Genomic DNA, 72,089 nt, shown 5'->3' on the forward strand with positions numbered 1-72,089 from the left:
GACTAGAGCTGTGTGACATAGGTATGTTGACATTACAAATGTAAGAGCTTTGTGCCACAGTTATTGCTAATACAGTATTCCAAAATCACACAGACCCCAGATTATTTTGTGCTTTAAGGGTGTTTATTTTAGTGCTCAAAATTGGAGGGGGTAGCAAAATGGTGAGGGGTGATGGCGGAGGAATGTCCATGGCAGAGTCCAGTCTATTAGTCTCACAAGTGCATTGCCCATATGGGCATAGGAAGTGGAGCTGGTGCAGTTTAAGTATGGACAGGGTGACAAAGTGGGACAGTAGGATGACAATCAGGGTGGTCTCATTTCTTGGCGGGGGTCTTGGCATCGTTCTCTGTCTTGTTCCTGGATCTCAGGGACCGTGTGCAAGGTGGTTCTCCCTCTGCAGGGGGTGGGGTGCTGGTGTGGTGGTCCTGTGGCAGGGTGTCCTGTCCACTAGCGCCGGCGGAGGTGGTGGGCAGTTCATCGTCCATGTTGGTGTCAGGGGCCCCTTGTTGTGCCACAGTGTCCCTCCTGGTGTTGAGTACTTCCTTCAGCACCCCTTCAATGGTGCCCAGGGTGGAATTGATGGTTCTGAGTTCCTCCCTGAAGCCCATATACTGTTCCCCCTGCAGGCGCTGGGTCTCCTGAAACTTGGCCAGTACTGTTGCCATTGTCTCCTGGGAGTGGTGGTAGGCTCCCATGATGGAGGAGAGGGCCTTGTGGAGAGTGGGTTCCCTGGGCCTGTCTGCCCCCTTTCGCACAGCAGCCCTCCCAGTTCCCCTGTGTTCCTGGGCCTCCGTCCCCTGAACCGTGTGCCCACTACCACTGCCCCCAGGCCCCTGTTGTTGTTGGGGTGGTGGGTTAGCTTGTGTTCCCTGTAGTGGTGGACACACTGCTGATTGACGTGTCCTGGGGACGGAGATATGGGCCCCCTGGGTGGGTGCTGTGCTGGTGTTTCCAGAGGGGGGAAGCTGTGTAGTGGCCTGTGACTGGGTGTGGGTAACCGACTGTCCCGAGGTCCCCGATGGGCCGGGCTGGTCATCTAGATCCAGTTGGACAGAGATGCTGTCATCACTGTGGGCCTCTTCTGTTGGTGGTGTGGACATGTGTGGACCCTCCTGTGCGGTGACGTTGGGTAGGGGTCCTGCAGGGGTATAAAGGCATGATTATTGCATCTGTGTGTGTCAAGGTGTGCAATGGGTGGGTGACCGTGTACCCCAGTGCTTGCATTCCTGTGTGGGACCTTTTGTGATGATGGTTTAGGGGGTGTATGGGTATGTGCAGTGGGCATGCTTTAGTGATGGATGTCCATGCTTTGGTGTTGCATGCAGGGCTTGGTGTTGAGATGTGTGGTTTGTGATGTTGGGACATTTGTGAGGAGTAGGAGTGATGGGGTGAGGGTGGGGTATGTGATAGCATGCAGGTAGGGTGGGGGATGTAATAGTTAAGATTTGACTTACCATAGTCCATTCCTCCACCTACTCCTGCGAGGCCCTCAGGATGTAAAATCGCCAAGATCTGCTCCTCCCATGTTGTTAGTTGTGGGGGAGGAGGTGAGGGTCCGCCGCCAGTCCGCTGAACCGCCAGGTGGTGTCTGGAGACCAAGGAACGCACCTTCCCCCGTAGGTTGTTCCAACTCTTCCTGATTTCCTCCCGATTTCATGGGTGTTGTCCCACTGCGTTGACCCTGTCCACTATTCTTCACCATAGCTCCATCTTCCTAGCTATGGAGGTGTGCTGCACCTGTGGTCCGAATAGCTCTGGCTCTACCCGGACGATTTCCTCCATCATGACCCAGAGCTCCTCCTCCGAGAACCTGGGGTGTCTTTGCCGTGCCATGTGGTGGTGTAGGTGATGTGTGGGGTGGTGTGTGTGGTGATAAGTGTGCTGATATGCAGTGGGGTGTTGTGTGAGGTGCGTGGAAGTTATGTGGGTGATGGTGTTGTGTGCCTGTGGATGCTAGTGTTGTTGCTGGTGGTGTCTCTCTCTGGCTTTTGTTCGTGATTTGTGGTTGTAAGGGTTTGTGGGTGATGTGGGTGTGTGTTTTATATTGTATTGGATGTGTGGGAGTGGTGTGTGTATGTGTATCAGGTGTGTGTATTTCGAATTGTCCAATGTGGCTGTGTTTTGGAGATGTGTGTGTATTTTGAGCGCAGTGGTGTGTACCGCCCATGGAATACCGCAGTTGAAGGACCACCGCATGGATTCGTGGGTCATGATAGTGTGGGCGTATTTCTGTTGGCGTGAAGGTGGAGGTTTTGTTTTCGCTAGTTTATCACTGACCTTTGGTGTGGTGGACTTGTGTGGGTGTCTGAATTTTGGCGGATTTCGTGCGGTGGGTCATAATAGCTGTGGTGGATTTCCGCGGCCGCTGTGGTGTGTTGGTGGTGTTCTGCACGGCGGTAATCGGCTTTTACCGCCAATGTTGTAATGACCCCCTAAGTGTTTTTATAATAAACCTATGTTAACATTTTATTATTTTTGTTTTTAAAAATATTTGTTTATTTTGCAACGTCTAAGATTTAATTTTTGTTGGAAATATATATTTTGTTATTTTTTTCAATTTTTTGTTTATATTGTTTTTAAAGTGTTATATTTTGTACACTTTAGTGTAATCCTTAGTGTTAGTATTATATGTATTTTTTTCTTTATATAATTATGTAAAATGTCTTTATTTTGGAAATCGCGTTGATTTTTATATGCTTAACTTTCTATAAAATGGTTTACAATACAGAATTATATTGTTTTGATTTTTAGCACCTTCCCAAAATGGTTTCTGTGTGATTGGGTATATTAATTCTTACCCCTTCAGTGTCTAACATCTTCCCCAAAGAAATTTATATTGGAGTGGGAATAGTAAATCTGACTCCTTCAGGGCCCAACAACTTCCCCCAGCTCTTTTAGGTTGGAATGGGAATGGTAAATTAAGCATTATATGTGTGTGTGGTGGTAGATTTTTAAATAGTTTGCATCATTGCTTGCTCAAAATGTATTATGTTTTTTGGGGGTAGTAACTGTTAGTTCATTTTTACATTTTGCATAGTTATTCATAGTTGATAGTAATTTGCTTGTTGCGATGGAGAGCGTAACTTAGGAATGCGTTATTATTACAACTTCACAATGTACCATTTTCTATTTGTGTTAATGATGGATGGCAACATTTAAAATGTGGCTTACTGTGAAGAGGTTACTTTTGGTTGCATAGCTAATTATTCTCCTATTGTTATTTTCAGTGTCATGCAAACGGAAGGATTCTTCGGTATGGTTAGATTTTCAGGAATTTCTATGGGCCTGATTACAAGTTTGGTGGTCGGACCTCCTGAAAAGACCGCCATGCTGGCGGTCTTTCAGACTGCCCTATTATGAGTTACACAGGTAGGTCTGATGACTGGCAAGAAAGAAAAAAAAGACTGCCAGTGGCATTGCAGCCTGAAAATAGGTGGTCCGAGTACCAGCACCGTGACTAACCACCAAGCATATTACAAGTACACAGTTGCTGTGGTGGTCCCTTCATAGCGGTTAGCCAATGGCGGTCCGAATCATGGTGGTTTGCTGTCAGCAAAGTAACATCCAATTGCACATTGGATGACTTAGAAAGCACACAGCTGACTCACATTGCCATAGTGGACACACTCCTTCACAGACCACAATCCTTTGCATTACCACTACATAACGAAGAACACTGACCACCCTTTTCACATTTTTCCAAGTAATAGACACCCCTATTTTTTTCACCATCCCATAGTACACCCTGCACACACTTTGGTCTATTGACATCTTGTTGAACTTCCCGTTCAGTAAGTCACTGTCACCCGTTTTTTTTTTCTCCACCATGTCGCATTCTAAAACTCCACATTTTTCAGAAGATGAGTTAAGAGTCACGGTGGATGAAATCATAAGAGTAGAGCCACAATTGTTTGGAGCACAAGTCCAGCATACTTCTCACAGTATGAAAAACAAAATGTGGGATAGGATCGTTGACAGAGAGAATGCTGTAGGCACCACCCTGCACACAAAGGAGGACATCAGGAAGAGATGGAATGACGTCAGGGGAATGGTGCGTTCCCTGATCTCCAGGCACCTGTTGTAGACCAAGAAGACTGGCGGTGGCCCTCTCAGCACCCCATTACATCTCTTTCCCTGGGAGGAGAAGGTCTTACCATCCTGCATCCTGAGGGCTTGACAGGAATACCTGGGAGAGTAGGGTCTGGTAAGTCACAACACAAAAATTGTCACCAAACTGCCACGTCATGCAAGCTCATAGCTCACCTTTTGCCACTGTCTTGTTCATGTACCCCACCAACGTTCAATTCCCAGAGTATCCAGGTGTTATCCATGTCAATCCGTATTGTTAGACCCAACATCACAGCTATTCAGGCCCATCACATGCCATTGGTCCAAATGGGGTCTGTAAGTCTTTCACTATACAATAATAATCTCAGGACTCATGGTATGTCTCAACAGGTACATGTATGTCCAAACCTACATGCAGTCTGCATACAGCTATGTAATACTCAACATTTGTATAGTGTTTGTAGTAGAGAGAGTTACCTGATTGCAACTCCCAGGAGGCACTGCTTCTGTAACTCCAAACACCAGCCAAGTGTTCACTTGTCCAAATACCCCTGTAACTCAACTCTCAATTGAAGTGTACTCACCTGGGAGGATACTAAGGGGGTCATTCTGACCCTGGCGGCCGGTAACCGCCAGGGTCACCGACCACGGGAGCACCGCCAACAGGCTGGCGGTGCTCCCGAGGGCATTCTGACCGCGGCAGTTCAGCCGCGGCCAGAAAGGGTAAACCGGCGGTCTCCCGCCGGTTTACCACTGCCCTTGTGAATCCTCCATGGCTGCGGAGCGCGCTCCGCAGCCATGGGGATTCTGACACCCCCTACCGCCATCCTGTTCCTGGCGGGTCTCCCACCAGGAACAGGATGGCGGTAGGGGGTGCCGCGGGGCCCCTGGGGGCCCCTGCAGTGCCCATGCACATGGCATGGGTACTGCAGGGGCCCCCGTAAGAGGGCCCCGCAAAGTATTTCAGTGTCTGCTGAGCAGACACTGAAATACGCGACGGGTGCAACTGCACCCGTCGCACCCCTGCAACTGCGCTGGCTCAATTCTGAGCCGGCGTCCTCGTTGCAGGGGCATATCCTCTGGGCCGGCGGGCGCTCTTTTGGAGAGCGCCCGCCGGCCCAGAGGAAATGTCTGAATGGCCGCCGCGGTCTTTTGACCGCGGTGCGGTCATTCAGCGGCGGTACCTTGGCGGACGGCCTCCGCCGTCCGCCAAGGTCAAAATGACCCCCTAAGTGTATACTGTGTATAGCAGAGAGAGTGACATGATTGCAACTCCCAGGACGCTCTGTTTCTGTAACTCCAAACACCAGCACAGTGTTTATTTGTCTAATGACCCTTTTTGTCAACTTTCAATTGAACTGTTCTCATCTGGGAGGAGAACATTTGTATAGTGTTGAAGTAAAATAAGTGACATGACTGCTAAGGCCAACAGGCTCTGTTTCTGTGCTTCCAACGACCAGCCCAGTGTTCAATTGTGCAAATACCCCTTTTCCTCAATTCTCAAGTGAAGTGTACTCACCTGGGAGGATACCATGTGCAGAGTGTGTGTAGTAGAGAGAGTGACATGATTGCAACTTCCAGGAGGCAATGTTTCTGTAACACCAAACACTAGCCAAGTGTGCACTTGTCTAAAGATTATTTTTGTCATCTTTCAATTGAACTGTTTTCACCTGGCAGGATAACATTTGTATAGTCTGTGTAGTACATAGAAGGACATGACTTCTAAGGGTAAGGGGCTCTGTTTCTGTAACTCCAAACACCAGAGCAGGGTACACTTGTTCCAATAGCCTTGTTTGGCAACCCCCAATTGAAGTTTAAACAACTGGGAGAATACATTTTGGGGGTCATTCTGACCCTGGCGGTAATTACCGCCATGGCGGAGGTTGGCGGTAGCACCGCCAACAGGCTGGCGGTGCTCTGCCGGGCATTCTGACCGCGGCGGTACAGCCGCGGCCAGAAGCGGAAAGCCGGCGGTGTATCGCCGACTTTCCGCTGCCCATGGGAATCGGCCATGGCGGCGCAGCTTGCTGCGCCGCCATGGGGATTCTGACACCCCATACCGCCATCCTGTTCCTGGCGGTTCGCCCGCCAGGAACAGGATGGCGGTATGGGGTGTCGTGGGGTGTCGTGGGGCCAGTGGCATGGGCACTGCAGGGGCCCCCGTAAGAGGGCCCCACAAAGAATTTCAGTGCACCCGTCGCACCTTCCCACTCCGCCGGCTCCATTCTGAGCCGGCTTCCTCGTGGGAAGGGTGTTTCCCGCTGGGCTGGCGGGCGGACTTTCGGCGGTCGCCCGCCAGCCCAGTGGGAAAGCCAGAATGACCGCCGCGGTCTTTTGACCGCGGAGCGGTCTTTCGGCGGGAACCGCTTGGCGGGCGGCGACCGCCGACCGCCGCGGTCAGAATCACCCCCTTTGTCATATGTATGAAGTAGAGGGACTGACTTAACTGAAACTCTCAGTAGGCCCTGTGTCTGTTACTTCAAACACTAGACTTGTGTGCACTTGCCCAAAGACTCCTGCTCCTTAACTTTCAGTTTAAGTGTATTCACCTGGGAGGCTACCATTTGCTACATGTTGGGAAGTAGCGGGAGTGACCTGACTGCAACTCACAGGAGGCCCTGCTACTCTTACTCCAAAGACCAGCATAGTGACCACTTTTCCAAATACCCATGTTTATCAACCCTCAAATGAAGTATACCCACCTGGGAGTCATCAACCACAAATCATGTCCAAATCAGAGAAGAATCTGTCAACAAAGCTCTATCCTGACTTGCTAACCAAAAGATGAAATATTTGAGGACAGGAATGACACCTTGTCCAAGATGCTTCACCAGATTGGTATTGTCAGCAAACACATTCATACTGCACTATGCACATGATGACGCCAGTCACATATACAACAAAGTCCTCGGTTTGCCTGCATCACACTCAACTAGGCCTCCAAATGGACAGAGCCATATCTTGCTTAGCCTCTGTTTTGGCTGCACTGGTGGCAAGGTGTAGTTTTCAGGCATTCCTCCAAAGTGCAAGTGATCTGCACATTTCAGCAGCTGCTTCAGTCAAAATGGGTTGGCAAGCTTCACATATGTCACGTAAACACACCCAATACCATGGTTACTTGGTACAATAGGATTAACTGCAACTTAACTTTGTACAAGGTCTCTGCTTACTGTAACTCTAAACCATTGGAAGTAAATGTTACAATACAACCAGTAACATTGTTCCTTGTACATCAACAGGTAGAGCTGCCGCTGGGCTCGTGGAGACCACAGAACAGACTCCCACTACCCCCTGGATGAAGCCCTCATTAAAGAAGATACTCCTGGGAATCTGGATTTGGAGGAGGGTTCTGGCCCATCTGGGCAACCTGGTCAGCCAGCAACAGTGAGCCTCACTGTGCCCACAACTTCACTTCCCAGCCCGGTTGCCTCAACATCACAGGCTACTATCCCCCCCAGCCTATGTACATAGCACAGTGTCTACCATCTCATGCCCCCAAGTGCTGGATCCTGAGTTGCAGTGCAACACTTCCAACAATGAGGGTTCAGAAACAAGTTTGATAGGTCACCCTGTGGCAAGGGAACAGCCCAGTGGGGGTAGGTGCACGGAAGGGATGCTGTGGGCCAGCAGTGTGAGGCCACTGGGGCTGCTTGTGGCTAGGACACCACCAGCTACTTCTTAGGGGTCTATCAGGAGTCCCAAGGCATGATGGTCCATGTATTGAATGAACTCTGGGGAATCGAGCAGCTATAGAGGGACATGCACAGGTACATGCAGGAACAGATGGATGCCCACAATAACAACATGACCTCCCTAACAGGGGTGCTGAATAATATGCATACTATGCTGAACAGGGCTTTTCAACAACAGTCTACCCCTTCCTTTGGCTTTTCAACACCAGGCACATCAACATTGGTGCCAGCCACTAGAAGGAAGGCCCTGCCAGAGGAAGAATACCCCTGAGACACCCCTGCATCTGAAGCAGCAGATCCCCTTCCCCGCTGTCGGGGACATCCAGCAAATACTCCAACAGGTGTGGGTGGCAAGACACCCACCACTGCCGGCAAGTGACCTCTTCCTAAAGAACCTCCTTTGTGTGCCACACATTTACTCTGTTGACTGATACTGAACCACCTACAAGTTCCAATGGGAGGAGTACTCTGGACTTTGGTCTCCCAATGGTGTGGCATCAGTTCCAGTGATTTCCCCATGACTGACCCATTCACCTTACATTTTTGTTTCTTTCTGTCCAAAATGTATTTTCTGTATTAGCATTGTAATAAATTCACCAATCACAAACTCATTCTCTGCTTGCTTAAATTTCTCGTTTAGCTATGTAGAGACCATGTGAACCATACAATGAAGATACTGTTGTAGTTTGGACTCTTGCTCTGAGCAAGACTGCTGGTCTCAGGATGACAGTACTTTCGTTTGTAGGTGACTAAGGTGGTCATTCTGACCCTGGCGGTCTTGGACCGCCAGGGCAAGAATGACGGAAGCACCGCCAACAGGCTGGCGGTGCTTCATTCCCTATTCTGACCGCGGCGGTAAAGCTACAGTCGGACCGCCGGGGCCGGCGGTTTCCCGCCGATTTTCCCCCGGCGGTGATAATCCCAGCGCTGCCCTGGGGATTATGACCCCCTTACCGCCAGCCTGTTTCTGGCGGTTTACACCGCCAGGAAGAGGCTGGCGGTAAGGGGTGTCCTGGGGCCCCTGGGGGCCCATGCCACTGGCATGGGCAGTGCAGGGGCCCCCTAACAGGGCCCCGGCCTGCTTTTCACTGTCTGCATGGCAGACAGTGAAAAGCGCGACGGGTGCAACTGCACCCGTCGCACGGCCGCAACACCGCCGGCTCCATTAGGAGCCGGCTCCTGTGTTGCGGCCTCATTCGCGCTGGGCTGGTGGGCGCAAACATGGTTAGCGCCCGCCGGCCCAGCGGGAATGTTGGAATGGGGGCTGCGTTATTGCGGCCGTCTGGCGGGTGGCGGTAGCTGGCAGCCAAGGTTGGAATCACCCCCTAAGTCTCTTCCTACAACTAGTTGTAACTGTTGTCCAAACCTTACCGGCTTACTAGCAGTACCTCACCAGAAACACAATAATAAAAGGTGATTTGTAGCAGTCACTTACGCATGGACTCAAAGTAAGATCTCTCAGGGTTGTCGTGGTTAAACGGAAATTAACCTTTTCTCACAGATTTATTATGTCTCATACAAACAAAGGCAATAACACAGATGCAGTGAAATTATAATAGTTTTTATTCAACATAACTGCAATTTGTGATAAGTTGCATGAACTGCAATGATTAGGATAATGAATATACCAAGCAACAGTATTGTGAAGAAGAGAGTCATTGTTATAAAGACCCCCACCATTGTGCAATATATAAAAGAAATATATGTATATGTATAAGATGGAATATGCCCTAATACCCTAAGGAGAATAGGTCTAACATCCTACCTAAAAGGAGAGCTGGTTCGTTAAACCTAATCTGCCAAAGCCGTGTCCATGAGAGGAGCCCCCAACCCTTGTTACCTTGGAATGAGGTCTCTATCTCAGACTCCGCAGGGACACGAAGCGTGGGTCAGCGTCAAGATGACTGCAGCATCGGTATCAGCGATGGTGGCGATTCCCTCTGGTCGGAATCCCTCTGATTATCTGTCTAAAGTGTGTTGTATTTATACAGATCTACAAGGACCCCCGACATAAGTGTTATTCATAACAATAGTTAACAGGCATGCTTGGGACGCCAATTAATATCAACAGTCCCTCGAAAATATAGCGAGGGAAAATCCCTAAGTGTGAATACCTACTGTATGTTTGTCTTTCATGCTTGATCTTGATGCCTTGGCGCAGTGACACTGATAATAGAACCCATAACAAGTGGCCTAACTATAAACAAGGCCGCCATCTTAAAGGAAATAAATAATTAAATGGACTAAGACAGAGCAAGCTAAGTAGGTTAAAAGTCACTGGGTGACGGGGGCACGAGTTTACAAGCCTACGGCTAAGCTAACTCCTGTTATCCCGTTAAAACAAACTAGGACTCACTACAATACAAGCTAATTGTGCAAGCAGGGATATATTCTAGGTTCACAGTGTCATACTCAGGATTACAACCATTACACACCAACACATTATTACAAGTGTCTGGTCAAACCAAAGATTTTTGTTACTGTGTTCAGCACATAGGGTATCAATATGTCTGGACTATTGGAAATCAAGAATGAGTGACGCATATTGAGCCAATGAACATATTGACAGGTACAGACCCCCAGACCACAGAAGAAAGGGATTTGCCAAGATACAGACAGATGGCAGTACAACAGTATCTGATCTCAGGGACATCATAATCCAGTTCCCATGCATCTGTTGGTATGACAGAAACATATGTCAGTGTTGTGGCACAGGCACTGTGGCCTTCAATGATGAAAAACATCCACACCTACATACAGGACATTTAAAAAGAGTGTTTAGCCAATGTGAATGAAAAATAACTTGGCAAAAAGCTAGTACTAAATATCTTCTGACCACATGATGACACACATGATGCATCAGGCCCACCAAAACAAACCAAACAAGTGCAATTGCCACTTCTGCACCTCCACTCAAACACTGAGTAAACTGCCCTGGTACATGTCTCATACATCCAAACTCTGCGACCTACATTACCTGGAACAATCCATACACACTTTGTATGTCAGAACAGCATCAGATCCCGGCCAATGTAACAACTCTGAAATTCCCACATGAAGATGTCATGGGGAAGGTACCTGTGCAAGAACAGAACAAGGAGTATAGACTTGAAAACATATCTATGACACTAGTCACATAGCAAGCAACTGGAAAACAAAGTACATTGTAAGGAAACTGACACAAACAAAGCAACATCATCAAGGTGGGGATGTGCAAAAGCTATCTCATTAAGCAGCCCTTGGCTGACTATTGCAGAGTATCCTCTCTCTAGCTGTTTCCAAAACTCTCAACTCCACACATTCTCACAGCTACAGTTCATTGTACAATCACAGACATCACATCAAATGACATACTTGCTCTCATGAAAAGTAGCTGTTGATGAGAACTTCCCACAGGTCAGCTCCTTCATCCTCAATTATCATTTAAGGAGTTACACCTGGTGGCACTCGAGGCTCCCCCTCCTCTGGGATGCCCAGGATATTCCACCTCAGGGAGATGATGTGGAACATGCAGCATGCCACAGTGGACTGACACACTTTCCGTGGTGTGAAGAGGAGGGCTCCAGCAGTCCTACCCAAACAGCAGAAACTGGCCTTCAGGGGGCATGGGCCTCATTGAAGCAGGCTACCCCTGGCGTACTTGGATTCCTCACCAACATCAACAACCAAGGAAGGTTTTGATAGGCAGAGTCTCCTGTTATCGAATGGGGCATAAGTGCAACAATGAGTCACTCACTTCATGATCGTAGCACCTGACATTACACATACACAATCAGAACAGAGGTGACTTACCAACCAGCAAGGACGTCTCTGTATGAGTCATTTGAGAATCTTGTAAACAATGTTTATAGTTCCATTGTTCTTCCAAACCCCATTTGGAATTGACAAACTGTTGTCTAGAATTCACATCCTGAATCACTATGCCCTTCAGGTTGTCACACAAATCACATGCCAAATTGCTGATGGCCACATGATGTACTGTCATGCATGGAAGTGATAGACATGTGAGTGTCATGTAGGTTTTGTATGCTCAGCCTGCTGAGACCAGGGTCTATCAGTTGTACCTCCCAGTATGGGATCTAGTCCTGGCTTCGGAAGACTCACTGTGGCTATGCAACTGTGGCACTGTGCCCACTCCTTGTAGTAGATTCTGACATGTGGAAAATGTGAGGATCTACTTGAAAAACTTGCCCTGAATGCCTCTTTCCATTGACTAGATTAGGACTGGGTACTAAAGTACATCCGAGAAGTAGTCCATATTTGCATTTTTCCTCATTGTCAATGTGTGTCTTGTACTCATAACAAGTCCCTCACTCCCATAGTTCTTTTGTCACCTTCTCAGTAGTCATATTTGCCCTGTACAGGTTATTGCACTAATGACAGACCCACAGTGCAGACAGTGTGCTGATTCCTGGGAGGCTGTTATATGTGAGTCAGTACTTTGGTCACATAGCATAAATTGTACAATTTATACCTTTGTATATTGGATGGTATTCCTGTATGATAGAAACATGTAAAAAGGAGTGTTCTGTGGTACAGGTGCATACCACATAGCCCATCCCCTGAAGTGGCATGAGTCTGCATTTGGGAGGCCACATCAACACATGCACAAGGAAAACACTTTTTGTACCAACCATGCCAACCCCTTCATTGTCAGTCAGGTGTAATGCTGAAGTCTGTACTATGGAAGTGGCCTGTAGGGACTGTCTGCGGTGAGTCAATCTCACAAAATTTGAATATGTTGGTCCTTTCAGGCCTAAGGAGTTTACCCTTCAGACGAAACATTTGTGTGTAGTATTTCACTGTGGCTTACATCACAGTACATGTTGCTTGAGCATGGGCTGCCTGATGCCTGATGTCAGTAGGCTTGCTTAGTTATTGTAGGCCTTGAGCAGAGTAGTGGGTTAGTCTGCAGAGGGATGTAAATGCCTGTAGTCATGTCCCTGTACTTATGGCCTGTGTGGTTTACACTTGTGGTGTGATAACAAAGGTACAATTTCTAGCTTTTATTTCTGACATGTGTGAGACAACCACTTGTGCAAAATTGTGTGATTTTAATCTCTTGTTTTATCTCTTGCATCCATGCATGTTCACGCCCATTAGAAGAAGGAGATATGGAGAACCATCACCTGGAAGGTGCAGACCCTTGGGGTCCATAGCCGGCAGAGCGCCTAATGGGTCAAACTGTTGCCTGAAACAGTGGACCCAGAAGATCACGATGGTCTAGCTGGGGCTGTCCTCCCAACATGGGCGGGGACATGTTGGACCATGACACCCCTAATGCCATGCATCCTGACGATGATGTACCCCAACCTTGATGGGCATTTGAGGGGAGCACAGCAGCCACAAGGGGGTGAGTACAGGGCATATTCCTGCCTGTCACACCGCAAAGTTAATGTGTTAAGTTCTGATATCTCCCTGGATGATTAGGGATGAGCCATGTGCGACACAGTAGATCTATTTGTGTAGATGTGTCATGTAGTGCATACTGATGTGCCTTGCTCGTTGTCCCAGGGACGTAGGACACAACTGTGTACAATCCACAAACATTTTGCTCTCCGAGACAACACATGGCTGTGTACATTGATCAATCAAATAATGTTTGTTTTTGTAGTGAGTGTAAATTCTATGCAACAGACCACTATTCCTTACTGTTACAGGCCAACAGCAAGGAAGTAATGGATTACTGCCCTCAGTTAAGTGTCTGGTCAAGTTAGTATATTTGTATCTGTCCCCCAGAGGCTACTTGTCTCCAGTGTGTGAAGGGTGCTGGTCCCTCACTACTGTCTGTAATGTGAAGGTGGCCATCATACATGTGACAGAGTATACATTGTTCTTTGGATGTAGCTACTGATCAATACTGCCCATGGTAAGTGGTGAATGTCCATTGGCATGATTTATGTGCCATCACTGTTGCCAAACATTCCTTGTGCCAGCATGTTAACATGTTTCCATTTCTCCTTCGACAAAATGGGTACACGGATGTGTCATGCATGGTCTACCTGTGTCAATGGAATGATTTCTGTATTCCCTCACATATATGTGCATGCCAACCTGTATGTGGAAAAGGACATTTGCAATGGGCCTACATTTTACAGACAGGAGTGTGCCACCATTGATTGTTGGCTGACACATACCCTCACCCGTCATTGCATGTCATTTGGCATGGACAACTGCAGTAGCAATGAGGGACAAGGCGTGTATGACTGGATTTTTTTGCCAAAATGTGCATTTCCAGGCCATTGATGTGGCATCAAAGAGCAAAATGCACTTCACATATGAGATGGGAAAGGTCTGTAACGTAACTGTTGGCATGCATCACGGAATGACTTGCAGTTCTGCTGGAATCGCATGTGGTTGGGTACAACCATTCATCCACAGACATCTGGGTTTGCAGGCCAAAATGGAGAAATTGATGTATCTTCCCTGTGGGCAACATGTTGAGGTCCTTCTACAAGTACTTGCATATCTCTGGCCTCTCCAACAAACAAAGGACTAATGGTGTCAACTGATGCAATCAGAGTATGTCATTGTAATGGGTACCATACATCAGTGGTGATTTCCCTGGGGCTTTCAGAATCATTGACTTGCGGATTTTAGGGACATATTGCCTTGCCAATATTTGCATTATGTCTATAATGTACATTTCCATGCCAGATGTGTGGAATGTCGGAGCAACATTAGTACTACCTTCATGACTTCATAGAGGCAAATTTAACTTGGTGAAGTGTGCATTGTTGATATGTTTCCAGTGTGACATGAGTAATTCCATGTCACCTACTCCAGGCCACTGTACTGTTGTCAGCAACATGGCATGTTCTGCGAGCACCATTTCACATTGTTGTATTATTGTGTATGTGACAAGTAAATGTCTGCATGACCTTGTGTGGGATTTGTGGGAATGAAGTTGTCATTGGGCTACTATTGTATGACAACAGGTAACTGAGGTATGCTCCATGAGGCAAAGCCTTGAAAGTGATGTGGTCTCTCACTTGTTCAGTGGTTACTGTGATTGCACAACTTCAGCCATGCAATTGTAGTTATCTGAGATCCTTATTTTCCTGTGGGCAATTGTTGAAAGTTCAGATGACATGCATGCTTATGATATGGTACATGTAAGGGCCCCTTTGGTGGAGTTTATTGCTGTGGCCTACTTGACATCATAGTAATATTTGCTAATCAGAGCTGTTTTTAAAGTGTGATCAAGAACATGTGGTGACCCTTTTTCTCCTTGTATTTTCATCATCAACCCAGGCAAGCAAAGGAGACAGGGCACAACCAAGTGGGGAAGCATCTGACGATGGTACCTCCGGTCAAGACACCACTGACATGGAGGGACCCAGTGGCCCGGAGAGTGAGGGGAGTGCCTTGGAGGAGCCTTGATCTACAGCCTCATCATCAGATTTGAACCTTCAGTGGCCACTCCCTAGTGGTGGCAGACCCAGCAGGACATACTCTTGTACCATATTTGTCTTCCACCCCTAATTCTATTACCACCTTGCCTGTTGCTCCCCACCTAGATGCTAGTGCCCGCTCACCCACGAGGGTGGATGTCTCCTCTGCCCCAGGCACTTCTGCCCCAGCCCGTTACCCCAGCTGCCCTGAGAAAGGAAGCTATTGACCTCCTGAGGAACATCTCTGTGGGTCTGACTACCATTGTGAATGCCATTCAAAAATGGTCTAAAGCAGGGCTGTGTTCTGGACCCCTGCCTGTGTAATCTCTATCTAGCCGATCTTGTTGGGGCTTTCGCATAGGTCAATATCCATCCACTAGCACTAGCCTCTACAAATCTACCGTGCTTACAATATGCAGATGACATTGTTTTGTTGAGCCAAACATCAACAGGCCTGAACACAGCATGAACGCCTTAGAAAGGCTTTTAGATCAGCGAGGGCTTGTTCTAAATCTGAAGAAAAAAAAAACGATGTATTGGGTCGACTTCAAATTCAAGTCATTTGTTTGGTTTCTAGAAGGAAAAAAGTTCAGGTGGCTACCACATATAAATATGTAGTAGATCATCTGGAACCTCAAATGACGTGGAAACATTAGCTAACATCTATGAAGGCAAAATCAGAGTCACTTACATTCAATTTCAAAGCACTAAAGTAAAAACTGAATTGTCCATCACTGAGACATCTTCTCACAGTAATGTTGGCTCAATTGTTGCCCACAATGTCCTACAGGATTGAAATCATTCAGGGCCGGGAAATAGTTATGTTAAACAAAATCCAAACAAGAACATAAAAATCTGTTTTCCACATCCCGGAAAGTGCATCCTCGGCTCAGGTGTGGCTCGAGTTTGATCTAAAATATCAGTCTCTCCAGAGCAAGGGAACATCACTCAAACTATGTTGGAGGCTACGGGCGGCCGAGAGTGGGTCTATCAACAACCCATTCTGACTGGAAGTAGAAGACCAGCAAATTAACAACACCGCTGGTACATGGGGAAGTTATCTAAATCAGGTTGTTCAGGAACTAGACATGAAAGAAGCATGGATTTTAAGCATGGGGAAACAAGCCTTCAACAAATTAACAAATGTCTCAGTTTCCATGGACAAAGACACCATGGCATGTAGAAGGCACATATGGGCAGAAATAGGTTCGTACCCCAGACTGAGACAGCAGCATTATTTGGCAGAGCATTTTTCATGCCCATAAAGCATTTTTCATGTTATTTTGGTTTGGATTTCTAGAGACCAAAGATTTGTGTCCTACTTGGAAAATTCAGCACACAAGCCAAATGCGCAGATTATGTGGATACAAGCAGGAGTCACTAACCCATATTTTTTGCACTTGTCCGGCATTTGGGACAAAAACAACTTCTTAAAGAAGTGGAAAAAAAAGAGAGGCAGAGCCACTGCACAGCACTTCTATTAGTGAAACAGAGATCACCCAATCATCTGAACAGACCAGTAGTTAGGACACGTCCCAGTGGTCAATTGGTGACAATGCAGACCTGGGTGAAGCCAAATCAAGCAATTAGCAAAGTTGGAGGTGCACACTGTCCATCAGCCCTCAACATCTGATCGGACGGCAGGGGGGTGCTCTGTGTGAAACAGGGGATAGGTGCTTATAGAGCATAGATGGACTGTTGGAGAGATCACTGATTAAATAACACAAACGCACTTTACCAAGGGAACAAGCACTTTTACCATTGAATAATGCAGGATAAGGGGTAAGGTCCATGCAAAAGAGGGTTAAATCATTTACAGGGAAAAGAGGGTTAGGTGAAAACACCACAGATCTGTAGAAAGTCCTTGCTTTTAACCCATGGATAGAGTTTGGGCTGTGAAATGGAAACAATTAATTTAGCTCATTGTAGTGCAACAAGAAATGCACATGTGACATTTTAGCTGAGATTGTTTTAATATTTTTTAACTGTTATGCAATGGGTTGAATTAACTGTGCAAATAAAGTTGGTTTGGTTTAATTTGGTGAGTAACAAAACACAAATATCCCTCTTTTATATGCCCTACAACCAAATAAACAAAGCAGCACTTTCAATGACCTCTTGAACCACATGAAATACAAAATTAATAACTACTACCCCAAACATATTTATACACTTTGAGCAAGCCATCATTCAAACCATTTTAAATATGTAGACCCACACAGCCATATACAGCTGTACCCATCACTTCAATTAAAGCATATGGAAACACCTCCAACAATCTGCACTAAGTATAAAATATTCTACAACGAGTCAATTTAACTTTGAAATAAAAAATAAGATAGCACATGCCTAGTCCCTGTCACAGAGGTAGATAATGTCAGGAATCCGAAAGGTGCCTCCTGCATTATCTGTCAGCATCCCCAGGGATTAGGGTTAAAACATTTCTCTGTTCTTGGTTAAACCTTCATGTTTCTAAGTAAACATAATGTGCTGTGTCACACAATTGGTTATATCAGTGCTTGTTTTACCAATGCTTGTTTGCTAATGTGCTTCTAATTAGCTGATGTGACTCATCCACATATGGAAACTCAACTGCTTTCCTGATTGGCTATAAATAGCAGAGTGAAGCATGCCTCCCTGCTTGGCTTTGTTTTGCTTCCTGATCTCAGCATCTGATTTGGCAGTCCATCCCCTGCTGTCATCCTTGTATTCAGGACTTTTTAGGAAATTATTTTCTTCGTTCCTGTACCAGCTGACACCAGGCGTTCCTCCAGCACTCCGGAAAAGACTACAGCTAAGTGGCTAGTATTCTCCAGGGAGTTTGTTCTTTGAGGGCCGCGTTTTCCTAGAACAGCTGGTGTATTTCAGACCTCGTATTTTGGCAGACCTTGAAGAGACAAATGCATTCCTGAACATTCTACATTATTATTGTAGTTACTTGCCGAAATGTGCTTCAGGAAATCTGCTTGAGCTCGGGTACTACAACAAGTGACAGTGCAATTTTAAAACAGCATTTATGTGACTTCTATTTCTCTAATAGCATAACTCTTGGATTTAAATTGTGTCATTCATGCCTGAGTTTCAGGTTTGAGGAATTTGCTTTTGAAGGGTTTTTCACACACACAGTGAAACCAAACCAAACTGTGCCATCCTAACTGTTAAACCCAGAGTGGACATTTGTATTTCCTGGATTCTTTTTGTTCCTTTTAGTTTAACCCTATGCATGCAGGAATGTTATACGTGATGTAATTAATGCCCTTGTTTATCTTTCTTGTGTATGATGAGTGCAACCACAGTTCCAATTGTAGTGTGCAACAGTGAATCTCTGTATAGCCAGCCCTAGTGTTGCAGTATTTATTGTTATGGTACTCAGTTTGGGTTTTTGGTAATGCAGTGTTAGTAATTGTGCCAACAGTCATTATTATCCAAGAAAAGTGCTGGAGCATCCTGGTGTTCTTCCACCGCTCCCGTGCCCAAATCAGAAAGAGAGATTCAGTTTCAAGTAAGTTGAGTGCACTAACTTTACTATCACTCTGTCAACAACGACCTGCCCCCTCCCCGAAGATACAAGGTGCCTGGTTGGACCGGCAAGACGTGGCAGTGTTTTCTCTCTTTCTCTTCCACTCCCCCCTTCCTTTTGGGACACCTGCCAGAGGTTTCTGTGTCCACCAGGAAGTGCCGAGAGGTGTTCCAGGAGGTCAGGGGGCATACCATCGCCCCTGCAGACATGCTGCTTTTCAGGTGAGTGGCCTGTCACGACAGCTAACCACTATAATTTACAAATAGCAAGCCCATTCTACCAACGAAATGAAGGCAAAATAAGCCCCTAATGGATTATTTCAAAAACACTAGGGTTGGAAGTCTGAATACCTATAGACACAAACAGCAACCCAAGTTCCAAATACTATGGTGGAATGTCTGTGACATCACCTTGGCACGGGAAGCCAAAGCAAACTATTCATTGGATGGATGGCACAATGCCTTCCAATCTACACTAGTTAGAACCCAACCTACGCTCTATAAATTTAAAGAAGCATTACAAAAAAACTAGAGCAATGCTCCCAATAACTACACTAATAAGTTAATCTAATTGCCCCTGATTTAGCAAACAAACCAGAAAAATGTACACCATCCTACAATTTAAAGCCAAACTCTTCATAAATAACAAAGGAGTAGATTACTCAGAAATGATAGTCAAAAGTAGGTAAAGTAGTCTGCCATGGGCCTTAAAAACTATCACTAAATCCAAACCAACGTGAGTTATCATTTTTTTAAATAAATAATAAATATAATACCTTACTACATCAGTTTAAAAATTAAAGTCCAATGTTAATGAAGACTGAGATAGTAACATGATGTATAAATTATTTAAACAAAACATTTAACCATCACAACTAAAAAACGAAAAATGGACTCAATCCATCACATAAAATAATTACAACACAGAAATCATACAATTCCAAATAACACTCACATAATATTTACACAAACAGCAAGGATAAATTAAATAAGCTATGTTGGCGGTGGCAGTCAGACCGCCAACAGGCTTGCGGAGAAAACCACCAAATTATGACTTTGGCTGTGTTGCAAACAGAGTACAGTCAAAGCACCCTCCCCACCCCAGAAGACTGAAGGCACTAGAAGGCCGGAGGAGACCAAGTTTCCATCAGACTCACTACGAGGTTGCACACCACCAACATTTCCGCAACTGTCGAACCATCACAGAAAGGCAGGCTGAAACGAGCTGTATCAAAGAAGACACTCACCTCCAGGAAGCCATACTTGTCCGGAGCCGTCATGGAACCACAACTAGATGTCATCCCGCTGCTCCTGCTCACCGAATGTCAATGGAATCCTCGCCGCCACCAACGACAGCAACCGTAAGTACACACTCAAGTGTTACAGTTGTATATTGTGACAATTTTGTACAGTTACATAACATTCCATAGGGAGGGAGCTGCGAGGGCAACACTGACACGTAACAGTACACCAACATGCACACTCACATACAGCATCAAAGACACCCACACATACCCAGCACACACTCTGCAGCCAGCAAACACACACACCAAACATCAACAACACACACTTATGCACCACAATACACCACAGTCCCATTCTCAGATAATCCCACACAACATGTCAACACGTCACAACCACACCACAACTGCAACTTCATAAACACATTGTCAAGCCCTCCCAACCGACACTGGCCAGGGACTCATCACACATGCAACACAATTTACAACCAACAGGGAACAAAGACACAGAATTAGACAATTATACAATTTAGCATTCGACGCGTACATCACACACACAGCACGTCATACCTATCATACCATGCACAATATACCCACACACACTCACACAGTCAAAGCACACAAATCCACACACCACAACAACAAACACATATCAACACAAACACCAAACAATACCATCACTGCACCATGTCTGCAACATACAAATGCCCATGACACAACATACACCCTATCCCTGGGATACAAAAGCACTGTACACACCCTCACATACTGCCCACACAATACAGGAAGCACAACCACCACAAACACACAAATACTCACACACAACTAATGTCAGGCAGGAATGACCCAAAGCTAGGAAATGAAAACCAGGACAAAGATGTAACCAGTAAACCAACAGTTGGTTGATCTATATATATTGTATGAAATACGAATGAGAAAAGTTCAAGGCTATTGGCCAGTCCAACATATGTACAAATTGGTGCGCCAAATGCACTATATGGTGCCCCAACTTGACTCCTGGCTGCCATGTAACCTCCAAAGGAAGGGGCTTCAAGGGGGCAGGCAGACACCTCTGGGAGGATCTAGGGGAGTGAGTTTGGGCTTAGGTTTGGGAGGGGGGTTTGGAATTTGGCTTGGGAGGGGGTAGTTTTGGCTTGGGGGAGGGTTGGGTCATCTTGGGAGGGGTTGACTTGTTGGGGCCTGGTATTGCCAGGGGATAAGGGGTCCTTGGAGGTGGAAGGGATGGCCTTGGGGACGGAGCCTAAATGTCTAGGGGTGTCACAGGGGAGTAGGGAAAAGGTCAAACTCTGAGATGAAAGACTTTTTGTATACACAGGGATGGTCATAACAAAAGGGTTTGGGTGTGGAGGGAGAGAGAGTGGTTGTCTTAGATGTCTGTGTGGATGTCTTTGGTGCATGTTTGAGGGAGGTATGCTTGTGGGTGGTCGGTGTCTATTGGGTGGGTCAGTGTGGGCGTTTATGTATTTTGGGCTGAGGGGGTGGTGGTGCTGGGGAATGCCATAATAGGTGGGTGGCCGTCTGTTGGGGTGGTGACTGCAGGGATAGTGGATGTGCTGCATGTAGGCGTGTCTGTGGTTGTGATGTCTGCGGGTGTGGTGACAGGTATGAATGTCTGAGGGCCTGCTGGTCTAGTGTCTGTGGGTAATGTGGGTGTGGTAGCTAGATCAGTGAATGTTGGTGGGGTGTTTGCAGGTGTTGTGTCAGTGATGCTGGAGGTCGTGGGGGTATCAGGGTAGATAGTGACTGTTCCTGTGTGTGCAGGTGTATGTTGCTTGTGTGTATGCCGGTGGTGCGTCCTGTGTTGCTTATGTTTGTCTGCGCTACCCTTAGATTTTGAGGTGGATACATTTCTGTCTGTTTGCGTGCTTTGGCTGGGTCGGGGAAGGGGGGATTGGGATTGGAAAGAGGAAGGTGGAGGGGGACGGTAGACAAAGGGTGACTGGCTGCTGTCAATGTGGAGGCCAGAGCCTGAAATGATCTCTGTAGGCCAGCCAGTGTACGGGGAATGCCCTCCAGGAACGCATTACTCTGTTGTACCTGAGTTGCCAGTCCCTGGATGGCATTTATAATGGTCGACTTACCCACAGAGATTGACCTCAGGAGGTCAGTATCCTCCTCACTGAGGGCAGCAGCGCTAACACAGGCTGTGGCAGAGGTGCCTGGGGCAAAGAAGACACCCACCCTCTTGGGTGAGTGAGCATGGCTGACTGGGTGGGGAGCTACAGGGAGGGCAGTGATAGAAAGGGGAGTGGAGGACAGAGCTGGTGCTGGGGTGGTCCTAGTTGGGTCTGCCACCACCAGGGAGGGTCCACTGGAGGAAGATTCCAGAGATAATGAACTGGAACCAGTATCCCCGTGGCACTCTCCTCACCCTCCAGGCCTCTTGGTTCCTCGGTGTTGGTATCCTTGTGACTGGAAGTCCCGTGGCCAGAAGCTTCCCCACTCAGTTGTGCCCCATCTCCTTCCCCTGACAATGCTGTTGCTGGAAAATAGAAAGTGAGGTAGATTCATCACATTCTTTACATACCACTTACATCACTAACATGGCACCTAGTTGAACAACACCCCACGTAGCACCAGTTTAGTGCCAACATCCCTCAATCATAACATAGTTTCACACCAGCTATGCTATCTTTCTCACACCTACAATAACATGATATCAGCAGACCTATCACACTAACCATTCCATGCCAAGATGACTTGCCCACATGATACACGGTCCCTATCCATAGCAACATAGACAACGAACTAAGCTATGGGAAATAGATGTGACATAGATTTCCACATATCACATACACACATTACACACATGCCAACAAATTGGTCTGATGTCATGTACAGGCAAGGAAACATGTTGCATAGTAAACAAAAGGCAGCATGTTGCTCACAAGTCATACCCATCTCATGTCACTGAGTACACAACGTTTCACAATGGAAATGTGCAAAGATGCAACTACTCTAATTAGCAAAAACAAATATTAAAAGATGAAAGAATCAGAACACATCACCTACAGATGTACCAATAGTGATGTAGGAAAGAATTATACATACTTTGTTGACCATGTCATCTAAGTCATTGTCCTCCTGAAAACAAAGTACAGCACTCTTATAAGGGCCTAATAAGCTCAGCGACTTTGCTCACACACAACCACAGGTAGTACATCTACTATTTCAAGACAATGGACACATGTCATATTCATGACGGTGACATACAGTGCACCGTATCATGAAATTGTTAAATCAATAGCCCAATGACTGTGTGGCAACATCACTAAACACACATCAAGCATGACTAGGCTTACATCTGTTTGGGGAATAATTCAGGGAGCCAAACCACATCTGTGGCTACCATGAGAGGAACACCCACCATGATGCAAGCCAAATGCCTGAATACACATACCATACCACCCAGATGTGTATTGCATCTACCACACCTGCACCACAATGGTGGCATTGCAACCAATAGGTTTCCATACAATAAGGACTCATAACACATCCAAAATAGCAACAGAAAGAATGTTAATAACTCTTTTCAATGTTGACACGTAACATAACCTTTCAATGTAGACATAATGTTGGCAGAAAACAGTTGAGATTGTAACTGTCAAGAATATGTCTTGGCCTATTTTTCATACCCACAACACTATAGTTAAGGATATAGCAGTGTAGCCACTTCCCACCTACAGAACATGAACGTGGTACTTACATTCATAGCCCGTACACCAATGTATCCAGTAGGACTCTAGCAATTCCCTCATTGGTTACTAACATGTAGGATGTCCACTCAGATGACACATTACACAGGCCTATGTACATCCCTCACTTACGAAGGGGGTTGACCTTGTAACAGGTTTGAATAAGTCATGAAAGTATGGCATGTGAAATGTCAGATGGACATCACAGCCTCACATTATGCTGTCACTCATCAGAACCCTTTTGAAAAGTTGGAATGACTTCAAATTGTCAGACTTTATGTTGCACACAGACATGGAATAATGGACATTGCAATGGACAGACGGAAAAGACCTGAACAAATGAAATTTGGAGTATTGACCTGTCGGTGTAAAGAAACAACCACCAGGGTATACAAAGTTGTATAGTGGTACACACATTTGACACAGTCACATGTGCATCATTATATGCTTCTGTACAGAGGGAAAAACTTAGTAGAGTAATATGTCCCTATACAAATTAGAATGTGCACACCTGTGTACCAATGTTTGGGGACTGAAAATCAATGTGTTTCTTGGAGATCCTTCACCATTTGCACGTATCACGTTGTCACACCTTGGTAGAAACCTTCACATCGTACACTAACCTGTTAAAGGGATGAAAATGTGGCAAGTCTATACTTACCTCCTTGTGGCTGCTGTGCTGCCCTCAAACGCTTACCCAACTCCGGGTAGGCTACCGCCAATATGGGAGCCATTGGGGTGGTCAGGGTCCGACCGGCACCCATCCTCATTGGGAGGACATCCACAGCTGGGCCTCTGTGGTCTTCCAAGCCCATTGTCTCAGGTCCTCTCACAGCTTCCTACAGTGGGTACTCCACCGGCTGTGGACCCCCTGGGTCTGCACTTTGTTGGCGATGGCATGCCAAATCCCCTTTTTCTGATGAGCGTTGACCTGCATGGATGATACAGACACAACGAGAATGTCATGTCCATGTCCACATACACTATACCAAAACAATCAGGGTGAAAATACACGTTAGTGCAATTAGCCTTACATAGAAATCCTTCAACATCCCCTTCAATGAGGGATGACCATCTGCAGTCAGGCCATGTGTGATGATAAGACACGGCATAATTGTTCCCAGAGACAGTACACAGCAGATTAGGTTTTAGAGGGCTTGCTGGCAGCAGTATCTGGAGTCAAGTGAGAGATGAAGTATGAGATGTTGGTGACGTCTGCCACATAAAAGAGCATTACCGCTGGCAGACATTGCCATTGGCCCAAGACTGGCCAAAGGCAGCAATGTGTTCCAATGGTAATATTCACCCCGGTTGTATCCACCTACTGCCATGATGACTTCCTCTGGTGGACTTAGGTCACTTCCTATTGTTCAGTACAGTAGGTCAGGCAGCTGCCATTTTAAGGTTCATATATGAAAGAAAAAAGTATTTTAAAGTTGCGTCACAGGCTGTGAAACATATCCAAGACATTGAGTTCACTAATGGTTTTAAGCAAACATGTAGCAATGTGCATGAATTATGTACAGAATGTCAATTTGATGTGTTTTAATAATTGTAACTGTAGTAACATAGTCAGCAGAGCAATTGCAATCTGACATGTGGTATATGTGTCCCATATATGGGCTACACGTTACTAATGTTAATGTCACATAGACTGTCCAATTTCTAATATATGAGAAAGGAAAGGGGATGTAAATGAAGTAATAAGCCATTATTTAGCTAGGTATGTTCAGTATACAATGCTTCAACAGTTTCAAGTGGCATTCTAGAGCATAATATGTGAGATAGGTATGATCATACTTATGATATTCAGAATGAGTGATGGACATACATTCTGGGTTCTCCCACATAATTACCCTGGCATGAGAAGGGTGGCAGAACCTCCAGTGCACCGTCCACTAGCAGACCTGCAGCCCATGGAGCGACATGTGATTTAGATCTACTGCCTGGATAGGTATACAATCATGGATTTCTGTTGTCAGTTGTAGCCAGATCTGATGCCTGCCATCTGTAATCACCATAGCATACCACCCATTGTACAAGTTATGTCAGTACTGCACTTCCTGGCCACAGGCTCCTTTCAAAATACAGTGGGCCTAACTGCAGGAATGTCACAGCCTATGTTCAGTCTGTTCTTGAAGGCTGTACTGTCTGCATTGTTGAAACACCAGATTTCCACAACATGAAAATGTTGCCCATGAAAGGTTGATTTTTATGCTTTGGGACACATTCCACATGTGGTTGGAGCCATAGATGACACCCTGGTAGCCTTGGTTCCACCAAAAGCCAATGAACAGGTATATAAGAACAGAAAAAAATTCCACTCTATAAATATCCAAGCAGTCTATTTGGCTGACCTCTACATTTCACAAGTTTGTGCAAGGTACCCGGGGTCAGTCTATGATTCTTTCATCATGCGGAACAGCAAGATCCCACTGATGATGACACGAAAATACACAGAGAGGGCCTGGCTGGTTGGTAAGTCACATATGTCATGTGTGTCTGTAACTTTTATCTGCTGTGGATGCCCGTTACTTAGATTTGCATTTCTAAACTCTTCTTTACAGGAGACTCTGGTCACCAAAACCGTCCCTGGCTGATGACACCAGTGAGGTACCCCACCACACCAGGGTAATTCTACTTCAATGAGGCCCACAGAAGGACTATGCATGTCATGCAGTGGACTTTTGGGCTCCTGAAGGCAAGATTCCATAGCATTGATAAGTCTGGTGGAGCCCTCCTCTACTTACCCACCAAAGTATGTCAAATTATTGTTGCCTGCTGCATGCTCCACAACCTCACGCTGAGATGTCAAATTCCATTAATGCCAGAAAAGCGGGAGCTAGCAGTTCCAGTGGGAGAGAATGCAGATGTGCCAAGTGAGGATGAGAATGATAAAGATGAAGCTGGAGACATCAGGGCAGATCTCATCAATCATTACTTAACATGACTTTAGGTATGAGATGTTATGTAATTTTAGTTACTCAATGGGTTATTGGTGGGGTTGGGGATGCTTGATAAGGGCCTTAGTATAACCATCAGACAGGTCATAAGTGGCTTCAAAACATATAATTCTGATGTGCATGCAGAATGTTACATGGAGTAGTGTGTATTTTTTTTATTGCCATAGTCTTATTTTCCCACAGTGCACAGTCTCAGTCACCATTGTATGTGGGAATTGGCTGTATGATACATTAGTTTCAATTAGGCCTATACCTTATGTTTGACATTTATAATTTGCACATTACTTCACAAGCTCATCCTCATGTGGCAATATCTGACAGTGTCACAGGCAGGTGGAATTTGCAGACTGACAATTGAAGTGGACATGTATTGTACAATTTACTGTCAGGCATGAGATTTGTGGCATGTGAGTTCCATGCCCAGACTGTCAGGACAGTGGGATAGTAGTGTTCTATTTACACTCAATAGACCTGTATGACCTGTATGGCATTAGAGGTTTGTTCAATGCTGCTATGTGTGTGTTTATTTGTCACTCACACATGTCATCCTGCGCTATGAAGAACCAGAACCTTATGGGCCTGGCGGCGCAGGGTACGCCTGAAATCTCCTTGGATTCACCTGCCTCAACTAACAGAGACACGGGACACTCTGTCAGGCGTAAAAGATCAGATTTTATTAGCTGCAGCTAGTACAGTTGTCCAAGAAGTACACAAGGTATGTTCTCAGGAGACTGCCACTTTACTTTGTGGCGCACAATCTTATATACCGTATAAAAACCATTTATTAACTACATACACTCCCAGAACACATAGAAAGGAGCCAGTAAGAATAATGTAAAGATAGAACAGAGCCAATAGAAATGTCGGAAAACAAGACAGCACCAATAGAAGGAATTGGAAAGCAAAGTATCAAGTGACTTAAGGTTGCCTCCCCTCCAGCTGTGTTTGTCACCCCTCCCTTGAACTAATTCATTAACCGATCCACAACGAAGTTGCATGTGGTGCGATAAGTTTGTGTGCGTTTGGAGGACAGTTGTGAAATGAGAGAATACTAGCAAAGGACAGCGAAGGCCAGACGATAAGATAAGATCGGCGGAGAATAGTGTGAGCCTACAGATAGTTGAAACAAGGATTAGAAAACCAGACAGGGATTAGTGTACTCGGTCAGACCTTAATACCAGCCTTGTAAAGATAGAGGCAGAAGGCTGTTTTGAACACCATGTTGCAGAATAAGCAGAAAAGGCAGAATGGACTTCGTTCGCTGTGCTGCCTGAGTGAAGGCAACATAAAATGGCGGCGGGCCACAAAATGGCGGGTCGATACGATCGTATTAAAAATCGAATTTCCTCAGACCCTCCTTTTGCCAGAACTCAGGCAAGATACTCAAACTCATGTTAATCTGAGTCGATGTTTATGGCCATGAGGTCATCAAGCTGTTGCTGTACCATCATTTTGATATTCTCTGCTCTTTGTGACTTGGGTTTGGGAATACATGCAGTAGCACATAGGTTGCAGATGGCAGGACCGCAGTGCATACAAAGACAACAAGAGAATATAAAAGCTAAAATTACTCCAAAGAATGTCAATACCTTCCAACCCCATTTGGACAGTAATCCCCAAAACCACTCTGAATAGGACCAATCTCCTTCGTCCTGATGAATCGACTCGGAGATTATGTGTAACTTAGAGATAGCTTGGTATACTGTCGGAGCGTCATTAGGTATGAAAATACAGCAACTTGATCCGATCAATTTGCATACTCCACCACGGTCCGCAAGAACAAAGTCTAAGGCAACACGGTTCTGCAAGGTCATAAGACGATCAGCCTGTAGTTCAGCTGTAATGTTACTTAAAGCTCCTACAGTGATGTCTATGGTGGTTTCTACGACACGAACCAATTGCCTTATATTTCTGCTGTTGGCCATTGGACCCCAGAAGGGAAGAAATCCTTTGAGGAAATCTCCTCCCTCTTGTCCTGCTGTGTCTTTCGAATCCACAATCCCTCTGCCATATCTATTTTTATGATGGTTCGCAGGAGCGGTGTATGTAGGGGGAAGAAGAAAGGCTATATAACAAGTACCAGAGAAATCAGCTGGCAACCATGTATAAGCCCTATCGTGGCAAACGAAGTATGTACCTTGAGATGGTACTAATGGCAGTGAATTCAGGGCTGAATAAACATATGTATGGGAACATAAACTTTCTCTTTGTCCGGTGTTTGGAGTTCTACCATTTATTTGCAGACAGAAATTTCCTTGTTGGGGTATGACCCGTATCGGAGGAGATTTTCCTTGCTTAACCTTATCATTGAGGCTGGAAATGTAATTAGTTATGTTCCAATTGGTATATGCTTTTCTTTCATCTATGGAAGCTTCACTTTTTTCCATGATTTTAGCCATAGCTACCATTCCCTTTATCAATAAACTATGACTGAAATCTGAACCAACACTATGTGAACTGACAGGTTGTTTAATTTTACTTTGATATGCATTATTGAAAATGACAAAATAAGCCCAAGCGGAACCTTCATAGGAGAATGGAAGAACTAAATATGGCATTCCTTTTTCTACCGTATGTGGTAGGAGTCCACACACCCAACAGTCAGTTGTATTGATCACTAACTGATGTTGATGTAACAACTGGACGAAGGAATTGTTAAAGTATTCAGTTCTTCTGATGAGTTCATGCTGGGGAAGAGTGTGAAATAGGTGCGGAGAGATAGTAGAAGAAGATGTAGAGGTAGGAGAAGAGACAACTTTTTGCTGCAGAGTAATAATGATCCAGTTTACAGATGCCAAAAGAATACACGACAATATAATGACGCATAGAGCAATACTACAACGACTACATATTTCTTTACAATTATTCTTTACATTTTTACTTTCTCTTTTATCTAATGTAGCCTCCATCTTTCTAAGTGGATGCTCACGGCAATCTTCCTCAATCACTGTAGTCACGATTAACTACCGTCCTATGACACTGTGAGGTCCTGCAGGCCTATTGCCACTTACTCAGGTCGTAACTAAGACTCCTACCGTGACCCTGCAACCGGGATAGAGTACTACATAGGAGAGAAATTTACAAGTTCTTTGGTCTTGGTCTCAAATTATAGCGTTCCTGTCCAGAGGCAGTCTGGTTTTGAAACAATGTTCCTGGATTTGTCGTGTTCAAGCGACGATGCGATGGTATTGCTTCTTGAAGGATGTCGTCGTCCTCTTTCTCAGAAAGTGTTCCAATTAGACGCGCATCACTGAATGGTACAAATTGCGGAACTTTCTCACTTTCAGAGTCACTGATGCCTCTACGGACCCACTGATCGAAAGGCAAGGGCAAAGGCACTTTCTTGCAGTGCACGGCATGCACCCAGTTTTTCTTTCCTTCGACTTTAACTGCTGTTCTTGTGGTCAAAAGAACCAGGCGTGGCTCTCTCCATCTGGGCTCCAAATTTCTCTGTCGTTGGAAATTTTTCGTGCAGACCCAGTCACCTGGTCGGATGGAATGACCTGGGTCTGTGGAAGCCTCTGGTAGAGCACTCTGAACCTGTTGATGAAGAACACGCAATTTAGTTGTAAGGACATGCAAGTAGTCAATCAACATCGGGTATGGCAAGTCTGAGTATTTCTTAGGGCGAGGAACTCCCCATACATTAGCTGGGCGACCAAATATCACTTCGTAAGGGCTAAGCCCCAAACGAGAGTGTACTGCTGTTCTGGTGGACAGAAGAGCCAATGGTAAAGCATCAGGCCAATTAAGTCCTGTGCTAGCTTGCACCTTAGCAATTTTAAGCTTCAAGGTTCCATTGTAGCATTCTACTAAACCAGCCGACTGTGGGTGATTCGCCGCGTGGAACTTCTGTTTTATGCCAAGACCTGCACAAACTTTTTGCATGACTTGACCCACAAATTCGCTCCCATTGTCACTCCAGACAATGCGCGGCAAACCAAACCTAGGGAAGAATTCTTTCAAAAGTATTTTGGCAGTTGATAAAGCAGTATTGTCCTTCAGAGGGTAGGCTTCTACCCATCTAGAAAAAGCACATACTACCACCAGAACATATTTGAGGTTGTTGCATCGTTCCATGTGAATATAATCGATCTGCAACACCTCAAATGGATATGTTGGAGGAGCAAAATGACCTGCTGGAGTTGGGGTTCCCTTTCCCGGATTGTACATCAAGCAAACAATACAATGTTTTACTACATTATTTGCACACTTTGGGATCCCCTCATTTTGCCACACTGGAGCCAGAAGTTTACATATTCCTTTTGCACTTAGGTGAGCTGGACCATGTGCCATAGTAACTACAGGTAGTACATAAGCATCTGGTAACAGCCAACGTTGATGTTCTGATAATTCAACCCAACATCCCATCTCATCTAACATTCCTGTACTTTCCTTCCACTTTCTCAACTCATTCTCCGTAGCCTCTCCTTGAATTGATTTCACACTCTCTACTGTATCTTCACACATTCCCTTTTCTCTTACGCAGTTTGCGGGACCTGCAACATACATTCGACTTGTGTTGTCTCTGGCTGTCTTTTTCGCTACCTCATCTGCAAATGCATTTCCTCGACCAACATCGTCCACAATCTTTTTGTGTGCACTACACTTCACGATCGCTATCTGAGTAGGCATTGTAAGTGACTCAAGAAGTTCAGTCACTAATTGACCATGTTGTATCTTAGTACCATGGGAAGTAAAGAATCCTCTTTCCTTCCATAAGCGCCCAAAGTTAAACGCTACACCAAAAGCGTATTGGCTATCAGTGTACACGTTTACTCTTTTTCCTTTGGATAACACACACGCTCTAGTTAAGGCTATCAATTCAGCTGCCTGAGCTGAATTATGTCTAATGCGTGCTGTCTCCACAATCGTATGCAAAGTAGTAATAGCGTAGGCTGAAACTGTATCTCCATTCGGGAGCTTGAAACAAGAACCATCTACCCATAGTGTTCCATCTGGATTCACTAATGGCGTGTCTTTTAGGTCAATTCTACCCTTAGTCTCTTCTTCAGTACGGAGAAAACAATCATGCTGTTCAGAGACATCTCTCTCTTCTGGAAGAGGCAACAAAGTAGCTGGATTCAGGGTATTACATCGTTTGATGTGTATGTGACTAGCCAAAAGCGTCAGCTCATATCCGGACAACCGAGCACTCGTAAGATGCTGCGTTTTTGTCCTATTTAGTAAAGTATCCACTGCATGTGGCACCATAACAATGAGAGTATTATCTAGCACTACTCCAGCAGACTGTCGAATAGAAATTGCTGCTGCCGCTGTCGCCTTAAGACAACTAGGCAATGCTTTAGCTACTGGATCTAACGTAGCTGAGAAATATGCGCATGGTCGCTGTTGATCTCCAAAACGCTGCGTTAAGACTGACAATGCACAACCCTCTCTTTTGTGGACATAGAGCGTAAAGGGCTTACTGTAATCAGGAGTACCCAATACAGGAGCAGAACACAAAGCAATACGCAAATCAGTAAAACTCTTCTGACATTCGTCAGTCCACGGAAGAGGCTGAGGCGTATCTTTTAAAGTTAGCGCCAACAACGGTTTAGCCAATAAAGAGAAACTCGGAATCCACTGTCTACAATAAGAAGTAATGCCCAAAAAGGCACGTACCTCTCTTTGTGTGGATGGCACTGACATTTGTGCAATTGCCTGAATTCGTTCGGGGGTCAATCGTCGTCCCTCCTTTGACAAGAGATGACCCAAATAAGTCACCTCGCGACAGACATATTGTAATTTAGAAGGAGAAACCTTGTGATTCAGATCAAACAAATGACGCAACAGTGCAACGGTCACGTTTTTGCAAATCTCCTCTGAATCAGCGGCAACTAATAAGTCATCCATGTACTGAATGAGAGCGGCACCGGACGGTAAGGAAAAGGCATCAAGATGACATTTTAGAGCTTGACTGTAAATAGAGGGACTTTCACAATAACCTTGAGGTGCGCGTTTAAACCGGAAGCTTCGGCCTCCGAGGGAAAAACCAAAAATATCTCTACTCTCTTCGGCGATGGGAATACTAAAGAAAGCATTCTTTAGATCAATAACTGAAAACCAAGTCGCTGTAGAAGGTATCATCGTCAACAGAGCAGTGATATCTGGGACTACAGGAAACTGCGGTACGACAATCTTGTTTACCTCCCGAAGATCAATTACAAAACGATAAACAGGAGGCTGAGAAGGATCAGTGCGTTTAAGAACCGGAAGAACAGGACTGTTACATGTATTTCCTCTCGTTTCCTCAACCACACCCTTCTGAATCAAATCATGGACAGTTTCCAGAAGTGCTTTCTCACCTTCAGTAGAGATTCTGTATTGCGGAATACGTGGCATTTCAGCATTGGGCTTAAGAGTAACAACATAAGGTGGGATCTCAAGACAACCAACGTCATTCGGACCCGTAGCCCAAAGCGTTTCGGGAAGAGAAAGCAATTCAGGTGGGAATTGATCTTTTGATAAGTACATTGGACTAGTCATTTTCTGTCCTAGAGTGAGGTATACACCAGAAGGTGAACAATATATCGTAGCATGCATTCTTTTTAATAGATCTAAACCCAACAGATTTTCACCACAACCATTCGTCAGAAGAAGCGGAGCTTCTAAATCATAAGGGCCTATTGAAACAGGCAAAGGGCAAGAAACTGGATTGCGAACAGGGGCGCCAGAAAATCCTACAGATACATTCGTTAAGCCAGACAAAGGTGCGCCAGGGAGTTTAGAATGAATGATAGAGCTTCTCATGGCACCAGTATCTAAAAGAAATGGCTCTGAAACACCCATTGTAGTGACATTAACATAAGGTCCATTCTGATCCACTGGAATTGACGTAACCCCCTTACTTTGTCCATGGCTGTCCTATTCAAAATGAAGACTTTCATTCCCTCCTTCAATATACTGATCCTCACTGTAATACTGTGTAGACCTAACATTTTGCAAGTCAAAGTAATTTCCGGAATTTGGAGGAACAAAAGAACGCTGCTCTTGGGTTAACACACCTCGACCTCTACCTCTATTTGCTGACTGAGGACCACCACGACCTCGTGAAGCAGATGTTGCTCCATTACGCTGCAACAATGCCGGACAACTGTTCTTAAAATGACCTTCCTCCCTACAATAAGCACATTGATTGGGACCTAGCAAAGGTCTTGGAATGAATGGTTCAGGCTTTTGATACAACCTCTGAAACTGCGGAGGCTGTTGAAACTGAGGCTGAACATAACGAGGAGGATAAGCCTGTTGCAAGAGAACTTTAGTTTTTAATTCTTTCGTCTTTTTCTCTTGTTTTTCCCTTTCTTCTTTGTCTCTATTTTCATAATATTGTGCAGTAGCCAATATCTGGGCGGAAGAAGAAACTGCCCATGAACTCTCGGAGTCTTTTAGCTTGTGTGATAGTTCAGGAAGCAAGTTATATACGAACTTATCCACAAATAATCGCTGTCCCCCTTCTGTAGCCATATCTTGACCACTGTGATCAATGAATGTCTCCTCGAATCGGGTAAAGAAATCGGAAACACTTTCATCTTTCTTTTGTTTACATGCTGCTAGCTTATCCCAATTAACTCTCAAAGCAGGCATCATTGTTTTCATTAATGTAATAATCCTACCAGGGAGTTCTGAGATCAAAGCATCGGGCTTTGCACCACCTACTTGACCTCTATCTGCGGCAATAATAGCGTTCCAATCGCCGCCTAATTCTTGAGCGTGATCCTCTCTACGAATTTTAGCCCATATTGTCTGTGGAACTACATTTCCCATCAACATGTCAATATCTGCTAGATTCATAGTACATGCATCAACTGTTTGCGACAACTCTTTATAGTAACCAGCAGGATTTTTGCGTGGATCTGGTAGTGACTGTTTAAGTGCTAAAACTTCAGACCTTTTCCAGGGGACATGTACCCATATGCGCTGAAAATGCGCAGGAATAGCTGGATTAGCACCTGCTGCTGCAACTTCTTCCGTCCATATTGGAGAAACCTCTCTCATGGGATAGTTTTTCAGTGCTGTCCTAACTGAAGGATCAGAATCAGGAAAAGTCTGTGAGAACAATAGGGATCTGAAAGAAATAAGTGTTCTGACAGCGTTTTCAACCTTAGGACCCACAATAAGTCCTTTGTCAAAGTCAGCCTGAACATCTAACAGATCCTGTGGGACCGAACCCAAATTCATATCCTCCCATTCTTTAGCGAGAGTATCGCACATAACTTTAAAAACATATCTCTGCGTAGGTGCATTCCATTGCAGAAAGGTGGACATAATATCAGACGTACTATATTGAGGACCCTTCTTGATCCATCTACAAGCAAGTGAGTCCAATTTTTCTCGCTCTTCGGAGTCTGGGAATTGACTACGAGACTGTCTTCGAGAAAAAGCTGGAGACACATTTAAAGCTTCAAAGAAAGGTGATAAGAGACCAGAGACAGTATCTGCAAATTGCTTACGCATAGATGGAGAATTTGACATAAGGATAGGGGACAAGGTATTAGGTGAATTAACTAAAGGAGCATTAGGAATTGCCAAAGGAGCAGAAGGCAAAGGAGTTAAAGGCAAAGCTGGCATAGGCAATACTTGAGGAGGCAAATGTGGAAAAGCTGGAGCAGGCGGAAGCACAACTGGCGGCTGAACAGGCTGTAACATCGGGGGTGCATTAGCACCTTGTACATAGGGCGGAGGCAATTTCAATAAGTGGGACATTAAGGGATCTTCCTCAAAATCTTTTCTCTTATCAAGGGAAGAGATAGGCAACGTCGGATAGCATTTATCTATTGCCATTCGATGCTGTCTGTCTGAAATTTCCATTGCATTATCTATTTCATCATCTTTGAATTGCTGAGCAGCCTGTATAATCGTCATTCCCTGTGTTTTCCTATCTCGTTTCGCTTGTTTAATTTCTCTCTGTTTGGCTTCCTTACGCCAAAGGCGAAAAGAGTCAAACATTGCCGGCCGGGCTTTTCTTTTAAATAACGTTGCTTCTAAATTATCTAGCACATCAGTTTCGAAACTACCATTTTCTGGCCATTTTAAAACACCATCTTTCTTTGTATATCGGGTCCATGTCTTATTAAAGGCAATAGGACCAACACCATGTTTAGAATAGAGCTCATATGTGGGAGTTCCAACCGAAGGAATCGGACAGGAGTCCTCAAGCTGGGAGTCCCTATTACAACCAAAGCAACAAAGTTTTCCAAACTTAGTCAGACCAGACATCTCACGATTTTTACTGGCTGTTCACAAACATCAAGGGGGTAAAACTTTCAGTTTACACAGCACAAATGCACTTACCCCTCGGCTTTGGCCACTGCAATGGCCAAATCTAAGGACCTAAGGACAAAACAAAGACCAAAATTTGTGGGCGCGACCCACCAAATACTTAACTAAGGATGTCTTCTTACACCAACAGAGGCCCGTCTATCGTCTCGCTTTACCATACATCATCAAAGAAAGGGCCAAGGCAGGGCGGCAGTCAGGGCAGCAGTCGTCAGTAGCCGTCAGGAAGGAGTAACCGCGCTGAAAAAGACCTTCGGACCACTTCGACATACAGGGGTCGCTTGACGTGGCTCGCGATTCCTCCAGAATTTTCTTGCGGGGTTCCTCACGACCTTCAGGCAGAACCGGTACCGCTGAAGCCGCCCCACGTTGGGCGCCAGTTGAAGAACCAGAACCTTATGGGCCTGGCGGCGCAGGGTACGCCTGAAATCTCCTTGGATTCACCTGCCTCAACTAACAGAGACACGGGACACTCTGTCAGGCGTAAAAGATCAGATTTTATTAGCTGCAGCTAGTACAGTTGTCCAAGAAGTACACAAGGTATGTTCTCAGGAGACTGCCACTTTACTTTGTGGCGCACAATCTTATATACCGTATAAAAACCATTTATTAACTACATACACTCCCAGAACACATAGAAAGGAGCCAGTAAGAATAATGTAAAGATAGAACAGAGCCAATAGAAATGTCGGAAAACAAGACAGCACCAATAGAAGGAATTGGAAAACAAAGTATCAAGTGACTTAAGGTTGCCTCCCCTCCAGCTGTGTTTGTCACCCCTCCCTTGAACTAATTCATTAACCGATCCACAACGAAGTTGCATGTGGTGCGATAAGTTTGTGTGCGTTTGGAGGACAGTTGTGAAATGAGAGAATACTAGCAAAGGACAGCGAAGGCCAGACGATAAGATAAGATCGGCGGAGAATAGTGTGAGCCTACAGATAGTTGAAACAAGGATTAGAAAACCAGACAGGGATTAGTGTACTCGGTCAGACCTTAATACCAGCCTTGTAAAGATAGAGGCAGAAGGCTGTTTTGAACACCATGTTGCAGAATAAGCAGAAAAGGCAGAATGGACTTCGTTCGCTGTGCTGCCTGAGTGAAGGCAACATAAAATGGCGGCGGGCCACAAAATGGCAGGTCGATACGATCGTATTAAAAATCGAATTTCCTCAGCTATCCATACCCTAAACCATCATAATGGTTTCTATTGATAATAAGTAGCTTCTATGTAGCTGTCACTGTGTTTCCTCACTGCAGGCCACTGTGGATGTGTATCAAGTCTGACATAGGAAAGTGGCATGCCTACTGATACCTCACCATGGTAAGTGGAAGGTTCTATGACTGGGGGCATTTGTACTCACCTCTGTCTGTAAAATGGGGTATGGTCAATTGGGAGCCATGCTACGGGTATGTGATGAGGCTTTAGCTGATGATACTCTGAAACAGCATGTTTCCCTTTTGGGATACCGAAAGACTGATAAGTCTGTAACATCAGTAGTCTGTGTGGTGGTAGTGTATGACACCTAGGCTGATACACTGAAGTGAGCAGCAGTATTTCACTGAGTTATCATTGGCATTCTCCCAACCTGTATGTGGAAAAGTTCAATGAAAGTGTTTGGAGTAATCTTTATCATTGGTATTAAATGGAAGATCTTCCCATATTAAACAGTACATGTGAGATGGAACATTACAAATGTCTTACATTTGAGAGAACCTTTTTTGTATAGGAGTTGATATAGATGACATTAAAACTTGGCTGATAATTGCCTCTCACACATGATCTGTGATTAAGTAGTATTTGTTGGGGAGTGCACAGCAGAATCAGTGAATTGGATCAAATATAACAGAACGTAAACAGTGAAGGGTTCTGTCATAGTGGATGAAATCATCAGTGTCGCTGCTACACTCTTTGGAGACACAAGCCCACCTCATACCATAGGAAAATGGTGATATGTTTCAGAAAAGTCAACAGGGTGTATCTGTGCCACACAAAGGGTACCAATCAGTAGAAGTTCACTTCCTGGCAGTGGTTTTGGTCTTGGCATCTTCTCCTCCTGGATGTTTTGGGTCCTGCAAACATGTTGGGAGGGTCTTCAGCTACAGAGACAGGGGTGTCTGAGGCATGTCTTTCCCTGGCAGGGCCTCCATTCCACTAGCAGCACAGATGTAGAAGGGGTAGATGTCTCATTGCTAGCGAAAGGGGCCAGCTGGTGAGTACAAAACTGACTCAGTGTGGTATTCATGTCTCTCAGCATCCCTGCAATGGAAGCCAAGTGGAAATACTGTGCCTGCCACTGCCGCATGACTTCCTGGTGGTTGTCCCTCTGCAGCTACTTTATCTCCCCCATCATGGTAACTACCTGGTACATCATGCCTTGGGAATGATGGTAAGCTCACAAGACTTGGGAGATAGTGTCCTGGCCAGTTGTATCCATAGGAGCTTCCATCCTCTGGCCCATACCATCCCTCCCACGTACCCTACCCTCACATGCTGACGCCCCTGGGACAGTTTGCCCACTCCCAATGGTGCCAGGTCCACCATTGTCTGGGTTAACAACAGGAGACTCAGGTACCTGTACAGGGGGCCACAAAATGGTATACACTGTCCTTGGAACACAGGTTTGAGGGTGAATGGTTGCCTGTGATATTAAAGCAACAGGGCTGGGAGGAGTCAATGTGAGCAGGGTGAGGTTCACAGTTGTTGACTGACTAGGTGTCCCAGATGGGCCAGCTTCGTCCTTATTGTCCACACACCCAGGGGTATATTCCTCACTGAGGGCTTTATCCAGAGGGGTGGGGGCAGTCTTGGGTGTCCTTTCAATGGTGATATTGGATAGATTGCGTATAGGAGAAGTGGAACACACAGTTGCTGTAAGTAATGCAACAAGTGATATCAAAGTGTGACCACAAGACATGCAATGTGACATGCTTACAAGGCTTTTACTTGATCCCCTGATTTGACAATGACACCTGTTTCTACATCTGGGTTATGCCTATAGGGGTCACAGTGATTTCAAATGGCATACACCTAGCTACAGGATGTTGGGGTACCTTGGTGGGTAAATGACTTGATATGTTAACATAATCTCCAAGTAAAGTGTATAGCTTCATTGAGTCAACAAACAGCTGAAAAATGTAAAATAGTAATAGAGCTGGCCAAAAGTATAGTTGTAACCATTATTCCTGGCCCTCTGTATGGGTGTACTCCATGGACATACAGCTTCCTATATTGATGTCCCTCCAGGTAAGTATGTGATATTGTTTGGATGTTGATTTAAAAGCAGTTTTATAGGTAATACAGCTGTAGCTATGTGTTGCGTTGATAAGTACTGGCATATGGCCATAGCTTTGCAGTCATTTACATGGACTGTACAATAGTGGAGGAGGTAGGTGGGTTTAATTGATTATTAGTTTCACATGCAAGGCTATTTAACTTGTAGCACAGAGTTCTGGTTTCCTTAAAGATAGTACAGTGCCTAGAGTTGGAGTGCTATCAGTCCTGTACTATCCATGCCATACACAGACAGTGGGTCCCCAGGTGAGTTTAGTTGATATGTGGTATGCGAGAGAGGGGTATTTGGACATTTGGACACAGGTGACGTGAGTGGGTTGGCCCACAGCGAGTCTTGAAGACCGTCCGCTGGCGGCCATGGAACGTACCTTCCCCCGAGGTCGTTCCATCTTTTCCTGACGTCCTCCCTTGAGCGTGGGTAGCTGCCTACATAATTGACCATGCTGAATATCCTTTGCCACAGCTTCATTTTCCTGGTGATAGATGTTTGCTGGACTTGTGCTCCTAATAGTTGTGGCTCTTCTATGATGCTTTCGTCCACTGTAACCCTTAATTCATCCTCTGTGGATGTTTTTGTGGGGACATGGTAGTGGTGGACGAGACGGTGAAGAAGAATGAAAAAATTAGGTGAATCACTGGTGGTGAGGTGTGGGTACTGTGATGTGAGTTGTTGACCGGTGGTGTTGAATGTGTGTAATATTATTTTATATGTTGTGTGTGTTGTGCAGGTGTGGGGGGAGTGCTACGTGAAGTGTGTAGGGGTGCCTGTTCTATGGTTGATCTCTATTTTTGGGCAGCCTCTATCTTGCTGTGTCTGGCATTCTGGTTGCAAACGATTGTGGGGTATGAAGGGGTGTGTTTTAGAGTGCAATGTGTAGGTGTGTCAGGTGTGTGGATATGTGTCAGGTGCGGGGTTTTCAAACTATCCAATGTGGTATGGTGTAATACTGATATAACCGCTGACTGCCATGGTTCACACCCCCATTGGTGTTCCATCATAGAAGAACCGCTAGTGTGATTTTTGGGTCATAATTGGATCAGAGGTTTTTTGGTGGGCTGGTGGCTCTGGGACCACCTCTATCCCCACCCTCCAGAGTCCTGGAAGTTTGGGAATTTTGGCTGTCTTTTGGCAGGTTTAGCTGTGTAACTTTTAATACGGCGGTCTGTATGACCAGAAACATGTTAGTCTTTTGATGGCCACCCAGGGGCAGCTCCTCCGCTATGGCAAGGAGTCTCACACTTCCCCCGCAAGCAACAGCAAAACCTTTACTATAAAATGATGACAAACTACGTTTATTATCATTTTATAGTAAAAGGGGCGGGCCATGGGTCTGTGATAAGGTGGAGAGCACAGCACTCCATCCCAGTGCGCGTGTATGTTTGGCTGGCCGTGTTGGGCCGACCAAACACACATGTGCACTGGACTCTCTCCACTGCGTTGCTGGGTTGGAGAGAGCAGACTTCCACTCCACCTCAGAGTGCCCTGGCTGGGTGCTCCATCCAATCCTAATGCTGCTTTTATGCTACCAGCAGCATGAAAGCTGCATTAGGATTGGACACAGGGCAGGCTGGGAACCTGTGCCTGCAATCCAGTTGAGGAGCGGATGGTATTGGCGAGGCGCGGAGCAAAAGGTAAATTTTTTAATTACTTTACTATCATTTTTTTCGTCGTGCCCTGCCACATGCCTTGCTGCCCTGCCCCTTTTCCCTCCTGCAAGCCGCCACTGCAGCCGCCACTGTGGTGGTCTTACCATTTGACCACCAAACTTGTAGTTAGGCCCTTCCTCTGTATCAACATAGTCAAAAATAGTAATCCACCAAAAACAGGAAACATAGTATCCAAAATGCACCAGAAAATTGCAAAAAGAAAACTAGCCCATTAAAGATCCCTCAAAGGAATCCAACATGTCTATGGACTATAAAAAAAAACCTGAAAAAGTGTTAAAAAAAAGAAACATTCCAGGATACACAAGAAAAAGAAATCAAAGTAAAAATCATTGGTTTATTATAAACCAAAGTTGTTTTCCCTATAAAAAAACAAATATAAAGTCCCAATACCAAAAAGACACGTTTGTAGACAAAAACCTGTCAAGTAAATAAGAAAACTTACCCCCAAAACACAGTACCGTCCCAAAAATACATATACATCACACTTGATCATCAAAATGTAAGTAACATAACAGAATTTAGCATATCAGAATGATGCATTACTAAAACAGAGTATGAAAACCCAAAACTATAAACTAGTGAAAACCACTTCTATTAATACATCTAAATATACAACAAATCCACAGATAAACTGCACCTAGCTTCCAGACCACCCTCTAAGCCCCTGCTAAACCCTGCTGGCCTCAACACCCTTAAAAACACCTCAAAAAAGGACTTACCTATTCCGATGAACAGCAGCACCTTCACGGGACTTGGTTCAGGGAAAATGGACCAAAAATAACCTAAATAGTTTATAAAATAGAAGGTAGCAGTAAAAAAAATCATCTCTAAGTGAAAATAAACAAGGTCTTTCGCCCAATAGAAATGAATGAGAAATATTGGGAAAATGTTAGAAAAATAAATGAAAAAATGAAAAAAATTATGAAATTTGTAAAACATGTTGGACAATGTTGTAAAAAATTATATAGAACTATAAAGCAGAAATCAATTAATAGTATGAAACATATACTTTTTTTAAATGTACTGAAAATCTTATGTTAAAATTATATTGAAAATATGTTAATAAAACAATTTAAAAAACGTCAAAAGCTTTAAATAATCAAAAAAAGTGGAAAATGTACATCGTAGTGTAAGAACGTTTTATTTATTGAACTATATAAATGTTTATTTTTAAGTTGAAATACATATGTTTAAAAATATAAACATTTAACTTAAAAAAACCTTGGAAACATTAATAAAACTAGGAAAATATGTTACGTCTTTATTTTACAAAAACATGTAATTATTATATTATTGCATACAAACATGCAAATATTTTTAGTTAAATTTCTAGAAATCAACAATACTAATGAAATAACATACACTATTTCTACTACATACATATAAAATGAAAACCAAAGATTTCTGACTAAGGGGCATATTCTGAGTTTGGCGGTCAGACAAGCTGACCGCCAAGCTTGCGGGGATGAGACCGCCGTAAAACGTCAGCCTCACCGCCCCATGTCATATTACAATCTTTCCACCAGGCTGACCACTGGGAACATCGCATTACAATGTTCCCGCCGGTCAGCCTGGCAGGGACAGTGCTATGGCATTGGCCCTTAAGGGAGCCGAGGTCAATACCATAGCACAGCGGCACCCACTGAATGTGCACTGTCTGTTCTTTACCAATCTAAACCAATTCATGGAAAGTGTTGGACACTAAATGTGTGTCATTTTCTATTCCCACTCCAGCCTATACCAATTTTTGAAAGTTGTTGAACATTAACTGAATTACGTTTACTCTTCCTATCTAACCGTATTGTGGAACGTTGTTGGTCAGTAAAGGGATCAAATGTGTGGCTCTCACTGCAGTTTAACTATAGAGGATGACGGTGTTGGACACTAAAGCAGAGCAGTAACTATTCACATTCCAATATAGCCATATTGGAGGAAGGTGTTGGACATTAAAAGGGTGAAATTTAACGCTCCCAATACAATCTATCCATACTGGGGGAAGGTAGTGCACACTAAAGAGGTAACATTTACTATTCCCACTTCAAACTAAGCCTATTTGCATTAGTGGTTGGACAGTGAAAGGTGAAATGTATTATTTCCACTGCAATGTAAAAGATGTTATAAAGGTAAATCAAACTAAACATTTTATTTACACAGTCAATACTCTATACTCAAACACAATTTTTTAACTGTAACATAAACTAATTTTATTCTAAAAACACAGTGACCAAAACTAAAAAGCTACATAATCATATTTCAATTTTAACATATAAAAAACTGGTAATATTTTAGATATTTAATACAATTTTCAACATTTAGTCCTCATTTCTAAACTTTAAACCATCAAATAAAAAATAAAAATATTAAAACAAAATTAACAATCGTCAAATAAAATAAAACTATCAAAACAATTTTTTTAATTAAAAATATTTTTGATATAAAATTATAATTTTAAAACAAAAAAAGTAAAATATTTGTATCCATTAAATAACTTAAAAAAATATAAAATGTAAAACTTTTATTTTAACAAATTTCACTTTGTTAAAATAAATGTTTATATATGCTTAGTTTTTTTAAATATATTTATAGTTCAATATTGAGTAGTTTTTTATTTAATGTAGCTAATATATATATTATTTAATTATGAATTAAAATGTATCAGTAATATTAACGAAAAAATGTAAAATATTAATTTGTATAACGTTAAAATATTTAACATAACATTTACTTTAAAATATACACGTTTAAAAAAATCTCTCAACCCTGATCCCCTAAAAACCTAATATCCTGCTACTAAAAAATATAAAACCATTATCTATAAACACTAATAATATAGCTAAGAGTACAAATTTCAGCAATTTCATAACTAATTCATTTTAAAAGCACAAATGAGAAAATTAATAAACATATACAATCAAACACATTATCATAATTGACTTATTTATTAACACTTGCATGTGATTTTACAAACAACAATATTTTGTACAACAATATTTAAAACAACATTTAAAACAATATTTTACCTTTGATATTCTTTGGAATTATATTTTTGACATCCCGATATTCTTGACATGATATTTTTGCTTAACAATATTTTTCTTTCTAGTATTTTGTCCAAATATAGAGATAGAGACATAAAGAACAAATAAAATGTCACCTAGTCTCAATAAGGAAATGAACAAAACTCCCACTAGTGGTTGTGAAGTTTCTCATTTTGAATATATAAGACCACAAGATCGAACAAGTCAGTCAGCATTGACGCCTTGCCAACAATCGTCATGCATGAATTATGGAAACAATAGTTTTGAAACATGATGGTGACTGAGACATTTGATTGATCAGTTCACAGAAATGGAAGTGAAGACTATTATAAATTATAAATTTAAATTTAAGACAAAACAAAATTCTTCCAATCTGAAATCCTGGCCTCAGGACTGCTGCAGTAGATTAGCAGTCAGACCTCAAGGTGTTCTGGTAGAGAGTATTCCTCTTTTCTTTTTCAGTTTTACTTTTTATAGTACCTTGTAAATTGTAGGGCAAATATTAATAGTAATAGTTATGGTCTTGGGGTGGCAAGATCCTACATAATGGGAGAATATGAGCTTTATGACAATTTTAATGTCCATATACAGTATCTCAAGGAAGCAATTCAATTGTGATAAATCTTAGGGCTTTGGGCATTAATAGAAAGTGACAAATTTCCTTCACCCTCAGGTCAAAGACTGTTGGTATAGCCTAAGAGAGAGCATCATCCTCACACAAGAGAAGGGGATCTTGCTGTGTGGTATGAGGTAGGTGGAGAGAACACTGGTGGATGTGGGTGATCAAGTAAACAGAAGTGGGAGAGATGATCCTGTTTTTAAGATCGATTTACAAGCAACAGTCACCAAATAATGTTTTAGTAATGACATTCAGCCTCATACTGAGTTTGGTGAAGGGGATTACTCCTTCATAAATGTGACGGATATCCCGCCTGCTACATTACAAGTTCCATTATATCATATGAAACTTGTAGTACGGTGGACGGGATATCCATCACGTTTGTGATGGAGTAATCCCCTTCTCCAAACTCATAATGAGACCCATTGTATGTAATTAATATCCAACTTTAACAAATTAGGCTATTAAGGGCTACATGACTAATGAAGATATGTAGTTGGTATATAAATGTTGTGCAGGCCAGACAGAAAAAATATATTGTTGGAAATTAGATAAAACAATTGGTGAAAATACTGGTGTGTGCAGGTAATATCGCAGCTAGATATTGTGACCAGAACATTGAGGGTCAAATTAACGAAAGATTAGTTTTCATAGTTTTTCTCCACCTAATTTCACATAGACATACTGTTGTGATATATAAATCTTGAAGCTGCATAGATGTGGTTTTAAGAATAGTAAATCCATACCTCAGTCTGGTAATTTACTTCCTCAGTATTTTGTCCCTCGATATTTTGGGCACAAAATTGTGAGCCGTCAATATTGTGGCTTTAATATTCACTACCATAATCAAAAATACTTGTAATTGGATTTCCATTATCGAGGTAGAGGAGGTTAACCATCCAAAACATTATTCTATTAAAGCTAGCAAAAATAACACGCATTTGTAATGCAGTGGGTCTCGCATTTGCTCGAGTTAGAGCTATTAGCACTGTAAACTCCTAACCAGACTTTTCTTGCCACATAAACTGAAAATGAAAAAGTAAAACAGTTTCACATAAGTGAGCCGATGGCCGCCATGAGCGTGAAGGAGACACACAAAAGGAAACAGAAGTTCACTCACAGTTAAATGAATCGTGAAAGTGCAATTATCCATGTAACCGGCAAAAGTGAAATTATCCATATAAAAGGGTCAATGTCATGCAAAGCGCTTGACTACTGCCCAGTGACCTCGTGCTGCGTAGGAAATAAAAAGAAAAAGTAGTCCAGACACATTGCAGAAAGCGGGGAGCCTTGTATGTTTTCAGTAGTTTACCAGTGCTCTCGAGGAGGGCTAAAAACCAGAAAAGGCATGACTTGAGCATGCCTTTCACTAATGAAATCAAGCGAATTTTAAAAGGTAAGCCTACAAACCAAAACCAACCAAGCTGATGGGCATGGTTAAAAGCCCAAAAAGAGATTACAACAGGGGCCAGAACGCCTGTGCGCTTGACCCTAAAGAGGATAGAGGTATATATACGTCCAGGCGGGTCCTCTTTACTGCCTGTGTCATCTCGACTCAGATCCACATTGCTGCTCTCAGAGAGGAGCTAGAGAGTACCTATTTTGCAATAAAATCGGGGTAGAATTTACCACGCTTTACATGTCTTAAAAGCATTAGGGAAATCTCTCTCTCTCAAAAGTAATAAATTAGGCCAAAAAAGCCACAAGCTATTAATTAATGGAAAGTAAAGATTGCGCACATTTTTCCAGCTCATATTTTTAAGTGATACTTTAAAGTTTACATTCTTTACCTATTTACAACAAAATCTACCACGTTTGCACTCCCCATTACTGTACACTGTACTTATTGAGTGGAATAAGTAGTTTAGGGCAGAGTTGAAGTTAGTATGATTTGATAGCAACAATTGTGTATGTCAATAGCACTTCTCTGATATCACAATTATGATAAAAGAATAGTTGAGATGTTCTGATTGTCCCGTTATCAGTTTTATCAGGTGGACGTTTACCAGGGTATGGCAAAACTCGCTGAATTTAGTAACTGTTTATTTTTCCCAAATGGCATGATGTAATTAAATTAAAGGACAAGAAATAAAGGTTATAAAGCATATACACGGCAGGGAAAAAGTGGCACAAATTACTGGGAAACCAATGAATTTTAACCAAATGCCATTATAATGGTGATTCCTATTTAGGCAATACTTTAAAACATAAAATGCCAGTTGTCAATGCAAAATAAGAGAGGGCAAAATTCCAAAATAGGCAAAATAACAAGTGTTATGTACTATGGCGGGTGTACATTCTGTAGCAGAATTGGTCGACAGCAAAATGTATTGCTGTTCTCATTTTCTTTATGGTCCATAGATGCGGTACCTACTGTGAGCGTCACCAGCTCTGATTACAGGGGAATGATCACAGCAAGTGATTACAAGGGATATGATCACAGGGGAGTGCGTCGTCTTCGCTAACTCACAGGTCAATGGTCAGATGAGGCGATCATTATTAAGCACGGGCCTACCAGCTAATGAGACTAAACGCCTAATCAATGACCTGTTTCTGTCATCCCTTGCAAACTTTTGCCTATGAACATTTCACGCTAATACTTTATTGTTCCCTATTTTATAGCCTAATGAGCATCTATGCCTGATTTAGAGCTGCGAGAAACACTGTTAGCGCTCCAGGCAGCTTGATGTTGCTGGTGCCTAATATTATTGCAAGATTTACAGGCAGATTTTAAGGGTCGCTCGCAGGTCTGTTTGCTAAATAATTTTGAATGGCAGGATGTGTGATTGGATTTAGGTTTTAATTTAGATAAAATGAGATACACTCTTTTACGTTAAGGTGGATGTTTCATCCTATTTATTTAACTCACAACATTGTTTTGCAGAGCTGTACCACGGGGTTGAGTGATCTGTAGAAAAAAATGGTGGAACCTGTCGAACACAAGCGTGACTCCTGTCTGTATCCCTTCCCCGACCTGGTGCTCGGACCTCTGCCTGCCTCCACACCCTCGTGTGCTCAATCCATCACCTTTCTCTTTAGATTATTATTTGTGTCTGTACACAAAAGCTTAACATAGAGCCCTTTTATTTGCAGTCACCTGGGTTTGTCAGTTTTCAGCACAGCTCTTCTGAGAACACTCCCCCATTGAGTCCACACATTTTAAGTTTTTTTTGTATTTCTCTAGAAACGATGAAAGGCTCAGTCAGCTTTGCCCAGCAACACAGCTGGACCCGGTTTGCTACTGAAAAAGACTGGCAACGATTTTCTTTTGTCGATAAATCCATAATTTCTCTTAAAAGCAAGCAAGTAAAAACACTACTTTCATCATTTCTCTTTAAAGCAGTCGAGTATAAACATTGCCTGATTTGTGCATCTTTGTAGCCTATGTTAGACTAATTTTATGATTTTTAATTGTGCAGACTTTGTTTGTTAAAAGGGAGCCTTAATTACGCTATTAAAGGGGTATGTCTTTCATTAAAATCCCCAGTCTCCTGTGATAGTCAATTGCAGAAATCAAAAATATGCACTTTGCTTTCAGCAGGGTAGGAAAGCAATTTTTTTCAAATGAAAATTGTCCTTATACAGAATCCATTGCCTGGAACTGGTCTGTAATGGATGTAGTCAACACGAAAATATTTCTTATCAAGTCTGCACACGAATTCAATCAACTCCACATGAACACTGTAAACAATTCTACTAAAATATTCTTCCTGAAGACGGTCCTTTGAAGCATTCATCAATCTTTTATTTGTCGAGGTAAGTCAAACGTAGTCACAAACCTATTGCACACAAATATTAAAATGGCTAACAGTAATCCGGCCATTATCTTTGTGTCAGGACGTAATGTATTCTCTGACTTTCCTGGGATCAAGACAGTTTTTATAGCTTCCTCCAAGTAACTGCTTCAGAACTGTCTCGTTTTTAACAACCAGGCTAGTTTCAAATTTGTTGTACCTTCTGGCATCGTTCACCTCTTCTTATGTCCAATATGTTGAGGCTCAAGGCTGGAACAATGTTGGAGATAGGCGCCATTTTAGTGAAATATATCAAACTATTGCAATTCTTTATGCGATTCCAAACACCTAAAACACAGTTTAGATTTGCCTTTTAGATCCTCGATTTCATATCTGGACTCGATTTTTCAGAATCTAGCTATGTTTGCTTTTTTCAGTCACAGTTATAAGAAAGCATTCATTTAGAATACATATTGAAAATGTGACAGCTCTGTAGATGACAAGTGTACAGTGCATTATGGTGGTGGCGGAAGGACAACTTTGCTTCTATGTTCATCGCTTCTTCATGTGCCACTCATAATACAGACACCAAATGGTTATCCTCTTAATTGATCCATAATGCTAGTGGCTCTTCAAACAAAACAATGATTACCGTGTTTATTGTACCTGAGGACTAGTACACAATGTAAATGACACTTTAAGCAAGCCAGTCACAGCTGACAAAAGCCCTTCTATGTATTGTTATTTTTATACATTAGTTACAAATTCTCGGGAGAGACAGACATTCTAGCCCAGACCTGAAAACCTCTCTGGGTCAGTACAGCACCTCTCCTCCTATGGCCGAAATCCAGGACGTCTTCATTTTATTTTTTGCTCTTAATCATCTTCTCATCGATAGTTTTCTGAAGTGTAGGATCCTGTTTCGATTGGAGCCAGGTAAATTACCCTACCTTCACCTGAGTTTAAGGTCGGACTGGCCTGTATATGCGGCAATGTAGCTATGCCAGAAGAACTAGTCTGACAGGTGTTAGCGCGTCAGACCTTAATAAGTAAACTTACAAGGGGGTGCGAATAGGTCGATGAACCTTTTGACTCGTTATTAAGAAGTTCTTACTATATCTCCAGTACATAATCAATAATCAATACACATTAATCAACAATCACTAGTAATGAAAAAAATCAATAATCAATGGAGTCAGTAAATGTCACGCACCATGAGTTTTCAGCCATGAATTACCACACCATTAATAAAACTTTAGTAAGCTTATTTCCCTTATATTAACAATGCTAAAGTCATGTAGATTAATATCAAAATCAAATGAAACACATAGAAAAACAATACTGGTTGTCCAAAAGGGCGGAAGAAACGCAATCTAATCAAAGCTTGAACCACAACACATTCTAGAGCTACAGTGCAAATCAATAGCAGAGTCAGCTGCAACAAAGATATAGCATACGTGAAATTGAAATTCAGCAAGGTAACTCATCAATCATTAATCCCTGCAATTGTCAGTCATTTGTGAGGGCCCTTAACTAACGTCAGATTAGCATCAGCATGTTGGGCTTCATGCAAAACAATTTAGAAACACAAATTTAGAAAGACATCTAACTATGGATCTGTCAAAACAGCGCAGTTGGTACCTAGAAAGAAAAGGCATAAAATGCATAACAGTCACGTTTCATTATATCTACCAATCCTCGGTATGGGTCAGCAAAGCAGAATCAGACTTTGTCCTCAGGTCATCAGTTGATCGGCATAGCAGCAGGCTCTCAGTCAGAGAGTATGAGCCCGATGACAGAATGAATCTCAAATCTCTCCTAAAGTCTCTTCTTCTCCCAAAATCACTCTAGATCTCAAATCATAATAGGTGTCTCTCTCTCTCACCATTCTGAATAATTCTCCTCTGTCGTGTTGTTATATCAAGTCACCCAAACTATCCCTTAATTCCCTAATGGTCAGTTAATCGTACGTTTATACTTTATCCAATAATATTTCTACACCAAATCTATGAATTCTAATATTTCACTCTTTACATGCAGTTGATTGGTCTACTTCACAATGTCCTCAACATTCGGCTTGTGAGGTAACAATATTGTTGCATCTTCAGGTCCAGTCAGTGTCTTCATTGCTCTTGTCCTGGGAAAGTACATCTCACACACATTATACACAAGTTGTTACACTAGCGGGAACATCATCTCCTTGCAGTCGGTTCTCACGAAAAGCTTCTTTAAGCACTCTTAACAAGACAATGGACATTTCACAGTTTAATTCATTCGGTCTGCATTTTTAGTAGCCGCCAAGGAATATAGGGCCAGATGTAGCAAAGGGTTTTTCCCATTCTGTGTCAATGGGAAAATGTGTTCGTACATATGGCCCATAGCTTCTGCATGAGGCCTGGCAAGACTAGGCCAAGACACTCGCTAAGGTAATGCCTACAATTAATAAAGCTAGAGCACACTTCATAATCCTTAAAATGACATATTACTACATTTGTCTCGTATATTTTCAATATTTCATAAGTATTAACCATTAATTAGTACATTTCGTGAACACTGTTGGCCATTCTTCGAGGTCTCATTTTCAAATGTGTGCATTTTTTTTTTTTTTACGTTATTCATTTTCTACATAACTCATTATTCAAAATACATCAAACCTCATTAATACACTTCTAATTAAAACTCCTGCGCTATCAATACCTCCTCAGGTGACTAAACATGTCCTAACACTGATCTCCACCCGCAAACTTCTACAATTCAATTTCTTCATAATTTTGATTACCCCTTGAATTTTCCCTGTCAATTTTCTCCCTTTTCTTTTCTTCCCTCCTCTGATTATTCTTAGACCTTTTCACTTTAATTCTTTTGCATAATATGCATAATTCCCATATATCATTTAGACAAACCATGACAATTAATATTCCCTGTAACATTTTCAACACCATTCCAAATGTTGCTGAGCCAATTTCCCACCGAAGCAAACCCTTTGCCAACCTTTTCTCAAATCCCTGGTTCTTTCAATTTTATTAAATCAGCACTTGCATTAGTCAGGTTAGTAAGTAAGGGCCAGATGTAGGAAGCCGTTTGCATGGTGCAAACTGCGAAAATCGCAGTTTGCGCCATGCAAACAGCCTTATGCGATGCTCATTCACAATTTGCGAGTCGATACCGACTCGTAAATTGTGAATGCGACTCGCAAATACGAAGGGGTGTTCCCTTCCTATTTGCGACTCGCATCGCAATGCAGAATTGCTTTGTGACCGCGAATGAAAGCAATTTGCAGTTACCACCAGTGTCACACTGGTGGTAACTCATTCGCAAAAGGGAAGGGGTTCCCATGGGACCCCTTCCCCTTTGTGAATGTTGCCCAAAAGGTTTTTTCAGAGCAGGCAGTGGTCCAATGGACCACTGCCTGCTCTGAAAAAACTAAACCAAATGGTTTGGTTATTTTTTTTATTTTGCAACTCGTTTTCCTTTAAAAAAACGGGCTGCAATATAAATAAAAAAACTGCTTTATTTAAAAAGCAGTCACAGACATGGAGGTCTGCTGACTTCAGCAGGTCACTATCCCTGTGAGTGCAGGGACTCGCTATGGGGTCGCAAAATGCGACCCACCTCATTATTATTTATGAGGTGGGTCTTTGTGACCCCATAGCGAGTCGCAGACGGTGTCTGAGACACCGTTCTGCATCCGATATTGCGACTCGGAAATTGCGAGTCGCACCGACTCGCAATTTCCGAGTCGCAATATCGGAAATTCGTACATCTGGCCCTATGTCCCTTATTTCTTTACTATTATCAGGTATAAACGAACAACAATGCCTAGAGTTAATCCACCATCCTTCGCTAAAAGAACGTCTAAAGCAAGATGATTTTGAATAGTCATAGCTCTATCCACAGCTAATTCAGTATCTATTAGGAGTAGAGCCCCTGAAAAATTTGTCAGCATGTTATCCAAAATAGTGAACAACTTTCGAATCTTAATCGAATTCAGGATGACTCCCACTGAAGGAATCACCGCACCAAATATATCTCCCACTGTCGCAGAAGAGGACTCCCTCCTCTGTCTCTTATGATGTAATTCAGTCACTTTCAAAAACTTTTTCAAATCCTCCATTTGATAAATCTTTGGGAAAACTATCCCCAAATACCATGTCCCATACCATCCTCTTGGAAGACAGTAAGAAGCATTAAGTCCACAAGTATAATAAATTCCTGGAATTGCAGGGTCCTGCCCATTCAACATAAATGTCCATTTACTCTGAAACAAAAACACATGCCTGCATTCACTCGTACCCACAAATAAAATGTCAGTGCATGGTTTAGGCCTTTATATACAAACCTTCCCTATGTGTTGGGCATATAAAGCTAATTTCCTTTGTGTTTTAATTGCATTGTAAGCATAATCATCTTCCAAGTCCTTTTCTCTAAGCCTTTTTCTAATTTCTCCTTTAAAGCTTTTCTTCTGTTATCAGTGTGATCTAAGAAGCTCTTCTCTAAAGGTGTAAGTAAGCATGTCAGGTTATTTTTATGGGCATATGCTGTGCCAAACGTCAATGTAGGTTCAAAGAATCCTCTAATACTTTATCATTATCCTTAGCTACTTTACTCAAATATCTAATTATAGGACCAAATGAAAACACAAGATCATGATTCAAATAGAAGTATTGAATATACTCCTGGTTATAAAACCTTGTTAGTAACAGACTACAACTAATCCTGTAGATTAGAGGCAAACTATGATAGGTGACTCCTTCCTCGACTGATAAAGAAAGCTGCGTATACACAAACCAATTCTTCGCATCCATTGGTTCAACATACTCACTCAATAAGCGATAGAAAATGTTAGAGGAAAGTTCTCCCTGTGCATTAGTATAATCATGCACATATTTCTCATCTAACTTAAACCTCTCTAAAGCCGTTAGTGCATTAGTCGTCTCAAAAGTGGAGGTATGGTTGGCTCCTTTTGCATCAAGAACAGACATACCTACAATCAACACCACAAACAATATCCCACACATAATTGCCAAACCAATGCTCGTAGATTTACAGCCCCTAGCATCTCTACTCAGTTTTTTAAATCAGCCATGATCTGTAAAGAATCAGAAAGCAGAAGGAATTTAGAAAACTGGCATCAAAAATCAAAAATAGACAACTCTTCTTTCAGAAGTTCAGTTTCACTTCCAGGAACCCTTCTTCCTTGTCAAAATCGGTTAGCAGCTTTGTCAAAATCAGGTTTCATAAAGTCAAACCAGGTTATCAATGTCTTTTCCGGTTACTTTCAATAGTCTCTTTCTCAAAAATATTTTCTCTCAGATTGTTTCAACAGTTCAGTTCATTAATCTTCTTCACCTCACCTCAAAATATTGACTTGGAACTTCTCTATTACAGTAAAGGAACATAAACTCTTTCTGCCATTCGTTTGTAGTTGCATACGCCGATTCAGGACCTGCGTATCTTCGACTTGCTATTCTCTTTCTCTTCAACTTTTGATCACCATTCAGCTCTCCTTCACTTAGATCTTCTTTCCTCGTAGTATCTACTTCTTCCTCGATTGCTGGTTCGACAACCACCTCTTTCCTTTTCTCCACTTGCAATTTCGGCCACTTATCTCCTTTCAGTGGACCTTCTGTCAGTATTCTTTTCAAAATTGAACTTGAACCCTTTTTTTACTCTGTGGTGTTTTCCCTTGATGGACCTGAAACCAGTTCAGGAGGAGTCAGATCACCTTGACTTTGATCCATCCAACTCCTTCCTCTTCTGGGTCTGGCAATTGCTCTGTTTGTCTCTCAGAATTGTCTGCTTCTGGGAAAGCCCTCCTCTGACTAGGCTCTCCTGCTGCTTCAGTTGAGAGAGGCTCTCTGATACTCTCTTGAGGTCTCCACCCTCGTCTCTCACAGGAGTGACTGAACCGTCCTCAATGAGCTCAGATCCGGTCTCAGTTCTTCTTTGTTCTCCTTCTGGCTCGGAGACTTGTCGCACTGTGGTTGGTACTCTCAACAACGCTTCTTCATGATCCAGTGGACATGCCGCTTTCTTAGTGTGGCTTGCTTGAATCCAGTTCGGGATCCCAGCACACTTCACAGCTGTAGTAGTTGTTAGGACCACTTGGTATGGTCCCTTCCAAAAAAGCTCTAAACACGTCTTTCTCACATGCTCTCGGACGACAACCCAGTACCCAGCTCTCAGGTTGTGCCCTGGGTCATGGATTGGTGGCAGTGTGGTGGCCTCCACCTGCTGAGAAAAAGAGCGGACTACACCAGCCAGACCCTTGCAGTAATCCAACACCATATCATCTGTAATGTTGACAAGTGCATTTGCTGGCGCCGCTGGTAATCTCATTGCTCTGCCCCTGAGTATCTCATGATGCGACATTCCTGTTTTCCTGTCAGGTGTGTTTCTCATTGACATCAACACTAAAGGCAATGCATCAGGTCAATTCAAATTCGTAGCTGCACACTTTTGACTTCAAGGTACCATTCATCTGCTCCACTATTCCTGATGCTTCAGGGCGGTAACTACAATGCAGCTTCTGCTCAATGTTTAATGCTGCCCTCAGTAATTTAATCACTTCGTTTTTGAAGTGACTTCTTCTATCTGACTCTAAAGAGATCAGAAAACCGAAACACAGTATCAGTTCCCTAAGCAGCAGTTTTGCTACGGTGAGGCTATCTTTTCTTTGTGTAGGGTACGCTTCAATCCAGTGACTAAAGATGCAAACAATCACCAACACATATCTCAAGCCTCCACTCACAGGCATCTCAATAAAATCCATTTGCATTCTGCTGAATGGACCTCCTGCTCTTCCAATGTGGCTCAAGTTAACCACTGTCCCTTTCCTGGCATTTAACTGCTCTCAAATGACATAACAATGGCAAACTGCCTCACCAACTTGTCTAAACTTGGGGTTGAACCAATCAACTTTTGAACAGACGAACCATGCCATCTCTCCCAATATGTGCCTGAACATGATAGTACCTTGCCATTTGAGACAATAGGCTATTTGGTAAAACCAATTCACCCTTCTCGGAAACCCACAATTCATCTTGTCTTTGAACACATTTCAATTTGCTCCATGAATGTTTTTCCTCTTTGTCAACATTATTCTGCAAAGATTTTAACTCTTCCAAAGTGTCAATTACCTTTAATGCATAACTCGTACATGTTGCGTCTTCTTCAGGTAACAGTTCCCACTTGTCCTTGAACGATATAGAGTTCAATGTGCAAAACCTTGCGACTTGATCCGCATATCCATTTCCCAATGACACATAGTCCTGAGACTTCAGATGAGCACTGCATTTCACCACAGCAAACTTTTCAGGCAATTGTATTGCATACAACAGCTCTTTTAGTCTCTCACCATTTCTCACTGGTGAACCAGAAGAGGTCAGGAAACCTCTCTGTGACCGCAATTGACCAAAATCATGAACTATTCCGAATCCATATTGGCTATCCGTATAGATAGTAACCCTCAATTGAGCAGAAACATGGCGACCAATTCCGCTAACTGGGCAGAATACACTCCTCGAAGCCAGGAATCTTCCAAGGTACCTGTAATCGTGCACACAGCATATCCTGCTCTCAGTGTCCCTGTATTGTCCCTCAGACAAGAACCATCAACAAAAATAATTTGGTCATTTTTTTCCAATTGGGTATCTCAAATGTCAGGTCTCAGTTTTGTGCACAACTCAGTTACTTCAAGACAATCATGTTCAACATCTTCCTCCTTTTCAAATTCAACATTTTCCCTCGGAAGCAAGGTTGCCGGGTTCAACACTGTACATCTTTTCAGTGTCACATTAGGTGAACTCAAATTACTCGTTTCATATCTAGTCAACCTAGCACCAGTTACGTATTGGGTTTTCATCCTTATCAATGTAATCTCAATCAAGTAAGGGTCCAATACAGTCAGGGAATATCCCATTACCACGCCTTCACACTGTGAAAGACTTTGACCAACTGTGGCAACTGCACACAAACAACCTGGTAAGGCTGCAGCAATTGGGTCTAAAGTAGCTGAAAAATATGCTAGTGGGGATGAGCACCTCCATGGACCTGTGTCAAGACAGACAATGAACATGCATCACGCTTATGACAGAACAATGTGAAAGGCTTTGTGTAGTCAGGCATTCCCAATGCTGGAGCTCTGCACAAACTCTCAACTCAGTGAACGCTCTCGTTTCATCCTGGTCTTGTACTATGGGATCGGTAACTTCCTTATGACTCAGCTTCTGTGATGGTCTTGAAATGACTGAAAAATTTGGGATCCATTGGCGACAATAGCCAACCATTACCAGGAACATCCCGACATCTCTCTGTGTGGTTGGGGGACTTATCTGCAGTATCATTGTAATCCTTTCTCTGAGTATCTTTCTCAACCCTTTCTCAATCCGGTAACACAAATACTTCACTACTTTCTGGCAGTACTGCAATTTCAGTGGTGACACTTTATGGCCATTCTTTCCCAAATGGTTCAACAGGGCAATCATATCATACTTGCACTCATCCCTTGTTTTGGATGCAATCAGTAAGTCATCAATGTCCTCACCAAAGTCGATTGGAATGGCAATTCCAACGACTCCAAATTATTTTTCCAGATCTGGTTGAATATGGAAGGTGACTCTGTGTACCATTGAGGAATTTTACACCAGCAATAGAATCGATCCAGGAATTTGAAACAAAAGAGAAATTGGCTATCCTCATGAAGAGGCACAGAAAAGAACACTTGTGACAAATCAATGACCGTAAACCACTCTGCATAACATGGAATCTGGAATAGTATCACAGCTGGATTGGGCACTACGGGACAAAATTTGACCACAATCTCATTTATTTTTCTCAAATCCTGAACAATTCGTTCCTTCCCCTAGGGCTTCTTCAAACCCATTATTGGTGAGTTTCATGGACTGCTCAACATTTCTTTTAGAACCCCCTGCTTCACAAAATCTGAAATTATCAGAGCCACTTACATCAGGACATCTTGTGTCATGTTGTACTGTGGGAGTTGAGGGAAAACTGCATTCGGCTTTATGGTAACCCTAACTGGCTCCACCCCTTTAATCAGACCTATTTCCTTTCCGGTCAAATCCCACACGTTCTCTTGTGCTGTTCCCTGCAAATCAGGATGGAGCTCTTTCACTGTGAACATCGGGAAAAACTCAATTAATGGGTATTCCTCATTTGTATTTTCACATTCTATTTCTGGGGCTTGGTCTTCCTCATCATCACTATTTGTCTGTATCTCAATTCCGTACTTTCAGCAAGTAATTGAATACTTTGTCTTACACAGCAAGTTTTTTCCCAGTAGGGATACTGGACTTGAATCGCAGACTACAAATTTATGCTGTCCCTGAAAATTGACAATCTCGAATTGCCCATGCTCTGTAATTGGGATTGTCAGATATTGGTTTGCTACCCCCACAACCTGAATTGTTCTTCCTGAAAGGGGCACATTCTGAACCTCTGCACTTCTCACTGTAGAATGTGTAGCTCCCGTGTCCACCAAGAATGAAACTATGTGACTTATAACCTTTACCCTCACATAGGGTCCTCTCTGATCTACTTCTAAAGAAGTCTCAAGCACACATGGCTCCTCATCTGAACTACCACTCGTCCATTCATCATTTATTCCATCCATCAATTGGTGCACTGTGTTACTACTTCTGTCTTGTTTCTGACCTGTGACCTGTTGAGAAAACATCATCTGTTGCTGCTCCATCGGGGCTTGATGTATCTGCATTTGCTGTCTAGGTACCATGGGAACCTGCTGCTGCATCTGCTGCAACTGTGACATGTGTGCATGGGGCATTTGCACCTGTTGCATGGGTTGAAAATTCTGCACTTGATTCATATTATTCTGAAAATTTGGATTTGGACCCCTTAGTCGCGGTCCTCTAACATTCTGAAATGAATTGATGTCATTACTCTGCTGAACAACACCTTCCGGCACCATCAGCAGGCACTCCCATTTCCAATGTCCCACGGCTCCACAAATGTGACAACGCAATAGCTTCTTCATTCCCTGCACATCATTCTGAACCACTACAGTATTCAAATCGGGACTACGATTCATATTACCTCCACAACCTCTACCTCTCATCTGTGGCTGAAACATGACATTTCCCTACTGCTGCGACATCTGCTGCAGAAACTTTCCTTGTGCTCCTGACTGAGCTGCTTTAATTTGCATCACCATTGCTTTCTCTTTCAACTTTTTCTGCTTTAACTCAATCTTGTCACTGCAGTATTTCACATGCTGCAACACCTCATCAATCGGCTTTGCTTGCCAGCAAATCAAATGACTTTCAATTATCTGGCCAATTTCAGGTTTCAATCCTTCCACAAATCTGAACACAAACTGTAGCACTGTCCTGTCAATCCTCTGCCAATCAATATTTTTGGGTGAAATTCTCGATTTCAGGAACTCAATCACCTTATAGTAATATCCATTACCTCAGGAGACGGTGCGCTTGTATTCTTATCTCTCTCCGGGTCACTTGTTGGCCAGTCTATACTCCTCTTATACTCGACCCATAAGTCAGCTGGAACCATTATCTACAGTAATGTGTTCAAGTCCTCCCACAAACACTTTGCAAGTTTCACAAACCTGTCCATCTGCTGATACCACTCTACCGGCTTTTCTCTCAATATTGGATAATCATTCATAAATTATAGAATGCCACCTCTGCTCCAGGGGACATGAACAAAATTTCCCCCTGGAATTTCCCTCATTGGTAAAATCTTTACTGGATCTTTGTCCTGCTGTACTTTCTCAGTCAATTCCAGAGAATTTCCCTTTTTCTTATCTCTTTTCTTTGCCCATTTGCCTCCCCATTTGTCTAATGCTCCCCAGATCTGAGCATTCTGCAGTAATTCTTCAAGGTATGCCTCCATTCCGGCTGACCTCATGTGTTCAAAATCCTTTGCCTCAAAATCTAATCTGTAACTCCTCCTCAAATGTTTTGTTTTCTCAATTTCTATGGTGTGTTTCTCTGCCAAATCTGCTAATTTCTGATGCACTCTGCTCACCTCTCTCGTAATCTTTGGGCACAAGCATCTCAACTCTGCCTCTGTGTAGGATTCTAACCTATTCACCACCATCGTTCCCTCAACAAGTTCACCCACTTCCATGCCTAGTCTGACACACTTTAAATACTCCTCCCCTTTAGGGGCATTCTGTGGGTATTCAGTTTGTCTAACCATTCAGTTAACTGCTGGGCTGTCAGTCCCTGTAATGAAATGTTACTGACTTAGACCGGGGGCACCTGCTGTGCAACTGCATTCGGAGTATGCAGTGTCAATAATTTTAGTCTCTGACCTGCATTTGGTCCAGTTATGGCATCTGGAAGTGCAACAAGTGGACTAAAATCTAACAATGATCTTGATCCGTCAAAAGTCTGACTCATGGAAGAGACTACCTGAACTTGTTCCTTATGTCCCCTCATTAGACTCTGGGCCATTGCTCCCTGTTCCCTCGCAGTCGGTTTCTTTTGTGCAAATAATGGTACCTCTGGACCAACAGTAATCAGCAGTGATATTGCATCCGGGGTTGCTCTGGCACATACACTCTGTGGGAGAGTAACTCCCATACTCTGATTCATCATCGGAGTCAAGTCTGACTGTGTCCCTGTCATTGGCGTAAATCTTGGCATTACCGGCGGCTGCACTTGGGGCAACAAAATCGGAGTCGGCTCAGTCTGGACCAATATTGGACTCATCACTAAGTTCTAAGTCGTTTCTAAAATGGGCACATCAGGATAAATTCTCTGGATCTGTGGCGGCTGCATCTGTGTCTCCACTACTGGAGTCGTTGGCACATTAGAACTACTTTGCACTGCATTCTGTGTCAGGTTAGCATTAACCTGTACCAGGCTCGCTGTCCCTGATACCTGTTCTGGGGCTCTCAGATCAGCACTAGTACTCGGACAACTCTTGTGCACTGTATATGGTGGTGGTCAGTTTCCCAATAGCTGTGTAAGGAACTCTTCATTATCTGATTCCTCTTCTACTGTTGAGGACTTTTTTAGCTCCCTTACTTTCGGACGGACTTCTATTAGTCTTCCTAGTAGCTTTCTTTCCTTCCTGCTCATTCTCCCATGTAATAGCTGGGAACAACTGAACTCCCTGCAAAGTCTCTGATCTCCATCTCTCCTGCTCCCAATCCCATTTAGCCTCAGCTAAAGTCTTTTCTGCCCTTCTCATTCTTCTCTCAAATTGTAATTGCTGTTGCTGTCTAGCTACAAGCTCTCAAACTGCTAATGCTTCAAACTGTGCGGGTCTCAGAAGGGGCTTCAATTCATATAGCGCCATCCATAATTGCTCCAGAATCCTCAAAGTGAATGTCCCATTTTCAGGAAATGCTAAGTTCCCATTTTTCTCTGTCAACTTGCACCATTGCTTTAGCCAAAGACATGGCATGACACCTCTCTCTTCCATTACAATGTAAGCCGGTGTATTCTCTGGCGGTGTAGGCTCTCCTACATTTGCTGTAATGTAAGTATCTCCCATTAGGGCACTTCTCAATGCTTTGAAAAACTTCATCTTTTCTATTTTTGTTTATTCAAAATCAAATCAGGAAATTACTTTTAATCCCAGGATTCCTTTCACCCACATTCTCAACCAATTGCCTCTCACAGATGGCTGCCAATCCGTGCATGACCCTTCTCAGTAACCAACCTATCCCAGGGTGGTCCAATGACGTCACACTTGCACGTACTGCGGCTGACAAAGTCTTGCGGCGCGTCCTCCTAAACTTCAATTCACACAAAACGAATGCAAAATATTGCAAGCACGAATCAAAAACAAAAAATCAAAAACAAATCTGCTGGTTTACTACAGGAAAGGTAACACAGTCGCTGGTTTACTACAAGAAAGGTAACACAGTCGCTTCAGAAACCTTACAGATTTTCACTGATGGCTCTATTCGTGCCTACAGCTATTCCTCTTTCTCGGTCTCCCAGATTTGCAAGCAAAATTCGACCCGCAAATTTTTACTCTCAACTGATCAATGGGTCTGTCCTGGTGCACATAGGACTCACCAAATCTCAGTCTAAATTTCCTCTTGCTCACTTTAACTCATACCCTGACTTGTTGACCACGCCTGATCAACCTACTAAACCAGACAAATTACAACATATAACCAAGTGTCTCAAACACTTTTCAATATACTCCGGAGTCTTAGACCACGCAGGGTCCGTACATCAACAACCACGTGGACAATTATTTAGCACAAAGTGCCACACACATATAAGTTAGACGACTTCCCTACTCTCACACTGCGGAGTACGCACACTCCTACTAAAACTTAATTTGGAGTACGCAGACTCCCTAAAAATCCTCGTTAACCTCACAATTCACCTGCGATTTGCATAAGCTTGGGCAAGCGCAATCTATTTCACTCACTTTATCACTAGAATGCCGGGAACATACTTAAACAACCACTGGTTGGATCCAGGATCTGGGAAAGTCATTTCTAGCCTTAAGGGGACATCATTTTCGCTGCAATTATCATTTTGAAAAACAAAATCCAAATCGTAATAAAAACTGACTCTCAAAAGGAGCAGCTTCAGACTGCTACCAACTCTGGGAACACCTGTCACTGTAACTGCACATCTATGGAAGGCTCCTAAGTGAACGAACCATCAGTCTCTTATCACAACTGTTTACACCTGTCACTCTGTACCGGACATCTAGGGAAAGCTCTTAAAGAGACAAACCATCAGTCTGCTACCACAACTGTTAGCGCGTCAGACCTTAAGAAGTAAACTTGCAAGAGGACGCGAAAAGGTCGATGAAGCTTTTGACTCATAATTAAGAAGTTCTTACCTTAGCTCCAGTACTTAATCAATAATCAATACATGATAATCAACAATCATTAGTAATAAAAAATAAAAATAATCAATGGAGTCAGTAAATGTCACGCACCATGAGTTTTCAGACATGCATAACCATACCTTTAATAAAAGTTTTGTAAGTCATGTAGATTAATCTCAAAATCAAATGACACATATAAAAACAATACTGGTTGTCTAAAATGGTGGAAGAAACGCAATCTAATTAAAGCTTGAACCACAACACATTCAAGAGCTACTTTGCAAATCAATAGCAGAGTCAGCTGCGACAAAGATATAGCATACATGAAATTCAGCAAGGTAATTCATCAATCATTAGTCCCTGTAATTGTCAGTCATTTATGAGGGCCCTTAACTAACAACAAATTAGCATCAGCATGTTGGGCTTCATGCAAAACAATTTAGAAACACAAATTTAGAAAGACATCTAACTATGGATCTATCAAAACAGCACAGTTGGTACCTCGAAAGAAAAGGCATAAAATGCATAACAGTCACGTTTCATTATGTCTACCTATCCTCGGTATAGGTCAGCAAAGCAGAATCAGTCTTTGTCCTCAGGTCATCAGTTGATCAGCATAGCATCAAGCTCTCAGTTTTAGAGTATGAGCACAATGACAAAATAAATCTCGAATCTCTCCTAGAGTCTCTTTTTCTCCCAAAATCACTCTAGATCTCAAATCGTAATAGGTCTCTCTCTCTCTTTCTCTCTCTCTAGTCTGAATAATTCTCCTCTGTTGTGTTGTTATATCAAAGTCACCCAAACTGTCCCTTAATTCCCTTTTGGTCAGTTAATCGTGCGTTTATACTTTATCCAATAATATTTCCACAGCAAATCTATTAATTCTAATATTTCACTCTGCACATGCAGTTGATTGGTCTACTTTACGATGTCCTACTCATCCGGCTCGTCAGGTAACAATATTGTTGCATCTTCAGCTCCAGTCAGTGTCTTCATTGTTCTTGTCCTGGGAAAGTACATCTCACACACATTGCACATAAGTTGTTACACTAGCGGGAACATCATCTCCTTGCAGTCGGTTCTCACAAAAAGCTCCTGTTAAGCACTTTTAACAAGACAATGGACATTTCACAGTTTAATTCATTCTGTCAGCATTTTTATTAGCTGCCAAGGAATACAGCTTCTGCATGAGGCCTGGAAAGACTAGGCCAAGTCACTCGCTAAGTTAAGGCCTAAAAATAATAAAGCTAGAGCACACTTCATATCCCTTAATATGACATATTACTACATTAGTCTAGTATATTTTCAATATTTCATAAGTATTAATCATTAATTAGTACATTTCGTGAACACTGTTGGTCACATTTTCAAATGCGTACATTATTTTTTCTACGTTATTCATTTTCTATATAACTCATTATTCAAAATACATAAACACTCATTCATGAATTTCTAATTAAAACTCATGCGCTAGCACAGGTCTCTGCCTGGGATGTTATTTGACTGTCTGTAGGCCTGTTGGACTTAATTTTACTTTGCTGATATCACTAGTAACATTGCCTGCAGCAAGCACAAATCACCTATATAGAGGGCCTGATTAGAGAGGCTTGGTTAATTCCGACCCGTGCGTGAACCCTTGTTTCACGCATGGGTCAGAATTACGAGTTTGAAGGTATTTTAGACATCCAATAATCATTGGATGCGTTAAATACCTCAACCTTCCTTAAATTTCGGCAGCTCAGACCTGGAAAGCAGGCCAGACCAGAGGAAAAGCATCCGGGGATCATGCTGATTTTGTTGCATTAAACACTAAGGGCCTGATTTAAGAAAAGTCGAGCTGCACCTAGTGCAGCAACACTTTTCTTGCACCCCTTAGCATCCCCCTAACGCCAACACTTGTGCACTGTATCTAAGATATGGTGCATCATGAAGGTAGTTAGGGGAACTAGCGTCAACATTTTTGATGCTAGTTTGGAGTTTTGCAGGATTAGCATCAAACATGTTGACGCTAATCCTGCAAAGCCCATTGAGGCCCATTGTAATCAGTGGTGTACCTTCTTTTAACGCCTGCTGTGAGCTGGCATTAAAAGTGCAGGAAAAAATTATGCAAAGGCATCTCTTAGATTTCTTTGCGCAATTTTTTGGACCCCCTTTACATACATTATACCTGGCGCAGGCATAATGGAGCACAAAGGGTTGCATACATTGAGCCACTTTGTAAATTTGGCAAGGCGATTTTAGCCTCGTTGGGGCACATAAGCGTAAAAAAAATTACGCTAATGTGGCACAAGCAAGCACTAGGGGCACTTAAATCTGCCCCCAAAATTCATATGTTATTCTGCAATAACTCGTACTAGGTGTTATTAATTGCAACTGACAAATAACATTCCCCATGGTATCGTTATTTATCAGGTGCATTAAATAGCACCTAAGCTCGTAATCAGGCCAAAGTGTATTTAAACGTTCTTAACTGCCTTCATTTCCAGAATGGAAGCCTCTAGGTCCAAGGGCGGCTCCTCCGTTAGGGCGCAGGAGCATCGCCGCCCCGCCAATAGCGGCAGCTACAAAACCTTCAAAAGAAAAAGATAATAATAAACTGTGTTTATTGTTTTCTTGTAAAGGGGCCACAGGGTGATTAGCAGTGAGGGGGAGTATACCGCACTCCCCCTCAGTGTGCATGTATTTTGGCCACGTGCCTCGGGCCAGCCAAACACACATGCACAGTAGGCTCTCTCCAGCCCAGCAACACAGTTGTCAGCCGGGAGAGAGCATGCACAGGCTTCCAGCCTACCTGGGAGTGCCCTGGCTGGGCACTCTCAGCCAGTGCTAATGCTGCTCTGAGCAGCGTCAGCATTGGCCGCACGGCAGGCTGGGAGCCTGAGCCTGCAGCAGAGGAGCGGGTGGAGAGGTGTGGCGGTGATCAAGGTGTTTATTTTTTTATTATTAATTTAATTTTTATCCCCCCCACCTTGCCCATTCCCCCGTGTGCAGCCCGCCTCTTCTGCACGCCGCGAACCACAACTGTCTAGGTTATCTATCTGATTCACTACTAAAGGGCACTTTGTGGAGATAAAAATTACAATGAACACCGATGATCAGTTGAATGAAGTTGGATCTTCATTGGCTACAGTCATCGAATGCTCCAACTGCTCTTTAAAACTGTCCCTTGTGGAATGCACCCGAGGATCTCTCATTCCACATTCCATGAATAGCATGGAATATGGAATGTATGAGATCACCACAACATTGTCCTTCTCTATACAAAATGATAACAACTGAATATAAATGCATTTCAAAATACATAAGCAAAATTATAACAACTGAAAATAAATGTATTTCAAAATGCATAAGTAAAAGCTTAATCACAATATCTAGCAGTTTTTTTTTTTATAATCCTCTTACTTCTGTGTCTTAATAGTTCTTCATTGCTTGCATACAAGCCAGGTTTGTTTTTCAATTTTTGTTCACCGTGATTTTTAAACCCAATTGGCTCTTCAATAACATCATGAGATCTCCTCCTAGTGTCACCATTGTAATCTCCCTTAATTTTCACTATTCTGTTTTTATTACACCATTAGTACTTTTGATGCGTACTGCGTTTTTTGGAAACAGTGTCTACTATGGACTTCTGCATTTGAACAACCCCTTAGCCACAAGAGTGGGATCTTTTACTTGTTTACTTGATCACCTATATTAATTTCTGTTCTTTCTACCCATGCGTTGTGTTTTTTATCATAGTCATCTTTCATTTTATTTTGAAACTTGTGAACACGAGGTCCAATGATCTCATCTAAAGACTTAGCTTTCTCAGCTTTTCTCTTAACTTCTCTCAACCAAGCAGGACACAGCTTAGAGACCGAAATATGACCTCTCATCACTTCAAACAGACTTACACCAGTAACTGCAGTTGGAGAGGAACAATGTGACCTCAACATGTCCTCCACTGCTTCATTCACTTTTATTTGATTTTGAATCGCCCATTGTATACATTCAACCAGTGTGCGATTAATTTTTTCAACAAGACCAATTCCTTAAGGATGATAAAGAGCTACCTGCTTATGTTGGGTGGCATATTTTCCCCAAAATTCTTTCATTTCTCTAGAGATAAACTGTACCCCATTGTCTGACACTAATTCTTTGGGGACCCCTTCCCTAGCAAATAATCAATTTATTGGCAGACAAGTTTTCTTGTGCCAACCTTCGGTCAAATAGTTCTTTATACGTACCATATCTTCATCTTTTAACATTTCTTCGTTCCACTCAATCCCATAAAAGTGTTCCCATCACACACATCTACAACCGCAATCAAACACTCTTTATCTTCTTCATCCACCAACTCTATTTTCTCATCCGAATCGATTGGTGAGTGAGACAAATAATCAGCCCTCATATTTTTCCCCCCAGGAATATACTCTACTTTAAAATCATACAGTAGTAGATTTGAACTTAATCTAGCAATTCTCAGAGTGTGTTCTTTGATAACTTCTCCACTAAGGATGTTCACTAATGGTTTATGATTGGTCTTGAGTGTAAAACTTCTCCCCAAATGTAGTTCTTCAATCACTCAACAGCCCAACAGCAAGCCAACAACTCTTTTTCCATCACAGAAAAACTTTTTCAATGACTCTCAAAGAACGTGACGCAAACCCTATGGTTTGTTTGTGATTGTTTTTGTCTTCTTGGGATAACATTGCCCCCAAACCATTGCTACTAGCGTCAACAGTAATAGTGTAAGGTTCAATAGGATCAAATGGTGCAAAAATTCCTGCCTCAACTATGTCATTTTTAAGTTTTCTAAATTCTTCCTGTGATTTTGCATCCCACACAAATTCTTTATTTTTCTTGAGGAGTTCCTGTAAGTTTACTGTTTTAGTAGAAAATTCTTAATGAATTTTGAATAAAATTCACATAAACCCAGAAAAGATGCAACCTGGTCTTTTGTTTTTGGTTCAGGTGCACAAACAATGGCTTCTACCAAACCTGGTCTGGGTTTAACCCCATCTTATGAGATAACATGACCTACATACTCTATGCTGGATTTAGAAAACTCACATGTTTTTTACATTTGCTACTACATCATATTTTTGTAATCTTTGTAACACTTCAATTCATTGTTTCATCATGAGTACATTCATTCTCACCAGTGATCAGTATATCATCCTGAAAAGTTACGACACCTTCAATATCCTGAAATGTGTTTTCTAAAACCCTCTGAAAGACAGAAGCGGCAGAAGCCAACCCAAAAGGCATCCTTTTGAATTGAAAAGTGCCAAAAGGTGACGCAAAAGCTTGTAATGCTTTGCAGTTTCATCTAAATCAACCTGATGATATGCCGAAGATAACTCTATTTTGCTGAAAATTATTTTCCAGCAAAAGTAGATGTGATGTCATCAATACGTGGTAAAGAATGTGAATCGACACATATGACCTTGTTCAGACTACGCAAATCAATACAAACTCTTAATTGTCCTTTTTTTTTCATGCGATGACCAATGGGAATATCCAAAGTGATGACCCAACGTCAATTTCCGCACTTGTTCAGCCAGATCTTTCTAAGATGGAAACTAGTATCTGGCTTCCCTCCTGTGCCCAGAGTTCTGAAACTTATATTGGGGGTGCAAATAAGGAGGGCAAGGTGATTGAGACCAATTTAGCCACGGATTTAATAGACCCCAGTAAGCATGGATATTCACCACCATCTCAGATACTTGAACTGCTCACGCCACCCCCCGTTTTTGACGGGACAAGAAATATCTTGGGCGATACTGTAGTGGGAAATTCAAACGTGGCTGGTATATATATGACTGAAAAGGGTATAAAACCTCCCCACGACACCCCATTTGCAAGAGAGAACCTTGTGGTTGGAGCTCCCCAAGCCAAAACAGATGGCCTAGATACCATCCTTAGTTGGAATATTGCAGTGTTGGAAAATAAAATGAACAACCCTGAATGGGGCAAATTCATAGACGAACATAAAATATGTCTTTTCCAAGAAACGTGGGCACTGGACCCTAAATACAGAATTGGTTATAAAAGTTACTGGGTCCCAGCAACTAAGGTGAATTCAGGGAGACACTCAGGTGGGCAGCTTATATGGCTTAGCTGTTCCCTCAAATGCCGGGTTGAAACAATTGACTTGGGCTGCCCCGATTTGATGGGTTTATCAATACCATCCCTTAGCGAGAAACCACTTTTAATAATCAATATCTATAACAGGAGCCTGGGTAGCAAATATGAGTCCGACACATTGACTATTTTGGACAGCTTTCTCTCTTGCAAATCACCCTCCCACTTTATTCTTATTGCGGGAGATTTTAATGTCACTTTCGAACCCTATTTGCTGGCCCAGGAACTATACAAAGATGAAGACGCCTACTGGGGTATCCCTCAACTGGTGTCAAGCAAAAGACCAAAAATAAATAGATTAACACATCAGGTTGTGGATATTACGTTGGCACATGGCCTGCGGGCCTGCAATGGTCGCTCCCGTTCGGACCCAAATCTTCACCCAACATTTAGGCGCGGGACACAGAAGAGCCAGATAGATTATATTTTGCTTGACATCCGCTTGTGGGGCTATATGGTTGACATGAATATTGTAGAACATGAGGAAAGTGACCATGAGCCATTGATTTTATCTCTTAGGAATTTATTACCCCTACTTGAAGTCTCCTGTCACAAGACTCACGAACAACAGCTCGCACTGACCAACAATAGACGAAATGTCAGATGGGAACCCCTGAACACCAACACAGTCACCTTGGCATCTGTCTACAGGCAGTTGGCTGATCACATGGATTGCATTTCTCAGAAATTTACAAAGCCCAAATCCGTGCCGCGGCCCTATATGGAGCGGAACTTTGGGGATCTCACAGACAACTGGACACTCTTCAAATCAAAGAAAATAATTTCCTTAGACACATATCCAGACTAGGGAAGGGCTCGCCGATGCTCCCCCTAAGACTGGAACTGGGTCTAAATAGCATTAAAGATACAGCATGCTTAAGACCACTTCTGTACTGGGTCAGACTATGGAAAACGGAAGAACTCGAACCATTCAGGTCAGCAGTTAAAGAACTTTTGCCACCTTGCTACGGATGGGAAAATGTAAGGTGGCTAAGGGAGATGAAAGCGGCTTGGGTCAAACTGAATTTATCCCATTATTGGGAGAATCCCGAGATGATTCCTAGTAACGCTAGACGCCTGATCAAAGATCGATATTGGGAAAAAAGGCATGAGGAATCTCTCGGCTCAACTGGGTTAGGTCGGCTGACAGCAGAGTTTCTGCTGGTCAAACACGAACCTCTGCCTGAAAGCTTCCTCGATCTCCCTATACCAGCCCGTGCCAGCTCTTTACTACTTCAGTTCAGATATGGAACATTGGCAGTCAACAGCTTTACGGCTTGCTGGTCGACCAATAGTCCTTTATCTGACAAATGCATAAACTGCCATCTATGCAAAGAAACTTCTGAGCATGTCCTATTTTTCTGTCCTTTGTACAAATGCCCTCGAGGGAAGTGGATTATTCCTCTGTGCAAAACACTGTCAACACAAAACCGAAACAGTGTATATAGAATGTGTAAATATGACACTTCCACGCTGGTAGTGAGCTCTGTTTCTAAATATTTGGCAGCAGCATGGTAAATTCCGCAGTAGAATCATTACAGATCTTAAATCCAATGGTTGAAGAACGGTCAAGAAGTTAGCGAATTAGCATCCTGTCACAATAGTCTGGGCGAAATCATTAGTGCGATCTATCAAGGACATAAGACTGTATCTCCGAGCATGTTGTCTAGTGGGTTACCCCAATTGAAGTGACTCATAAGCCCCTTGGCGCATATAATTTTATAAATGGCAAGATGCAATTTATCTGATCAACTTATTTAAGAGAACTGACTAACTTAGGGCTCCATTTTCCACTGATTGACTTCTAACTTTTGTAAACAGGACCTATTGTATGTAGTTTCCATCGACAAACTAGCATCCACAGGCACTCAACACCATCACTCACACAACATCCAAGCACCTCACACAACACACCTCTAAATATCACCCCACACATCACAACACACACCACCCCACACATCACCCACACCACCCCATGGCCCCGCAAAGACACCCCAGGTTCTCTGAGGAGGAGCTCAGGGTCATGGTCGAGGAAATCATCCGGGTAGAACCACAGCTATTCGGATCACAGGTGCAGCACACCACCATAGCTAGGAAGATGGAGCTATGGCGAAGAATCGTGGACAGGGTCAACACAGTGGGACAGCACTCAAGAACACGTGATGACATCAGGAAGAGGTGGAATGACCTACGGGGGAAGGTGCGTTCAGTGGTCTCAAGACACCACCTTGCGGTTCAGAGGACTGGCGGCGGACCCCCACCACCTCCCCCAGAACTCACTACATGGGAGGAGCAGGTCTTGGCTATACTGCATCCTGAGGGCCTCACAGGAGTAGCTGGAGGAATGGACTCTAGTAAGTCAAACCTTTAACTACTTCATCCCCCCTACCTGCATGCTATCACATACCCCCACCCTTGCCCTCACCCCCATCACTCCAACTCCTCATTTATGTCCCAATATCACAAACCACAAATCCCAAACCAAACCCTGCATGTAACACCAAAGCATGGACACCCATCACCAAAGCATGGCCACTGCACATACCCATACACCCCCCTAAACCATTATCACACAAGGTCCTACACAGGAATGCAAGCACTGGGGTACACGGTCACCCACCCATTGCACACCATGGCACACACAGAAGCAATAATCATGCCTTTACACCCCTGCAGGACCCCTACCCAACGTCACCGGACAGGAGGGTCCAGATATGTCCACTCCACTCACAGAAGAGGCCCACAGTGATGACAGCAGCTCTGTCCAACTGGATCAAGATGACTAGCCCGGCCCATCTGGGACCTCGGGACAGTCGGTTCCCCTTACACTGGCACAGGCCACTACAGAGCTTCCCCCCTCTGGAAACACCAGCACAGCACCCACCCAGCGGGCCCATACCTCTGTCCCCAGGACACGTCAATCAGCAGTGTGTCCACCACTACAGGGAACCCAGGCTAACCCACCACCCCAACAACACCAGGGACCTGGGGGCAGTGGTAGTGGGCACACGGTTCAGGGGACAGAGGCACAGGAACGCAGGGGAACTAGGAGGTCTGCTGTGCGACAGGGGGAGGACAGGCCCAGGGAACCCACTCTCCACAAGGCCCTCTCCGTCATCATGGGAGCCTACCACCATTCCCAGGAGACAATGGCAACGGTACTGGACAAGTTTCAGGAGACCGAGCGGCTGCAGGAGGAACAGTATTTGGGCTTCAGGGAGGAACTCAAATCCATCAATTCCCACCCTGGGCACCATTGTAGGGGTGCTGAAGGAACTCGTGAACATCAGGAGGGACACTGTGGAACAACAAGGGGCCCCTGACACTAGCCTGGACGATGAACTGCCCACCAACTGCATCAGCGCTAGTGGAAAGGAGGCACCGCCACAGGACCACCACACCAGCACCCTACCCCCTGCAGATGGAGAACCACTCCGCAAGCGGTCCCTGAGATCCAGGACAAAGACGGAGAACAATGCCAAGACCCCCACCAAGAAATGAGACCACCCTGATTGTCATCCTTCTGTCCCACTTTGTCACCCTGTCCATCCATCAACTGCCCTAGCTCCACTTCCTATGCCCCTTTGGACAATGCACCTGTGAGACTAATAGACTGGACTCTGCCATGGACATTCCTCCACCATCACCCCTGACCATTTTACAACCCCCTCCAATATTGAGCACTTAAATAAACACCCTTAAATCACAAAACAATCAGGAGTCTGTCTGTGCTTTCGAAAATGTGTATTAGCAATGACAGTGGCAAAATGCTATATTAAATGTAATGTCAACATACCTATGTCACACAGCTCTAGTCCATGAGGAAACAAAGCAGATGTCACACAGTGGGACCCACATCTGTGAAATCGTAAGGGAAAGTGACAACTCAGTGACCATACACTGGGTGAAAATGACAGACAGATGAGAG

This window comes from Pleurodeles waltl, chromosome 9, assembly GCF_031143425.1.
Source record: "Pleurodeles waltl isolate 20211129_DDA chromosome 9, aPleWal1.hap1.20221129, whole genome shotgun sequence".
Taxonomy (NCBI): Eukaryota; Metazoa; Chordata; class Amphibia; order Caudata; family Salamandridae; genus Pleurodeles; species Pleurodeles waltl.